This window comes from Hetaerina americana, unplaced genomic scaffold (assembly GCF_022747635.1).
Source record: "Hetaerina americana unplaced genomic scaffold, ioHetAmer1.1.p SCAF_5, whole genome shotgun sequence".
In the NCBI taxonomy this organism is placed as follows: domain Eukaryota; kingdom Metazoa; phylum Arthropoda; class Insecta; order Odonata; family Calopterygidae; genus Hetaerina; species Hetaerina americana.
This window is the reverse complement of record NW_027287095.1, coordinates 64,389,682-64,461,770: the sequence shown is the minus strand read 5'-3', so window position 1 is coordinate 64,461,770 and position 72,089 is coordinate 64,389,682. Positions and strand designations below refer to the sequence as shown.

The 72,089-nt window shown below is 42.5% G+C and overlaps 1 long non-coding RNA gene across 1 annotated transcript; it reads right to left on the bottom strand.

Annotated features, from left to right (window-relative positions):
• Positions 1-39,791: 39,791 nt before the first annotated feature.
• LOC139693832 (uncharacterized) lies at positions 39,792-55,921 on the bottom strand. Its single transcript, XR_011702073.1, has 5 exons — positions 55,549-55,921; positions 51,479-51,719; positions 50,956-51,201; positions 50,480-50,555; positions 39,792-41,681 (listed from the first exon to the last, which is right to left on the bottom strand). It is a non-coding gene; the product is annotated as an uncharacterized lncRNA (long non-coding RNA).
• Positions 55,922-72,089: the final 16,168 nt, after the last annotated feature.

The following is a 72,089-nucleotide window of genomic DNA, read 5'->3' as shown; positions in this document are numbered from 1 at the left end:
GCACAATCTGTGACAAAACTCTGCGAATTAAGAAAGGAGAAACCTTTTTCAAGGTTTCACCTTCCTTTATGCATGACATAATTAAATAGCGCTTACATGCGCCTATGCACTTTTCTCCCCCGCCGGTGTCCGGACGGGATCTTTTTAGTGGTGGAAAGGGTTTTTCCTCCATAATAATAAATAATTCGTCCCTCGGCCTCCCCACCCGCCACGGAGCCACACATTTGGGACGCCACTCCGCCAAACCGGAGCGGTCGCCAGGGCTAACTCGAGGGATATAGCGCTTCTGGAGTGGTTGTCTGTTTCGGGGTGGATCTTCGGTGCAAGGGCCCACCAAAACCCTTACATCTCCGACCTCCCTACGCAGACCCCCACAACCTTGGCACTCGCCACCGGAGCGAAAACGCGACGGAAGCCGATTGACCGGGAGTGGCTAGCTCCCGGCCTCCCGTTTACACGAAATCCGGGGCCGAAGAGGGGTATCACTCCCTGGTCCATACAGGGCATCCGACACCCTGCTGGGAACCAGAAAGCTCACCCTCCAGGATCCCCTTTTCTCCCTTACGGGTCTCCAGGCACGGCAAACACCTGGGCGGATCGCAGGCCAGATGGTATGGCCGCTCACAGACAGTGGATCCACAGCACTGTCCGGACGCATCCCTTGCTGGCTTGGGGTTTGTTTTCGGGGTTTTCTCCCCGCCCTTTTAGTCGCCTCTTACGACAAGCAGGGATACTGCGGGAGTATTCTCTATCCCCCTACCCGCGGGGGGGGATGGCAAATAACGTCACGCTCAGTACTGAGCCCTGGGGTACCCCGTTCTCCTGTGTAAAAGATCGGGATAAGTGCTTCCCAGTCCTTACTTTAAAAAGGCGGTTAGTTAAAAAATTTCTGATAAATAGGGCCATGTTGCCTCTAAATCCCCACTTGTGGAGCGTGTTGAGGATTCTCCATCGCCACACACTATCATAGGCCTTCTCCAGGTCGAAAAAGACTGCTATGACGTGTTGACGGTGGAGAAAGGCTTCCTGGATGAAGTTCTCAGTGCGAACCAGATGGTCTGTCGTGGACCTGCCACGCCGAAAGCCGCACTGAGCGTCGGAGAGCAGGTGACGACTCTCCAAGCACCACATGAGACGTCGGTTTACCATCCGTTCCATCACCTTGCACAGGCAGCTGGTGAGAGATATGGGACGGTAGTTGTTCGGGTCATTTTTGTCCTTGCCCTGTTTTGGGATTGTTATCACGATGGACTCTCGCCAGGCATTTGGAAAACTGCCCTCGTTCCAAAGTTGGTTGAGGGTATTTAGGACCTCCCCAATCGCAGTTTCCGGAATGTTCCGGAGAAATGCGTTGTGGATTTCGTCCGCCCCTGGCGAGGTGTAATGGGAGTCTTCGATGGCGGATTTAAGCTCCCAGGACGTGAAAGGCTCATTGTAATATTCGCTTGTAGGACCTGCACCGAAATTGAGAGGGACACTCTCGCATCGCCTCTTCAGGTTCGCAAAGTCCGCGGCATAGCCCTCGTCACTGCTATTGGCCGCGAACTGACTGGCAAATATGTTGCTTATTTCGGCAGGTGAATTAACCACCCGGCCAGCAACAAGCAATGGCGAGATGACAAATGAGCCCTTGGACCCGGAGATTTTCTTCACTTTGTCCCATACCTGACCAAGCGGCGTGCGATGGTTGATGGTAGAGACGTATTCTATCCAGGAAGCCCTCTTGGCCTCCTTCACGGCCCTTCGAGCTCGCGCTCTCAGGCGGCGGTACGATGCCAGATTAGTTGCCGTGGGATATTTTCTAAAAATATTCAATGCTTTTTTCCTCGCCCGAATCGCCCGGTCGCATTCCCCGTTCCACCAAGGGACAGGAGCTCGATTAATATTCCCGGACGTACGAGGGAAACTTTTGGTAGCTGCCACCAACAGCGTTGAACTTAGTTTATCGACGTTGTGCAAGGCGTCGAAACTTGCGTCGTGTTTATATGTAAACGTACGCTTGAAAAGTGGCCAGTCCGCACGGTTAATACGCCACTTTTCCGGAGGTTTTGAAATGGTGGGCGAAGAGTCTTCTTTAACGAGTAGAAGAGGAAAATGGTCACTCCCACAGAGATCGTTGTGGGTGGACATTTTCAGCTTTGGGGCTAGACTTCTCGAGCATAGACAAAGATCTATTGCTGAGAATTCCCCATTGAAGCTGTTAAACCGGGTTTTTTCGCCGCTATTTAATAAAAACAGGTTAAAATCCTCAATAAAGTTGGATAAAATTCGACCTCTCCTATTGCTTTGGGTTTCTGGCCCTCCCCAGAGAGGATCATGGGCATTAAAATCTCCCATCAAAATGAACGGCTGAGGAAGCTGGTGGACAAGGGCTTCAAGGTTCAGGCGGGTCACCGGTGCACCCTCTGGCAGATACACGTTGCATAACGTCATCCTCTCAGGGGTGTGCACCGTGACAGCGACGGCCTGGAATGGAGAGTTCAGTTGGACTCGCGAGGTGTAAAGGGCCTCACGGGCCGCAACTGCTACTCCCCCTTGGGCTCGTTGGCCACTTAGGTCATCCATTCTAAAAACAGTGAACCCCTTCAGAATACCCTTATCTTCAGCCTTAAAATGGGTCTCTTGGAGACAAATACAAGAGGGTTTAAAATCTTGGATTAAAATGGCCAGCTCCTCCTTGTGCCGATAAAAGCCATTGCAGTTCCACTGCAGAATGGAACACATTTAAAGTGTTAAATTAGAATAAATAAATAAATATATAAATAAAAGAGATGACTAAAAAGGGAGATGACCAACTCTATTGAGGTTATCGCTTGAAGCGATGTTTCCTCTTCCACTCGTTTGCGAAGACCTCAGTATCAGAGATACTCTGGTCCTCTTCAATTACCTCCGGCTTCTTTGGCTTGACTGGAGGCGGCGGGGAAGGTGTATTCTCACGCCCTTTTGGCGTGTTCCCCTTGGTGGTTTTTAGTGGGCTCTTCTTTGAAGGGCCCACAGGAGTAGGTGGCTCCTTGTCCACCTTACTCTTTCCATCCTTCACCCTTTTTGGTTTAGGCACTTGCGTGGTTTCTATTGGGGATTCCTTCGGGATCTCTGTCTGCGTGGCGATGGTACACTTTACACATTGCGTGGTTGCAACGGAAGCAAAGGACCGGGAGAAAGTTGGAGCGATTAGCGCCCTGTATTTTCTCCTCGCTTCCGCATATGGGATTTTTTCCAGTGTTTTTATCTCCATGACTTTCCTCTCTTCTTTCATCTTCGGGCAATCACGAGAGTACACTGGGTGTGTACCCTCGCAATTCACACAAAGAGGTTCCGAAGAGCACTCTTTATCCTCGTGCGCGTCTTTGCCACAGCGCGGGCAGGTGGCCTTGCCCTCGCAGCGCGACGCGACATGGCCGAACCGTTGGCATTTGAAACAACGCACGGGATTTGGGATGAATGGCCTCACTGGTACCGATTCATAGCCCACAAACACCTTGTCGGGTAGTCTATCACGCGCAAACGTCAAGATCACGGAGGTGCTGTTTACGTTTTCTCCGTTGCGCCTCGTGGTGAGTCGACGACAATCAGTCACTCCCTGAGAGAACATTTCTCTCTTGATTTCTTCGATGTCCACGTATAGAAGGTCGTAGTGACTGATAACTCCCCGACAGGTGTTAAGAGTGCGGTGCACCTCCACCTTAATCGGAATGTCATGGAGCGTTCCCATAGCAAGTAGTTTTTCGCTCTGTGTGTCGTTCAGGGTCTCTATAAGTAGTGTACCATCCCTGAGCTTCTTCACGCTCTTTGGGTCCCCAGGCACAATCTGTGATAACACTCTGCGAATTAAGAAGGGAGAAACCTTTTTCAAGGTCTCACCTTCCTTTATGCACGACATAATTAAATAGCGCTTACATGCGCCGATACACTTTTCTCCCCCGCCGGTGTCCGGACGGGATCTTTTTAGTGGTGGAAAGGGTTTTTCCTCCATAATAATTAATTATTCGTCCCTCGGCCTCCCCACCCGCCACGGAGCCACACATTTGGGACGCCACTCCGCCAAACCGGAGCGGTCGCCAGGGCTAACTCGAGGGATATAGCGCTTCAGGAGTGGTTGTCTGTTTCGGGGTGGATCTTCGGTGCAAGGGCCCACCAAAACCCTTACATCTCCGACCTCCCTACGCAGAACCCCACAACCTTGGCACTCGCCACCGGAGCGAAAACGCGACGGAAGCCGATTGACCGGGAGTGGCTAGCTCCCGGCCTCCCGTTTACACGAAATCCGGGGCCGAAGAGGGGTATCACTCCCCGGTCCATACAGGGCATCCGACACCCTGCTGGGAACCAGAAAGCTCACCCTCCAGGATCCCCTTTTCTCCCTTACGGGTCTCCAGGCACGGCAAACACCTGGGTGGATCGCAGGCCAGATGGTATGGCCGCTCACAGACAGTGGATCCACAGCACTGTCCGGACGCATCCCTTGCTGGCTTGGGGTTTGTTTTCGGGGTTTTCTCCCCGCCCTTTTAGTCGCCTCTAACGACAAGCAGGGATACTGCGGGAGTATTCTCTAACCCCCTACCCGCAGGGGGGCTGGATGAAATTGTCAGTGCGCACCAGATGATCTGTCGTGGACCTCTCACGCCGGAAGCCGCACTGAGCGTCGGAGAGGAGGTGTCGTCTCTCCAAGCACCAAACGAGACGTCGGTTAACCATTCTTTCCATCACCTTGCGAAGGCAACTGGTGAGAGAGATGGGCCGATAGCTGTTCGGGTCGCTCTTATTCTTACCCTGTTTCGGAACGGGTATCACCAGGGACTCCCGCCAGGAATTCGGGAAACTACCCTCAATCCACAATTGGTTCAGGGTATTGAGGACCTCCCCCAACGCTGACTTCGGAATATTCCGAAGAAAGGCGTTGTGGATCTGATCCATTCCCGGTGAGGTGTTATGGGAGTCCGTGATAGCGGACTCGAGTTCCCATGGCGAGAATGGCTCGTTGTATGCTGCAGGATTTCCAGCTTCGCGAAAATTGAGAGGGACTCTCTCGCATTGCCTCTTGAAGTTTGCGAAGTTGGCGTCATATAATTCATCACTGCTGCTGGCCTCGAATTGCTTGGCGAAGGTGTCGCTTATTTCTGGGGGTGAAGTCACCACCCGTCCAGCAACAAGCAGTGGCGAGATGACGAAGGAGCCCTTGGACCCAGAGATTTTTTTGACTTTATCCCATACCTGCGAAAGTGGGGTTCTCTGGTTAATAGTAGAGACGTACTCTATCCAGGAAGCCCTCTTGGCCTGCTTCACCGCCTTCCGGGCTCGCGCTCGTAGGTGGCGGTAGGCTGCCAGGTTTGTTGCCGTGGGGTATTTCTTAAAAATATTCAACGCTTTTTTCCTCGTCCGGATCGCCCTGTCGCATTCCTCGTTCCACCAAGGGACGGGTGCTCGATGAAGGGTGCCAGACGTGCGAGGAACACTTTCGGTAGCTACGGCTACGAGCGTTGAAGTCAGTGTCTCGACATTTTGCAACGCGTCTAGACTTGCGTCATGTTTAAAATGAAAATTGTTCCTAAAAAGCGACCAGTCGGCACGGCTAATACGCCAGTTTTCCGGAGGTCTGAAGGTGTTTGGCGAACGGTCTACTTTCTCGAGTAGAAGAGGAAAGTGGTCACTCCCACAGAGATCGTTGTGGACGATCATCTTCAGCTTCGGGGCTAGGCTTCTCGAGCATATGGCAAGATCTATTGCTGAAAATTCCCCTGTGAAGCTGTTGAAGCGAGTTTTTTCCCCGCTATTTAATAAAAACAAATTAAAATCCTCAATAAAATTCGGCCTCTCCTATTGCTTGGGGTGGATGGGCCTCCCCATAGTGGATCATGGGCATTAAAATCGCCCATCAAAATAAATGGACGAGGTAGCTGACGGACAAGGGCTTCCAAGTTAAAACGAGTTACCGGTGCACCCTCCGGCAGATAGACGTTGCATAACGTCATCGTCTCTGGGGTGTGCACTGTGACAGCCACTGCCTGGAATGGGGTGTTCAGTTGGACTCGGGAGGTGTAAAGGGCCTCGCGAATCGCAACTGCCACTCCTCCTTGGGCGCGTTGACCACTCGTGTCGTCAAGTCTAAAAACAGTGCACCCCTTTAAAACACCCTTGTCTGTCGCCTTAAAATGCGTCTCTTGCAGACAGATGCAAGAGGGATCAAAAGCGTCCATTAAAACGGCCAGCTCCTCCTTGTGCCGATAAAAACCGTTGCAGTTCCACTGCAGTAAAAAGGCCATTAAAATTAATTATAATTAAAATAAATAAATAGATAAATAATTGTGTTTTAAAATTTGGGAGATGACCGGTTTTTAAGAAATCATCGCTTAAAGCGATGTTTCCTCCTCCACTCAGTTGCCAGGACCTCCGTATCCGAGATACTCTGGTCCTCCAGAACCTCCGGCCTCCCTGGTTTTGCGGGAGGTGTAGGGGAAGGGGTCTTCTCACGCCGTATCGTCGTGTTCCCCTTGGTGGTTTTTCTTTGTGGGCTCTTCTTCGAAGGGCCCACCGGAGTAGGTGGCTCATTGTCCACCTTACTCTTTGTCTCTTTGGTGCTTTTTAATTTTTTGCTTTGCGTGACCAAAGCGGTGACTTGAGGGGCGTCAGTTTGCGTGGCGATGGTGCACTTTGGCAATGGGGTAGACGCGACGGAAGCAAAGGACCGGGAGAAAGTTGGGGCGACGAGTGCCCTGTACTTTCTCCTCGCTTCCAAATATGAAGTCTTTTCCAGCGTCTTTATCTCCATGATCTTTCTTTCCTCCTTCATCTTCGGACAATCACGGGAGTACACTGGATGTGTACCCTCGCAATTGACGCAAAGCGCTTCCGAGGAGCACTCTCTATCCTCGTGCGCGTCCTTGCCACAGCGCGGGCAGGTTGCCTTGCCCTCACAGCGCGACGCGACGTGGCCGAAACGTTGGCACTGAAAACAACGCACGGGATTAGGAATGAACGGCCTCACTGGGACCGATTCGTATCCAATGAATACCTTGTCGGGCAGCCTATCACGAGCGAACGTCAAAATCACGGACGTGGTGTTAATATTCTCGCCGTTGCGCCTTGTCGTTAGTCGACGACAATCCGTCACTCCCTGAGAGAACATTTCTCTCTTGATTTCGTCGACATCAACATAGAGGAGGTTGTAATGGCTGATGACTCCCCGACAACGCCTTGTCGTTAGTCGACGACAATCCGTCACTCCCTGAGAGAACATTTCTCTCTTGATTTCGTCGACATCAACATAGAGGAGGTTGTAATGGCTGATGACTCCCCGACAAGTGTTGAGAGTGCGGTGCACCTCCACTTTTATCGGAATGTCATGGAGCATTCCCATTGCCAATAATTTCTCGCTTTGCTTTTCGTTATTTGTCTCTATAAGCAGAGTACCGTCCCTTAGTTTCTTGACGCTCTTCGGGTCCCCAGGTACTATCTGCGACAACACTCTCCGTATAAGGAAAGGAGAGACCTTTTTCAAGGTCTCACCTTCCTTAGCACATGACATAATGAGGTACCGCTTGCAAGCACCTATGCATTGATCTCCCCCGCCCGAGTCCGGACGGGATCTTTTTGTTGGTGGAAAGGGTTTTTCCTCCATAATAATTAATAATTCGTCCCTCACATACATTCGTCCCTCACATACAGAGCCACACATTCGGGACGCCACTCCGCCAAACCGGAGCGGTCGCCAGGGCTAACTCGAGGGATATAGCGCTTCAGGAGTGGTTGTCTGTTTCGGGGTGGATCTTCGATACAAGGGCCCACCAAAACCCTTACATCTCCGACCTCCCTACGCAGACCCCCACAACCTTGGCACTCGCCACCGGAGCGAAAACGCGACGGAAGCCGATTGACCGGGAGTGGCTAGCTCCCGGCCTCCCGTTTACACGAAATCCGGGGCCGAAGAGGGGTATCACTCCCCGGTCCATACAGGGCATCCGACACCCTGCTGGGAACCAGAAAGCTCACCCTCCAGGATCCCCTTCTCTCCCTTACGGGTCTCCAGGCACGGCAAACACCTGGGCGGATCGCAGGCCAGATGGTATGGCCGCTCACAGACAGTGGATCCACAGCACTGTCCGGACGCATCCCTTGCTGGCTTGGGGTTTGTTTTCGGGGTTTTCTCCCCGCCCTTTTAGTCGCCTCTTACGACAAGCAGGGATACTGCGGGAGTATTCTCTATCCCCCTACCCGCGGGGGGGGGTGTACTCTCGTGATTGCCCAATGATAAAAGAAGAAAGGAAGGTCATTGAGATCAAAACATTAGAAAAAATCCCATACGCGGAAGCAAGGAGAAAATACAGGGCGCTAATCGCCCTAACTTTCTCCCGGTCCTTTGCTTCCGTTGTGACCACGCCATCTTTTAAGTTCAAAGAAGAGCCCACAAAAACCACCAAGGGGAACATGCCGAAAGGGCGTGAGAATACACCTTCCCCACCACCTCCAGCCAAGCCAAGCCAAAGAAGCTGAAGGTCATTGAAGAGGACCACAGTATCTCGGATAATGAGGTCTTCACAAGCGAGTGGAAGAGGAAACATCGCTTCAAGCAATAACCTCAGTAGTTGGTCACCTCCCTTTTTAATTAACTTATTTATTTATATATTTATTCATTTTAATTTTACACTTTTAATGTGTTTCCCATTGCAGTGGAACTGCAACGGTTTTTATCAGCACAATGAGGAGCTGGCCATTTTAATCCAAGATTTTAAACCCTCTTGCATTTGTCTGTCAAGGCCGAAGACGAGGGTATTCTAAAGGGGTTCACTGTTTTTAGAACGGATGACACAAGTGGCCAACGAGCTCAAGATAGAGTAGCGGTTACAACTCGTGAGGCCCTTTACACCTTGAGTCCAACTGAACTCTCCATTCCAAGCCGTCGCACTCACGGTTCACATCCCTGAGAGGATGACTTTATGTAATGTGTATCTCCCTGAGGGTGCACCGGTGACTCGCCTGATTATGTCATGTATAAAGGAAAGTGAGACCTTGAAAAAGGTTTCTCCTTTCTTAATTCACAGAGTGTTGTCACAGATACTGCCTGGGGACCCAAAGAGCGTGAAGAAGCTCAGGGATGGTACACTTCTTATAGAGACCCTGAACGATACACAGAGCGAAAAACTGCTAGCTATGGGAATGCTCCATGACATTCCGATTAAGGTGGAGGTGCACTGCACTCTTAACACCTGTCGGGGAGTCATCAGTCACTATGACCTCCTATACGTGGACATCGAAGAAATCAAGAGAGAAATGTTCTCTCAGGGAGTGACTGATTGTCGTCGACTCACCACAAGGCGCAACGGAGAAAACGTAAACAGCACCTCCGTGATCTTGACGTTTGCGCGTGATAGACTAGGCCACGCTGTGGCAAAGATACGCACGATACCATAGCCACAGGAAATGACCATGAATTTGAAGGCAAAGACATCCATTCGAATCTGTTTCCCGCATCGCAGATGTAGACAACCTGCAGAAACTTCAGAAAAGGGTCGCACCCCTGGCGGAATACAGAGAGATAGATGTACAGGTCCATGAGGTAACCGAACACGTAGAAGTGCCCTACTTCTCTATGGCTCACCCCTACCCATATCATAATGTATCAGTCAAATCCTTGTTTGTGGAAGGAGCCAACCTTGCAAAGCCACACAGCAGTGCCATACATTTCTAAACTGACTCAGGTCACAGCTGAGATCTTGCAATGGGTTAATCTATAGAAACAAAGAGATGTGCTGGCGATGGCCAGGCCTTCCTGTGCTTTTCTCCCGATTGCGATTCCAAAGGCATCAGGGGGCACACGTATCATTCAGGACATGTCTGATTGGACAAAATTCTATAATAAGCCAAAGTTCACGCCAAGGCACTTGAAACTATCCCAGCCGGCTCTGGAAAGTTGCTTCCCGCCAAACCGAAGATGGGAGCATCTGGAGAACAGCAGCTTCTCTTCGCCAGAACATTCACATCGACCCACTGATCAACTCACCTGGTGGACCTCTTATCACGGAAGAGGAAAATGCTGAATTTGCAGACAATATGCTGGAGGCCACCTTCATGTCGATACTGGGTCCACTGGTACCAGATGATCCTCGTGACCTTCCTGAAGAGGATGAAACAACCGAGGAGGGGACCATGACGGTAACGAAGGTTACTGAAAACTACCTAAGAGCAGCCCTTGGACGACTACATTCCAAGAAAGCACCAGGAGAGAAAGCACCAGGAGAGGACAGCATCCCAAACGAGGCCCTTCGACAGATGCCTTTCTCGCTCGTAACTCACCTTATTACGCTCTTTACGGCCTGCCTCTCCATGGGACATTTTCCAGCCAACTTGAAATTGGCAAAATTCATTCTATTGCCGAAGCCGCCGAAGTCCGCTCGGAATATAGAGAAGTACCACCCGATTGCCCTGCTAGCGACCCTGGGAAAGCTGCTTGAGAGGGTACTGCTGCCACACCTTCTGAGGCACATCGTGGCCTACTCAATCTTGCCGGCATTACAGTATGGTTTTTGAGAGGAACACTCCACCACACACCAGCTCGTCTGGAACAGGTGACAGCCGGATTCAATCAGCGATGCTGCTCAGAGGTGGCATTCTTTGACATCAGGAAAGCCTTTGACTGGGTATGACATGCTGGCATCAGGCAAAAACTTGCAAAACAGCGCTTTCCAAATTGGCAGCGTCGCTTGATAACATCATACCTGACAGGAAGGACTTACCGTGCCACCTAGGGACGCACGCTGTCACAGCCAAAACAGGTCCACGCAGGCGTGCCACACGGATTGGTGATCGGAGCGATACTTTTTAATTTATACATGGCGGACCTCTCGATGGACCAAGGATGACAGACCATGAATGCCCTGTATGTGGATGATGCAGCAATAGTGACCACTTCGGGGAGAGCACACAGTGGCCACATACCTGCAGCGAGACAGTAGACAAACTGCTGGAGTGGTACGCCCTGTGGTGAATTAGCTTCAAAAATGGAGACGATTCTTTTTTCACCTGGAGGACTGCGAGAACCAGGAAAAATCCTCGTGGGCACCGAAGAGGTGCCATGGAAGGAAGAGGTGACCTATCTAGGTGTCATTCTGGATAAAAGACTGACAAGTCACGCCTTTGCTGCCATCAGGAAGGCAAGAGGAAGACGACAAACTCGCCGCTGCTGCGTCCACCGTCCCTCTATTAAGACAAAGACGTATCTATACGTTGCGGCAATTCGCCCGTTCTTGATGTACGCTTCACAGGCATGGAGTGGCCAAATGACTCAGATGTCCTTCTAACACTTAGTGCCCCTCTTTCAGTCACCTTGAACAGTATACTTGGACTTGGCTGGAACTATGCCGCAGAAATTCTCCACGCCTTAACTGAAACTGCACCCATCGAAGATGACAGCCTTGACCTTGAAGGCAAAAAAGAAGAGCACTTGCGGTCGATCGGCAGCTTAAAACCTGTCTCCTGGGAAAGGCACAAATGCCCTAGAGCAGCAACGGGACGGGACGACGACCAACCACTATTGAAAAGGAAAAGGATTTGATTGGACCCTCCTTCATCGGTGGGCTAAGAAGCCACAAACATAGCAGCTGAATGATTAAATCATCGGGCAGCTGCAAGGCAAGCGTCAAGAGGGAACGTTTTGGCAAAAAGAAGACGAGGAGTTGAGCCGAGGCGATAGAGCCTCATGAGTAGGAAAATTTGCATGGTCCGGGAGTCTTGTGAAGAGGACCAGGACGATCCATTGCAAGGTTGGCGGCTTTCCCCAGAGGGAGGACTCCCGGAGGAAGGGCTATCTCTCACCCCCACTGGACATCTCAACCAGCCAGAGGTTGTGGGTAAATCGGTACAAAGAGTGCCGGTTCCATTGCCGGTGGGATGCAGCCATGCGGAAATTTGAGTAGTAGTAGTAGTTTTGAGAGTTTTAGGGTGCGTCGACAGCTAAGGTCATTTTGCACCACTCATTAAATATAAAACTAAAATTCCTTTTTACTTAGGAATAAATAAATAAATAAATACGATTAAATATAAATAAATAAATAAATAATTGTTAAAATCAAAGGCCATTAAAATTATGAGATCAAAAACTATATCTGCCTCATTAAACCAGTTGCCAGGCAGGAAACGGTACAATAAAGCCACTAAATTTCCATATCGATGTTGCAGGACTCTAAGAGCACAAGTTTCCCAAGCCCTCGCGCCGAAATAAGTTCTTTTAAGTTCGTACCATGTGAAATAGGTTTAAGTGTTTCTCAGCTTAGGAGTATTAAGTGTACCTTGTGTTTTGTGTCTCCGAAAAGTGATTCATTAATGTCCATGCTATTTTTACCCTTAAACCGACCATTAGACTTATGGTTGGCCCTCAATACTATCAATTTAGGACTGAAAGAAAAACTCTGTGCAAGGAACTGTGGACTTGTCACGGGTACATGCCTTTGTCTTACCCTAAGACTACTCACAGTAATGTAGAACTGAAAGCATGATCGTGTGTCTCCAGGCTTACCCTATACTAACTCTTAACTCTCACTCCTGTAACATTGCCGTTTTTCTCCGGAAAATAGAGCTCATAGACCCAACGATAAATGAAAGTGTTGTTGATGACCGATACCTGAACCTCGCTAGTAATGACGCCAACCTTGAGCACCTCTTAAAGTTGACCGCAAAATTAGATACTCATGACGTACCCACCGTATCCCTGTCCAATATAGAAAGAAACGTTAAGTCCCTGTCCCCCCTGGGTTTGGACATAAAGTTCATTACGTAGGAATCTCATCTTTTGTGGTGCTCTTCGGCTCACTGTGTTCGGTCGTTGTCTGTCCATTGCAAGCGCAAAGCAGACCGTGTATTGCGACGCATTCCTCAAGACAAAATCACCGAGTGTAAAAGTGAATCATGTACCACCCCCCCTGTGAATATACATGGAAACGTGACGAACCAGTTAACCACAATCCATGTGTTGCTGTTTCCTACCCTAGGCAGTATCAGAAATGTGCCATGATAAAGTGTATGCCGTGATAAAGTATGCAAGTGAACTATTTATAGCAAGATATATCCTTGTAATATGAAAATTGTGACTATGGATTTAATGAAATATTTCTACTGCGATGGGAACTGTGAAGAGGAATTATTTTGATGTAATGAACTTTTAAGGTTGGAATAGACCACAAATGTGATTTTTCCATATGGTGTGTCGATTGTGATCAATGGCTACAGTACTTTTATTTTATTATTATTACCATTTTTTTCTCGCAAGTACTACCTTATGTAATCATTTTTGTATATATGTATGTTTTTTTTATTGTATCGGGGAGAAAGCAAGGTTGACTTCTAAGGGGCTCACAGTTTGATTTCAAAGCCGGGGTGATGTCGCAGGGACATGATGCTAGTTCTGATGTTTCGGAAAAGCCAAGTAGATGGCAGTCTCAATACACAATGTCGTGGGGACATGATGCTTGGACATCTAGAAGGACTCATGCGAGCTAGTGACCTTTTCGCCGAATCCGCGATAGCAAATTCGGTGAACAGTGGCTGGACACAATCATCCACCACCAAGGTTAACCTGCTCTCTCCCCTACCGCTAATGATAAGGAGTTTGGCGCTCGGCCTTTGTACACAGGAATTCATATATAAACCCCGAGCACCCCAAGCAAAGCAGGGCAGTGACTGGAGACACTAAAGGTTGTGGAACTCTCTTGCGGAGGCCGAACCTGCTGTTGTCTCTACGCTTCCTCTTTCCTTCCGGGCCGGGCTCCTTGTGTAGTAAGTCCAATAAATTTATAGCAATGAATGCCCCTCTTTGATTCCACAAACCCAACCCTACTATGTCCACGCGACAGACTCGTTTGGGATTGTAAAGAACTTGTTTATAAAATGTAAAATTTTCTGTGTTAAACTCCAATGTGAATAAATTAAGTTCCTCAGGCAAACACACCCGTAATAACAGGATTATATAATATGCTTGCATAGGGGTTGCATTTTCTGGCAGGTAAAGCAACGGATGCACGAATAAAAGATATCTCAAAGAAGATTGCTCAACCGGCTGGCGATAAAGTATCGGTCACTGTTGTACTTCAAACAGAAAAACTTCTGTGTTACAAATTAGTTTTGTCTCTCTCTCCCAGCATCCTTCCCAGCTATCCCATGAAGCCAGACGACTCAGCAATAAGGTGATGCTAGCCGAGTTTGAGGTGCTAACACCTATCCTTGCTCCCAATCTTTTAAAAAAAGGCCATCCAGAGAGCGGAGTGAATGATTACACCAGGCTTGGCCTTTATGAGCGTCTGGGGGTGATGTTTTATCCCTTTACAACGTGGCTCACGTGAAATAGTGTGGCACTCTGGAAGGCTTGCCCTGCTTGTCATTTTACCCATGCAACCATAGGGTCAGATTTGTACGATTTTTGAGGCTCACCCCTTTCTGGCCCCATCAGTAAATGGTGATTATAGTATATTACTGACCCCAGATTCGCCTTAACTGGCAGTAAGTGACTTCAAAAGGCTATTTGGCCTCCCTGCCGGATTCGCTGAACAATGATCAAAGGGGGAAGCTTACATCTGTTCCCCAATTATCTTATCCTAAGTTCAAAAAACCAGCTGATGCAATATTGCAAGTTTTTTATGTACCAGTGAAAATATAGCACAGAGTTTTAGTGTGCATATCATTAAGGCCCCCTATACAATTCCTATTACAAGTGAGAAGCTTGGACTTAGGTATTACAGCATGAGCAAGGAGATTAATTTAAACAAATTGCCATTAAACGTTTTTGAGAAATACACTACGTGGTCAAGGAAGTTTTACCTTTCCTCCCGGATGCTCAGCTGATGATGGCTCCCAGTACCTGCCAGGAATAGTCAGTTGACACCAGAACAAAAATATTAACATTGTGAATGTGTCCAATGCTCCACTATTCCCGAATTTGTAATGTGATGTAAATAATTGTTTTTAAGGGTTTCACTGATTGTGAAAAACGTTTCCTTCTCCTCTTGCTGTTGCAACTGTTTTGTTCGTGTTCCATGAATTTTTGCATTGTGAATTTTTTACTAGTGTATACCATTTTCCTAGAATGGTTAGACCCTTTATTATATTTGCTGCTGGGGTAATGAGCAAGTATGCAACATGTCATTCTTTCCCTGACCCCTCCGAATCTCCCATGTGACCAAAGATGTTTCAAGTGTATTCCTCCCCTGGCTCCTAAGTTTGGTATAAAAGCCCTGGTCGTGGGGCAAAAAGCAGTCAGTTGCTCATCTGGTGATGACCAGTAGGACACGAGCCTTGGGCTCTGTTGCACTTGTCACGACAGTGTCTTGTTGCCGACTCAACTTCGGACGAAGGCTCAGCCTAGGTTATGAGTTTTGTGACCGGGTCCAACCTGCCTTACTCCCTTCCTTCCTGACGGATGAGGGCCTTGCCCTTGTTAGTGTCCGTGACAGCATTCGCTGCTCCTGTTCTCCTCATTGGACCTTATCTTTGGACAAGGGCTCTGCCTGGGTTACAATTTTTGTGACCGCATCAATCAATTATTTGCCGAAGAACCAGAGATTTACTTTGATATCCGTTATCCTGAGGACACATCAGCTTTTTCAGATGATCTTAATGCTATGCAATGGTGGTGCGACACAGAAATTAGAATTAAAATTAAAAAAGCGCATAGACAAAAAGTTTTGGAAAAAGGGCAACTTCCACCTGAATGCCTACTGCATTGGGAACACCGAAATGGAATGTGTAGACTCAAAAACCCAGGCCTTGCTTCACTCACTCCCTCTCCTGGGTGAAACGCATGAGGAATATGAGGACAAGCTAACAAAAAATTAGGATTTATCAGAAGAGTACTTGATAAATGTGATGGAAAGGTCAAAGAAATATTATCTGTCAGTAGTTAGAATACAGGGTTTCCAGCACAGCGTGCGCGCGGCGGCCATCTTGGAAAAGTGCCGGTGCTGCCGCCTATAATGGGTTTGAAAACAAAAGCGCAACGATAAGCTGTGCTGGAATCCCTATGCCGTTTCTGGGGAGGTGGGGGCATGTGGGGGTTGTGGAGGAAGTCGTTTGCGGCAGGGGAGGGTTGGGGAGGGGAGAGTGATGTTTTATTTATTTCTAGCGGATTTATAATTGCGACCACAAAAGGTTGGTTTATGTATTTATACAATTTATATTGTTGCGAAACCTCCTCCTTTGCCCTTGCGGATTTATTATTGCGACTTAAAAAGGTCAGCGTACTTATATTATTCTCGCATCCATGGCAGTGCTTTTTCAATGGTGGTGGTCTGCCGATGTGTCCGCACTTTATTGTAATGTTTGTATCACAAATCAAACTCGGTACCATTACTGTCATGACCTCCTCTGCGCAGCCTCGACAACAAGACTTGCACCTGCATGGGTCGGTACATTTCTAGAAAAGCGAATACACTGGAGAATAATTCTTGGGACATGGTATTCCGAATAGTCCTAGGTTATCTTTACCTGCTGACTTGGGTTGTTGAACTCTCTGTGCTCATAGACATTATCGCCGCGAAATAAGTATAAGATCCCATTAGTATATCTAAACACAATCAATGTATGATGGTATTTGTAGAAACCTCATGAATGACATTCATCCATTTCAATGATAAAAATCTTTACTGTGAAATATTAACGTCATCCCAGTATGTGTTCACGGCTGCTTGATGTCGGTATTTCGCGGCAATCCTACGGATGACGCAGCCAAAGGGTAGTGAACTTTTTCCTCCTGGTGGTGTTTTATTGTCGCAACAAAACGGCAAATCGGAGTGCGAATCATGAAGCGTTGTCGGATATTCAATTTCCACTTCCAAAAGACATCCCTTAGGGAAATCATCAGGGATAGAACTGATGTACGCAACCTCCCCCTCCGATAACCATTTGAAACCACCCTTTGGAAGCAGCTCAGATAATGAATAACCGTAAAGGGAATTTGCATCCACATACATTAGATATTTTGTTTCCTCATACGTATCGAAACGTTTTGTATATTCGTTATTGGCTTCCGCACATCGTTTTGTGTACTGGCTTATTCCTCCTCGAATGCCTCTTACGAACACCAACATGTCATATCAGGGAGAAGTTCAAGTTCAACTCTCGTTTGCTTGAGCATTGCATCGAAAGTAAGGCCCGGCATTGTGAAATATCATGTAGGGTCTAACCCATAGTTGATCATCATCGAAACTTGGAAGTTTTCGAAAATATCGGCTAGTAAAAGAACATAAGTTCATAGGTTAAGATCCGAATTGTCGCAGAGGGTGGTACATTCGAATTCATCCCACACCTGTCGGGCAACTGCATAATCGTGTGCTAATTGTATCTTCCGCCAGCGTCCTATAAAATTTTTCGATTGGCGGCAAGCAAGTTTTCTTCAGTTTTTCCCATGAATCCGCATATTCATATGGAAAAACCCCTTTCCGCGTCACAAGTTCCAATTTATCTCCGAATATGCATGCGGTTTGTCCGAATTTTTTGGTAAACAGAATGCTGACCAACTTCGAAAGTAAAGTGCTCATGAATCGATGTGTCGATAAATCGGTATGAGAATCGACTATCTATAAATTTAGAAAATAAAATGTACTTTTCTTCATCGTTCGGTTTGCATGTAATTCTTAAATCGTCATAGCCAAGATGTGGTGCGATTAGATGGGCGTCGTAATTCCAAAGATTATGAATGAATATCGGCAAGAATCTCCGTTTTTGAAAGTTTGCATTACATTTATGAGCGGGACCTATAAATTTGCACGAAAGATGGTCGTGATCTCTCACACGGTCCTCGCCCAACTCAAGACCACAAATGTGGCAAATAGAGGCACTGTTAAAAGCTGCGATCTCGTCTTCGTTCATTTCTTGCATTGGAATTATGTTCCGGTACTTGTCTCGGACAAAAAGCGTCATTTTCGTAAGTTTTTCAAGATAGATCGAGATTGCATTTTTTCTTCGGTAAAGAACAGGCTCAAAACATTCACCAGTATTCGAAACCATTAGCATGCAAAAGGACAGTTTCATGATGATTCTGCATTCGAGAATACGAATGCTCACTCGCCGGTTGACATGTCAAAACGTGTGGTAGCAAACACTCAATGTCCGCATAAACAGCATAAGTAACTCGAGCTGTGTGGAAAGTTTTTAAATGAATATACCCTCAGTTAGAAGCACTAGAATATATGGTGATTTACGACTACAATTTTCATCGTGATTCTCGAGGGATTCTGCAGAATAGCAGCATTTGAAACACCTTTTGCATACATAATGGGGTACTTTAATATTTACTTATCTGATTTTACCAATCGATTTAAGTTTTTATTCCAGCAATAATGACACTTATCCTTTTTAGATAAAACCAATAAATCACGATGGTCCTCAAGCACATTGGTCTACAAACACAACGGATACACTATTCTTTTCATTTAAACCGAAAACATTGATGGAAATATTCTAACTTTTTCGAATTTTGAAATTAATTTGATGTGTACAGGATAGCTAATGCAATCCCAATCGTAACCGTTTCGGAATGCTTCGTTATCGTATTTTGAAACGCGTTGTTGATTGCGATTGTCTTTGACCAAATTGCATATTTGAAGCAGAATGAGTCGTTATTTTTTACGTTAATTATCGCTCCCGTGTTTTGAATTCGTTCCGGAAGTTCGATAAATCTCATCAAGGGTATATTCATTTATTCTCAGTTCGAGTCCTTTCACCATCGATAAAATCGATCCAGAACCTTTTGTTTGGTGTTCCGACTTTTCTTGCCACAATTTCCCATACAATAGATCTCAATGTTCTAATATTTTCGGTTTTAAAACATCGTTCATCCGTTTCGTTGTCTTTTACTAACTGACATTTAAAAATCAAATTAATTTTTATTGCTGTTTTGCAATTGTTCGGTCATTTTTGTTCGGATAGTAATTTTTATCGAACCCAGAAATTCTATAATATCGTATAATTCTTCGAATCCACTCACCCAATGTTTTTAATCGATCTCGTGCTGCTGACTGAAGTTCGATTATTGGTCGAATTTCGCCACCCAGTTGTACTGCGTCTTCGGTGCACATCGATTGTTTGGTGGCTTTGCGAATTTTGATGTGTAGCACACGTCACAAAATTGATCCATTGCTTCACAAACATTCACTACTCTTACGTAAAAGGCTAGCAAGCAACTGAAGGGCGTGTACTAAGTTCGCATATAAAAATGCTTCGGCTTCGCACTACTGACGTCACCACGAGTCGGGAGCCGTTGGAAAATATTTTTGGAAAAGTGCCAGTGCACCATGCGGAAACTATATTTTTGTTCGGCTTCACACTACTGGTGGCAGTACAAGACCGGAGTCGATGGAAAATATTTTTTTCTGCGACCGAGCGCGCCGAGCGGAAACCACTAGAGGGAGATAAGATACGGCGAGCGAGAACTCGCTTGGGATGTAACGTTTAAGAAGGCTAAAATTTTAGCATTGCCGTTCAATTCTTTTCCAGAAAAGAAATATTATAATGTATATAGGTCTATGTATTATTTCATAATGTACTGGGTTTTTAAGGGTTGACCATTTCGAGGCCACATTATGTAACCCTTTGCGGTCCAACGTCGAGTCGGACTCGACAGTCTCAGCGTAAGTATCTGGTCCAACGTCGAGTCAGGCTCGACAGAGCTGCGTGCGGCATTTATACGCCTTATCAGTATGGTTCTACCATCTGGTGTAATTTGGTTGTACTTCTTAGACCTACTTAAACCTTTCCACGTGTCTTTCTTGGATGTAATACCTTTTAAGGATATGAATACAATGAAACACGTGATGTTCGATTTTGCGTAGTTTACGATCGTAGCTGACGCAATTGAGCGTTCGTTGACATTATTTTTCATTGTTTTTCAACTAACTTTGGAGGTTTCTGCAACCTATAGGTTAGTTCTTTTGAAAAATTACCTAATTATTAGAATGTATTATTATTTCGTTCCGAATATTGCGCACATTATGCATAGTAAAGTCAGTTTTCGTTGTTTTTTATACCAGTGATTCATTTCTATGGATTTCATTTACAAGCTCTCTTCTTATTTTTAGTGGTTCAAAAATGGATGAAGATGAGATAAGAAAAGAAATTTATGCTGATAGTAGTGACAAAGATGACTATATGTGTGACGTTGATGACGAGTAGTAGTAGTAGTTTTGGGTTTTAGGGTGCGTCGACAGCTAAGGTCATTTTGCACCACTCATTAAATATAAAACTAAAATTCCTTTTTACTTAGGAATAATAAATAAATAAATACGGTTAAATATAAATAAATAAATAATTGTTAAAATCAAAAGCATTAAAATTATGAGCTCCAAAGCTAAAGCTGCCCCATTAAACCGGTTGACCTTAAAAAACTTAGGACTCGGTTAATAGACCCAGAGTCATCCCCTAAAATATTTTTTAAGTCTCCCCTTATCTTCAACATGTCTCTGGCCCTTTGGTATCTTGTACATTCCGTCAGGATATGTTTTATCGTAAGGGGTTGGAAACACTCATTGCAGCGGGGCTGTTCTTTTACCTCCGCAAAGAGGTACGAATGAGTGAGGGCAGAGTGTCCTATTCTCAGGCGCGTAATCATGACCTCTTCCCTCCGAATGTTCCGGATGGAAGAGGACCATGGTGAAACGACCGGTTTTATTGCCCTGAGTTTATTATTTTGCAGAGACTGCCAAGTCTCCTTCCACTGATGCAGGACCGAGTTCCGCAAGGCGGCCTTCACGTCCTCCATTGGGACCAAGGTGGAGTCGGTCTCGGGTTGTCGAAGGGCATCCTTCGCTGCCTGGTCAGCTTTTTCGTTGCCTCTTATGCCGACGTGACCAGGAGTCCATATAAAGGAGACCCTGTTCCCCTTTCTCTGAAGGGACAACAGGGTATAATGGATCTCCTGGACTATCGGGTGCACAGGTGCAAAGACCGATAAAGATTTTAGGGCGCTCAACGAGTCGGTGCAGATGAGGAAAGAGCCATTGCTTTCTTTTATTTCTCCTAGGGCCGTCCTTATGGCTGACAGCTCGGCTGTAAAAATGCTGCAAGAAGTGTGCAGTTTTTTCCTCACGACTCCATGGTAGTGGGACACGACTGCATAGGCACACGCAGATTCTGACTTTGACCCGTCGGTGTAGACTGGGACAAAGTCAGAAAGTGAGCTGAGGACGGCACTGAAGAGCTGCTGGTATTCGGAATCGGTCGTTTTGGCTTTGCGGCGTGCACTGGCAATGAGTTTAATATCCGGCATTGGTGTTAACCAAGGCGGATACTTAGCATAGGAGACGGGGCATATTTGAGGAAATGTAAAATTTACCTCATTAATAAAATCATTAAAACGAACGGCAAAGGGTCTAGTTGCCCTTCTCCGCCTGTTAAATAAGTCTAAAAACCGTTGGTTAAAAACTATGTTAAAACAAGGGTGGATTGTCTCTGATAAAATTTTACAGGCATAGTTGCCCATTAAAATCATCCTGCGGGTTTCCAACGGAGGCTCCCCTGCGTCTGCAAGTAGGCTTGGGACGTGTCGTGTCGACCGGCAAAATATGGCTAGGTCGTCCACATAGAGCGATGCCATCACCGGGGCATTGATGCATTCCACCACGTCGTTGATGGCGATGGCAAATAACGTCACGCTCAGTACTGAACCCTGGGGTACCCCGTTCTCCTGTGTAAAAGATCGGGATAAGTGCTTCCCAGTCCTTACTTTAAAAAGGCGGTTAGTTAAAAAATTTCTGATAAATAGGGCCATGTTGCCTCTAAATCCCCACTTGTGGAGCGTGTTGAGGATTCTCCATCGCCACACACTATCATAGGCCTTCTCCAGGTCGAAGAAGACTGCTATGACGTGTTGACGGTGGAGAAAGGCTTCCTGGATGAAGTTCTCAGTGCGCACCAGATGGTCTGTCGTGGACCTGCCACGCCGAAAGCCGCACTGAGCGTCGGAGAGCAGGTGTCGACTCTCCAAGCACCACATGAGACGTCGGTTTACCATCCGTTCCATCACCTTGCACAGGCAGCTGGTGCGAGATATGGGACGGTAGTTGTTCGGGTCATTTTGGTCCTTGCCCTGTTTTGGGATTGGTATCACGATGGACTCTCGCCAGGCATTTGGAAAACTGCCCTCGTTCCAAAGTTGGTTGAGGGTATTTAGGACCTCCCCAATCGCAGTTTCCGGAATGTTCCGGAGAAATGCGTTGTGGATTTCGTCCGCCCCTGGCGAGGTGTAATGGGAGTCTTCGATGGCGGATTTAAGCTCCCAGGACGTGAAAGGCTCATTGTAATATTCCCGTGTAGGACCTGCACCAAATTTGAGAGGGACTCTCTCGCATCGCCTCTTCCTGTACACAAAGTCCGCGGTATAGCCCTCGTCACTGCTATTGGCCGCGAACTGACTGGCAAATATGTTGCTTATTTCGGCAGGTGAATTAACCACCCGGCCAGCAACAAGCAATGGCGAGATGACAAATGAGCCCTTTGACCCGGAGATTTTCTTCACTTTGTCCCATACCTGACCAAGTGGCGTGCGATGGTTGATGGTAGAGACGTATTCTATCCAGGAAGCCCTCTTGGCCTCCTTCACGGCCCTTCGAGCTCGCGCTCTCAGGCGGCGGTACGATGCCAGATTAGTTGCCGTGGGATATTTTCTAAAAATATGCAGTGCTTTTTTCCTCGCCCGAATCGCCCGGTCGCATTCCCCGTTCCACCAAGGGACAGGAGCTCGATTAATGTTCCCGGACGTACGAGGGATACTTTTCGTAGCTGCCGCCAACAGCGTTGAACTTAGTTTATCGACGTTGTGCAACGCGTCGAAACTTGCGTCGTGTTTATATGTAAACGTACGCTTGAAAAGTGGCCAGTCCGCACGGTTAATACGCCACTTTTCCGGAGGTTTTGAAATGGTGGGCGAAGAGTCTTCTTTAACGAGTAGAAGAGGAAAATGGTCACTCCCACAGAGATCGTTGTGGGTGGACATTTTCAGCTTTGGGGCTAGACTTCTCGAGCATAGACAAAGATCTATTGCTGAGAATTCCCCATTAAAGCTGTTAAAGCGGGTTTTTTCGCCGCTATTTAATAAAAACAGGTTAAAATCCTCAATAAAGTTGGATAAAATTCGACCTCTCCTATTGCTTTGGGTTTCTGGCCCTCCCCAGAGAGGATCATGGGCATTAAAATCTCCCATCAAAATGAACGGCTGAGGAAGCTGGTGGACAAGGGCTTCAAGGTTCAGGCGGGTCACCGGTGCACCCTCTGGCAGATACACGTTGCATAACGTCATCCTCTCAGGGGTGTGCACCGTGACAGCGACGGCCTGGAATGGAGAGTTCAGTTGGACTCGCGAGGTGTAAAGGGCCTCACGGGCCGCAACTGCTACTCCCCCTTGGGCTCGTTGGCCACTTAGGTCATCCGTTCTAAAAACAGTGAACCCCTTCAAAATACCCTTATCTTCAGCCTTAAAATGGGTCTCTTGGAGACAAATACAAGAGGGTTTAAAATCTTGGATTAAAATGGCCAGCTCCTCCTTGTGCCGATAAAAGCCATTGCAGTTCCACTGCAGAATGGAACACATTTAAAGTGTTCAGTTAAAATAAATAAATAAATAAATAAATATATAAATAAATAAGATGACTAAAAAGGGAGATGACCAACTCTATTGAGGTTATCGCTTGAAGCGATGTTTCCTCTTCCACTGGTTTGCGAAGACCTCAGTATCGGAGATACTCTGGTCCTCTTCAATTACCTCCGGCTTCTTTGGCTTCACTGGAGGCGGCGGGGAAGGTGTATTCTCACGCCCTTTTGGCGTGTTCCCCTTGGTGGTTTTCTGTGGGCTCTTCTTTGAAGGGCCCACAGGAGTAGGTGGCTCCTTGTCCACCTTGCTCTTCCCATCCTTCACCCTTTTGGGTTTAGGCACTTGCGTGTTTTCAACTGGGGATTCTTTCGGTATCTCCGTCTGCGTGGCGATGGTACACTTTACACATTGCGTGGTTGCAACGGAAGCAAAGGACCGGGAGAAAGTTGGAGCGATTAGCGCCCTGTATTTTCTCCTCGCTTCCGCATATGGGATTTTTTCAAGGGTTTTTATCTCCATGACTTTCCTCTCTTCTTTCATCTTCGGGCAATCACGAGAGTACACTGGGTGTGTACCCTCGCAATTGACACAAAGAGGTTCCGAAGAGCACTCTTTATCCTCGTGCGCGTCTTTGCCACAGCGCGGGCAGGTGGCCTTACCCTCGCAGCGCGACGCGACATGGCCGAACCGTTGGCATTTGAAACAACGCACGGGATTTGGGATGAATGGCCTCACTGGTACCGATTCATAGCCCACAAACACCTTGTCGGGTAGTCTATCACGCGCAAACGTCAAGATCACGGAGGTGCTGTTTACGTTTTCTCCGTTGCGCCTTGTGGTGAGTCGACGACAATCAGTCACTCCCTGAGAGAACATTTCTCTCTTGATTTCTTCCATGTCCACGTATAGGAGGTCGTAGTGACTGATGACTCCCCGACAGGTGTTAAGAGTGCGGTGCACCTCCACCTTAATCGGAATGTCATGGAGCGTTCCCATAGCAAGTAGTTTTTCGCTCTGTGTGTCGTTCAGGGTCTCTATAAGTAGTGTACCATCCCTGAGCTTCTTCACGCTCTTTGGGTCCCCAGGCACAATCTGTGATAACACTCTGCGAATTAAGAAGGGAGAAACCTTTTTCAAGGTCTCACCTTCCTTTGCACAAGACATAATTAAATAGCGCTTACATGCGCCGATACACTTTTCTCCCCCGCCGGTGTCCGGACGGGATCTTTTTAGTGGTGGAAAGGGTTTTTCCTCCATAATAAGAAATGATTCGTCCCTCGGCCTCCCCACCCGCCACGGAGCCACACATTTGGGACGCCACTCCGCCAAACCGGAGCGGTCGCCAGGGCTAACTCGAGGGATATAGCGCTTCAGGAGTGGTTGTCTGTTTCGGGGTGGATCTTCGGTGCAAGGGCCCACCAAAACCCTTACATCTCCGACCTCCCTACGCAGACCCCCACAACCTTGGCACTCGCCACCGGAGCGAAAACGCGACGGAAGCCGATTGACCGGGAGTGGCTAGCTCCCGGCCTCCCGTTTACACGAAATCCGGGGCCGAAGAGGGGTTTCACTCCCCGGTCCATACAGGGCATCCGACACCCTGCTGGGAACCAGAAAGCTCACCCTCCAGGATCCCCTTCTCTCCCTTACGGGTCTCCAGGCACGGCAAACACCTGGGCGGATCGCAGGCCAGATGGTATGGCCGCTCACAGACAGTGGATCCACAGCACTGTCCGGACGCATCCCTTGCTGGCTTGGGGTTTGTTTTCGGGGTTTTCTCCCCGCCCTTTTAGTCGCCTCTTACGACAAGCAGGGATACTGCGGGAGTATTCTCTATCCCCCTACCCGCGGGGGGGGTTGATGACGAGTTTGCAGATTTGTCTAGTGGAGAAGATTGCAACTTCGGGAATGATTTGGATCAAATTGTGACAAGACAGGTTCGTAAGAGACACAGCTGATCCTGGACCATCCACTGCTATTACTGACTCAGAATCAGATGAAGAAATAGTGTTTACTAGGCCAAGGGGACGTGCTAGAGTCATTGAAAGTGAATGTGAGGTTTCTGATAGCACGGTAAGTGATGAGAATGTAGTAAGTCTGAACTGCAGTAGAACTGAAAGAAGTAAACATTCGAATGTTATTGGGTACCAGAATGTTACTCACCAGGACAATGAACCTCCAAGAATATTTTATAACACAGGACAGAAAACCAAAGGTCCGCAGATTCCTGCTAGCTGTAGTTCGCCACACGATTATTTTCGATTATTTTTCACTCCAAATCTAGTGAGAAAAATAATAATGGAGACCAATATTTATGCAAGGAGGAAGATAGAAAGTAAAAGACTATCTAAATACTGTGTGGCATAGCTGGCATGATGTGTCAGAAGAAGAAATGTGGGCTTTTTTGGGGGTTATTGTAAACATGGGGTTGATTGGCCATCAAGATATGAAGGACTATTGGTCCCAAGATTTCATATCCAGAGTTCCTTTTTTCAGTGAAATTTTCACCAGAAAACGATTTTTTCAAATTTTTTGGATGATTCACTTAGAGACGACAAGCCTAAATGACCACAGTTTGAAAACGAGAACCCAAAAGGTTAGTAACTTTCTTAGTTACATAGATGATCGTTGCAGGGAGCACTTTATCCCTGGCCAAAACATTGCTGTTGATGAGTCTGTCATTGGCTTCAAGGGTAAGATTTCGTTCATTACATATAACCCGAAGAAACCTACTAAATGGGGTATCAGAATATATGTTTTAGCGGACTCTGCCTCCAGCTATATTTGTACTTATATTCCATACCATGGAAAAATTACAACAGACAGCCTCATAAAACCAGACCTGCCCTTCACCTCCAGAATTGTCTTGCATCTCTACAATAATCTAAAAGAGTTATGGCCTGATATCTGAGGTCATCATTTATTCACTGACCGATTCTATACGAGTCCTACCCTAGCAAAGGAGTTAGCTGCCTTAGGATGCCACCTAACTGGGACTCTTCTTACTAATAGGAAAGATGTCCCTAAAATCTTCAAGAAGGCCAAGCTGAAGAAAGGAGAGAAAATTGCTTTTAGAAGTGAAGATGATATTCTCTTCCTCTCCTGGAGAGATAAATGCGTTGTTTCTTTGCTCAGTACTTGGAGCACATCATCTTCGGAGGCTGTTTCAAGGAAAGCAAAGGGAACTTGTCAGATTCAAGAGGTTGAGAAGCCAAGTGTCGCTGTGCACTATACAAAAAATATGGGCACAGTGGACACTGCAGATCAATATACCTCTTCCTACTGCTTCCTTTGAAAGACTAAAGTGGTGGCGAAAGCTGTTTTTCTGGGGCATGGAGGTATCAATAATAGAGGGTATATCCTTTACCAGGAAAACTGCAAGTTTCAAAATAAAAAACCTATAAGTCACCTAAGATTCAGGAGGCAGTTGTTGATGGAGCTAGTTGGCAACTTCCGCCAGGGAACTTCTGCAACCAAGAGAGGAAGAACTTCCGATTCAGACAAGGAGCAGAGACTAAATGGGAAGCTACATATAATTGTTCCGCATCCAGAGGGAAAGCACAAAGACTGTCTTGTGTGTTCGAAAAGAAATGTGCCGGGTGGAAGAAGGAATCTATATATGTGAAACTTGTGACCGTAATCCGGGACTACATGTGGGGAATTGCTTCAAAAGATACCACACGAAGATTTTAAAGAATAAATTAAATTATTCGATGTGCTTCACTATAATAAAGAGGAAACCCACAGTAAAAAAATGCAAATATGAACAATAAAATATACAACATTAGCATCTGACGTTTTATTTCTTTTTTTCCAAAAATAATTTGGACCAGACTGTTGGAATTCCGAAATAAATATTGGACCGCAAAGGGTTAATATATATCGTTTGTTTATTGGTTTACTTGTCAATCAATTATACATGTGCTTTTCTTATTTATCGTATCATTTTGTTTATAAGCTATAAATAGTTTGTATATCAAATCATGCTTTAAAACGTCACCCAAGCAATTACGCCAGCCTCATCTAAGCGTAATGTGTCACTATGGATAAAAGATCATGCGCTGGCTCAGAAGCACGAACAGTCCATGCAAATGACCATTTTCTCCCCACCATATTCACTCCATCCCATTCCAAGCCTTCCGCTTCATATACGGTACTATTGATATAGTTAGAAACAATGGTCGGAGAGTTCGAAAACTTTGAAACTATATAATCGTGCGGTAAGGCGGGTAAATGCGGAGCAACAGTCATTTCCAAATGCGTATAAAATGTTATTGGCACGTTTGCGTTTAAGTCATCATCATCTTCACTAGACTCAAATTATCCCTCAATGTCAAAAATTGATTGTGCTGCGAATGGTTTTATCAGACACATTCTCTTTACAGAAATGACTGCGTCGTTTTCCATAACACACCACGCGCAATGTGCTCCTACCTGCCTGAAGTAGCGATAAAATATATAGCGTGTGAGAAGACGGTGTGTCGCTGTGGTCGCTACCTCTGAAAACTCGCGTGAGATGCGCGCGTTTAAGATGAAATTTTTTTATTTATTTATTTCCCAGAAAAGAACTATTATAACGTGAAGGTCTACATATCTAATTTCATAATTCACTGGATTTGTAAAGGGGTGGCCATTTCGAGGTCGCATTGTCGCCTATATATCGTTTATAGGTTGTGCTTATTAAGTTTATTCACTATTCATTATGGAGAAGGTGGCACAGATTCGTAACATTGTATATTATTTTTTCTTTGCTGTAACTTTCGACATTTATTTCCAGGTAAGGCCTCGAAATTATTACTGAAATTCGGATTGTAATTTAATTTACAATCGCTTATTAGCTCGCTAGGTTTTTCATTAATTTGAATTAAGTTTATGTATAACTGCTTCACGAGTGTGTTTAATGCAACAATACGCATCGACATCTTCAACAATTTCATTCATTCGATTCTTCAACCAAATTTCGTTTAGCTCTTCGAATTTTTGCTTTACCCGGCTATTTCTGTGTGAAACAAATTTTATGTTTATCTTATCCATTTATGAAGCGCAAGTCAGCACAAACTTCTCCTTCCACCTCTAGCATTAAAATGATGCGACCGCGCCCCACCACTAGACGCAGTAGGCCGGACGCTAGCTTGCCCGCGTCAAGCAAGAATACGCTAAGCCATTTTTAGCTCTTAATGGTAAATTATAAGGGTGGGGCCTAAATAGACCAATGTCTTTCATTTCGGTTGGTTTTTTTTGCTATTTATCGATTTGTTTTTTTCTTAGTCTGCTTTTTTTGATTAATTTTTTAATCATCGTATTTTATTCGTTTTACGTCTGCGCATCGCTTACATTCGATTTTAATTTTAAATGGTAAGCCTATTTTTTCAAAGTTTTATTAATCGGTTAATATTTTTCTTTTGCTTTCCGTAACCTCGCCTCCAGGCTGTCCTTCCTATCCCCCTCTTTTTCTGCCCATTCTCTTAGCCGTGCGTCCCGCATTCCGCTAACATCTACAATCGGGAGTTAAGCGTCAACACGAATCCATTTTAACATCATTTTGCTCCGCCATTTTCGTTGATTCAATTTATAACCAAATGTTTCCCTATCGTAGAGGTCGAACTCAATTTGGCTGCCCATTTTGTTCGCGAATGCTATGAAATGAATTGCTTGCGCCCGTCCGCTTGGAAAAAAATAAAATCGTAATGTCATCGTCGTCATCGTTTCCGTCGAGAGAAGCCTTCCCGCTAGGTAAAAAATAAAATCGTAATGTTTAAAAAAATTAAATTTCTTCTGTAACGAACCTTAAAACGAGACAATGGCAAGATTTTTCTGCTTAACGGAAATGGTGCATCCGCTCTTTGACCGAGCTTTTCCTGAGGGTGCCGCCCTGAACGTCATTCGAACTACAGCATCGTAAGAGGTAAGATGTCGTGCTTGAGCTGCTCAAAATTATTACTTATGTGGCGGCAGACAGGAGGGCGCGACGGATGCCTCACTTGTCGGCGTAGTTTCGTAACCACCCACAGAGGCCTCAATGGGGGTGGAGTGAACGCCCGAGCGGGCAGCCTAAGCAATCTCTTCTACGTACGCGCTAGAGTACGGTTCGATTGCCGGAGTGCCTGCGGCACCACATTGTACCTCCAACACGTACTAACGGATTACAAGAAACTACTGTTGTCGCTAAACAGCGTACGCTTTATTACCACCTGCCGCTAAAATGGTGACCCCGAACGCGAATTTCTTTTCACGTTATCTTTTTCTCCTCAAAGTTAGCGCGCACGCGGTCATGGCGTCTCCATGCCACGAGTACACTCCGCCATTAAGCGTCGACCGCATTGTCATTAGGTTGCCGACGTTTTGGGCCGAGCGACCGGAATTATGGTTTTCGCGGGCGGAAATTCAATTGAGGCTGTCCGGCATAACATGTGACGACACTCAGTTTGGTTACGTGGTCAATCAACTTGAGGACCGATACGCGATCGAGGATGTGATTACGAATCCTCCCTCCAAGGGTAAATATATCGCCATTAAGACCGAGTTAATTAGCCGCCTCACCACATCCAGGGAGCAGCGTATCCGCCAACTCCTTGAGCACGAGGAAATTGGTGACCGGAAGCCGTCGGCATTCCTCCGCCATCTTAAGACGCTGGCCGGCGAGAGCGTCTCGGAAGATTTCCTCAAAACTGGCAAAATCGGGGTCCATCGGATATGAAAGCCATCTTAACGTGTCAAGACTCCGCCAAATTGGAGGAACTGGCACGTATGGCAGACAAACTGAGTGAGATCACGCCACGTGCACAAGTGGCTAGTGCGTCGATCACCAGCAGATTTGAGGAGAGGAGCTTTCTCGCCAGGTTGCCACGTTGACTACAGGGGGGCCACGCTACAACCGGCCAAGGTCCCGCAACCGCTCGCGTTCCAACAAACACGCTGACGCCTACGGTATGTGTTGGTATCATTGGCGTTTCGGCGACAAGGCCAAAAAGTGTATTCCTCCGTGCACCGCCAAAAAGTGTATTCCTCCGTGCACCGCCTCTACCCCTCCATCTCCTCCAACGTTTCCACTTCATCTACGGGAAACATACAGGGAGGTCGGTGGACGCGGCCGCCGACCACTGCCCTTCTTCCAGCCGCCTTTACGTCACGGACGACGCCACCAAGACGCAGTTTTTGGTGGACACCGGCGCGGAGCTTTGTGTTTTCCCCCGTGCTCTGTTGAAGGGCCCCTGCGTGCGTACGGACTATGACCTGTACGCTGCAAACGACTCCGTCATCCCCACCTACGGATGGGTGGTGCTGCGTTTAAATTTTCGCTTACAGCGAGATTTTTCCTGGCAGTTTGTGGTCGCTGACGTGGGCAAACCTATAATAGGCACCGATTTTCTTAAGAATTTCGGCCTGTTGGTGGATATGCGCAACTACCGCCTCATCGATGTTCTCACGTCCCTTTCTGTCGGAGGGCACTTAGCTAAGGGAGAGGTTGAGCATGTGAAGTCCATTGCCGGCACCACGCCGTTCCACGCCCTGCTCTCCCGTTTTCCCAGTATCACCCGACCAGCGGGGACCCCTAAGCAGCTAAAACACTCCACGGTGCATTACATCCACACCACACCTGGCCCACCGGTTTCATGCAGACCACGGAGGATGACACCAGACAAGCTCGCCGCCGCACGGAAGGAGTTCGAGCTCATGATGCAGATGGGTACTGTGCGGCATTCTGACAGTTGCTGGTCCTCCGCGTTGCATCTGGTTCCCAAAAAGGTGACGAGTAGCGGCCGTGCGGGGATTATCGCGCGCTAAACGCGCGGACAATTCCCGACCGCTATCCAGTCCCCCATATCGAAGACTTCGCCGCCGGGCTCCACGGGAAAAGTTTTCTCCAAAATTGACTTGGTAAGGGCTTACAATCAAATTCCGGTTGCGCCGGAGGATTTTCCAAAAACTGCTATTACGACCCCCCTCGGGCTTTTCGAGTTTCCCTACATGTCCTTCGGTTTGCGCAATGCTGCGCAAACTTTCCAGCGATTTATGGACAATGTGTTACGCGAGCTAGACTTCTGTTGTTTACCTCGACAACATTTTGGTTGCCTCAGCCGACGAGGAAGAGCATAACAGGCACCTCAATGAACTTTTTACGAGGGTCAGCGATAGCGGCGTTCTCATAAACTCTGCCAAGTGTATTTTCGGTGTCGCAAAAGTTACCTTTTAAGGCTATAGTGTTTCCGCCGAGGGTACTGGCTATTTGTAATTTCCCCTTGCCCGGAACCGTAAAAAAGTTACGCCAATTCTTGGGGATGATTAATTTTTATAGGTTAATTCCCAATGCAGCCTCACTGCAAGCACCACTCCAAAATGTCCTGCGGGGGAAGGTAAAGGGCAGTGACGTCCTGGTGTGGTCGGAAAGCCTAAGAGTGTTTCCCTTCTTGTAAGCAAGCGATTTCGCAGGCTACCCTACTCGCCCACCCGAACCCCGAGCTACCCCTTGCGTTATTTTCAGACGCGTCCAACAGCAGTTTGGCGGCAGCCCTCCAACAGTTAACACACAAGGGTTGGCAGCCCCTTGCCTTTTTCACGAAAAACTTAGGCCCGCGGAAGTAAAATACAGTGCTTACGACAGAGAACTACTGGCTGTCTATAGAGCAGTGCTCCATTTCAGGCACATGATCGAAGGGAGGCATTTCATTATATTCACTGATCAGAAACCCCTTACCTTCGCGTTTCGACAGAAGGCGGACAAGTGCTCCCCACGGCAGTTCCGCTATCTCGACATGATAGGGCAGTATTCTACAGATATCCGCCACATTTCCGGGAAGGACAAAGTTGTCGCGGACGCCCTATCCCGAGTCGAGGCAGTGTCGCCCGCAATCGACTACAAGGCCTTAGGCATAGCCCAAGAGAAGGACGACGAACTGCAAACTTTCCTGACGGAAAACTAGTCCCTCTCTATGAAGAAGATCATGCTACCTGGTGGGCAGGTGGAAATTTTTTGCGACGTCTCCACCCAAAGAGCCCGCCCTTTCCTTCCACATAATTTCCGAAGGGAAGCCTTTAATTCAGTGCACAACCTTTCTCACCCCGGCGTTAAGGCATCGGCAAAACTCGTCGCCGAGCGATTCGTGTGGCCCTCCATCAATAGACTGTCGAACGTGGGCTCGCAAGTGCATCCCGTGCCAAGCGGCGAAGGTGACTCGCCATGTGTCAACGCCGGTCGGCACGTTCACCCCACCAAACGCCAGGTTTGAGCATGTACACATCGATTTAGTGGGACCGTCACCGCCATCCCCCGGGTACCGATATTGCTTAACATGCGTGGACCGTTTTTCCCGTTGGCCTGAAGCTTATCCTTTGCAGGACATAACCGCGGAATCCACCGACCGCCAGGGCACTCCTGGGATGGATAGCGCGGTTCGGCACGCCCCTCAGGATAACGACGGATCAGGGCAGACAGTTCGAGTCGCATCTTTTCAAGGAGCTGACGAAGATCCTCGGAGTGACTCACCTACGACCCGCCGCGTACAATGCCGCGGCAAATGGCCTGGTCGAACGTTTTCATCGCCAGCTGAAAGCTTCGATCATGTGCCATGCGACGGAGTGGTGGACAGACAGCCTTCCTGCTGTCCTGCTGGGCATCCGTTCCGCATGGAAAGAGGACATCCAAGGTGACCCTGCAGAGGTGCTTTACGGTCAGACTACGCCTGCCCGGAGATTTCCTCGCCCCAGCATCCCAGGCACCACCACACGACCCCTTGAGTTTCACCTCACAGCTCCGGGACCACATAAGACAAATCACGCCCCAGCCAGGTTCCCGCCATGGGGACCATCCCGGTTTTGTCTTCAAAGACCTGCGGACGACATCTCGTGTTCGTGCGGAATGACGCGGTCCGGGGCTCACTTCAGCCTCCTTATGAGGGTCCATTTGCGGTAGTCAGCCGGCTGCCGAAGGATTTCGTGGTCAACATAAGGGGGAGGAACTTAAGGGCCCAATAGAGTACAAAGAGGCGGTCAAAAGAAAGATTTGGCTTCCTAAAAGATACACATCGATATTTCAAAATGATAAAGATATTAAAACATATAATAAGAACGAAAAGAAGTGGATCCTGACCTGGGACGGAACTAGAGTGTTGTCTCTCCTGGTATTTACTATCTTTTACTTCAGTCTTGTATTGTTCATTTCATTTATCGAGTCAATATTTGCCTCACATTTTTTAATGATATACAGGTATCTTGGCGATTTAAAGAACATTTTTAGTCTATCATAAATAATATCCTTTTCCATTTTACAATCACTGATTTCAAATTATATATCCTTTTCAATTCATTGATTGTTAAAGATGTTTTTCCCCTTTTTATTTCATTTGCGGCTTGGAATCACAGAGTGCCCCTACCACCACCTGAAGTGTAATTAAAAGGTGAATAATAAAAAAATTGAAAATGCGTTTTATTTCTTAATCCTGCTCTCCCGTTCCAGTTCAAATAAGCAGCCCTTGTGTTACAAGCATCGAAAAGGTTAGTGTTCAGTTTTGTTAATTATTGTTTTGATAAAAATGGAATTTTATTAATTAATATCATTATTGTTTTCACCTATAGTGTTTGTTTAAATTGATCATCTTTTTTGGAATGTTCATTTTTCCTAATTCATTTTCCTTCACCTATTGTAAAATTATTTTTCCGGAATATAATAATACTGTAATGATAAAATTTAGCCTCCTTAAAAGTGTGTGCATCTAAGAAGAGTTTCAGGCAACTGCGGTTAACAAGTTTCCTGTCTCCCTTTGCGGTTTCGTTTTTCCTTTCCCGTGCTCACATTAGAACTTTGACAAAGCATTGAGCTCACAATTATTTCAACCATGGATGCGAGCAGTCGACGACATAAGAGCCGCAGAGACTGTTTTGTCTTTTCTTAAGGAACGGTCGCTTGGCGGCGAAGGCCATATGTTGGGGAGGGTTCAGTTGAAGAGATTGCAGAGGGAAAACAAATGGAAGGGAGAGTTTATGTTCGTCTGTCGCAATTCCTATCATTACTCGATGACGTAAAATCAAGTATCCAGGGGACTTAGATTATTTAACAGACGAAGAATGGTTTGCTTTATTACTGCAAATCCACTTTGACCCTATCCCAACGCTCCTTCGATGGCGTCGACAATTAATGGTCGTAGATGTCCTTAAAATACGATTTGTTGTGCTGCCTCGCCCAATACCATCTATTGTGCTTCTCCGCCATTGAAAAAGCACTAACTTATTGTAGCACGTCTTTGGGTAATTACAGAAATTGCAGCCTACGAACATTACCTCTATGGTTGAAATAAGTAAGAATAAATAAACCGACCTTTTCAGATCGCAATTATAAATCCGCCAGAATAAAATAAAACATCACTCCCCCCTCCCCCGCCGCAAATGACTTCCTCCACAACTCGTTCATGCCCCCACCTCCCCAGAAACGGCATAGGGATTCCAGCACTGCTTTTCGTTGCGCTTTTGTTTTCAAACTCAATATAGGCGGCAGCACCAGCGCTTTTCAGAGATGGCCGCCGCGTGCACGCCTTGCTGGAAACCTTGTATTCTACCTACTTCTGTCGTTGGATTAATTGCAGAATTGGACCGCGTGCAACGTAGAGGAGCAAGATTTGTAAACCGTAATGATAAACTTACCAAGCGCATCCAAAATATTAGAGGCTAGGCTTGAAATCACTCACGGAGCTAAGGTGAAATTACAGATTAAAGCTCTTGCATAAATTTTAAGGTCTCTTGAGTAGTAATCAGGAAAATATACTCTTGCCCCATCGTACCACGGCATGAGATATCATGATAGTAAAATTAGAGATATGAAGTGTAGAACAGATAGGTTTAAGACGTCATTTTTTACACGAACGATGTAGGATAATGACAACATTGTTCGACCGCTGTAGGGTCATGTTCGGGTAAAATTATTCTGGTGTGTATTCACCCCCTGCCTCCCACCCTTGCGGTGGCTGGCAGGATATATATAAATAAATGAGAGCCGATTAACCTGGATGGCCTAGGTACATGCCCCATCCACTATACCTCGCTCTCGTCCACCTGTCAGAGAAGCACATGGGCGCCGACTATTTTTTCACGCAAGGGGTTACATCGACAGATTGAACATCCCCTTCCGTATAATTTCACTGCGATTTTACTTATATTTTCCCTGGTATGATTTTAGCTCTACGTCATTTTTTAGCATGCCCAACCAATTGTACATTATCCCGTGTAGTTTTTAAATTATTTTTAACAAGGCCGTTACCTGTCGGCTTCATACCTCTGGTTAGATTCGAGTCCATATATATCACATCCTAGTCTGTTAAGTTTCTCCTCCCAAACAACACTCACACTTACGTTATATTCTTCTTAAAATGCTATTGTAATTCAGGGACCGATTAAGGTGGGATTCACCCACAGGGACTGTGTTTATGTGCCAGCAAGAGCTTCCAATGAGCCATTCGCATTCGCGATGCAGATCACTTTGACCTGAAGACGCCTCCAGGATTGGGGGCAGAACAGGTGTTTAACAACACACCTACGCGACGTTAATTCCCGGAATCAGCATGCCAATAGAATTATTTTCTGGCAATGAGTTCCGGCTGTCTCTCCAGGGCAAATGCGCCTTAGTAGAAGCAGTCAATGAGACGCCTACCCCCTTCCTATGCATGGAGAATCCTGCCACTAATGTAAGTTATCTTGCATTGACAGCACATTTTGTAGATGAATGCATTATTGACTCATTCTTAATTGACTTCTTCCCGTAAGGTGGCGCATGTACTTCAATCATCTGTTGAGGTTAAGCTGGCTTTAACAGAATGGACTGTTAAACGAAGTTGTTTATGTTGCGAGTGAAAATGCTGCCAAAATTACAACAATTAGGATGTGGGTGTAAAGGTAATCATTGCTCTGCTCACTCTCTGAATTTAATGGTGCAAGCTGGTATATCAAAGACCAAGTCACTGCATACCAAAATTAAGTACTGCTGAATATTTAAAAGAAATCTCAATACAGCACCAAATTTGTGGATATGGTTCTCTCACAACTAGAAGTAAAACAGAATTCCACACACATATAGTTTGAACAAGAATCAGTTTGGTCAGGGAGCCATTTTTTTCAATATAAACAGTGCACAGACACAATATTCAGTTATTAGATAAAAGGAGTAATGCTTTGGAAAAGGTGATAGAAATTTCAGAAAATTTTCTACTGCTACATCAGAAATCAATGGGGAGTAGTCTACCTGTTTCCTTAATCCTTTCTCATTTAAGATTCATGATTAAGCATGCACGCATTGATATGTTTGATATAGGAGTTGCCTGAAATCAGATCCATGGCTGAGAAAATGCTGGAGTGCTACATCAGATTTGGGGAGATTTAATTCCACATTAAGAAGCATGTTTGCTAGATCCAAGATTTACAAGATATTCTTTCTCTTTAGATTTGAGGCAGACTACCATGCCTTATACAATAAGGCGAGGCATGTGTCCATTACAGAGCACCAGAATCTGATGTATCTGTTATTGAGCTAGTGGAACCTGAAGAACCAAGGCCCCCATTAGCTTCTACAATGCAAGTAGTTTCATTCCACCATTGACAGTCAACAGAAGGGGCATCGAACATCAGTTTCTCTGCTACCACAAAGTACTCTTGGACTGATACCTCCAGGAGTACTTGGAGAGGACCTCTGACCTACTTGTCTGATAGAAGAGCAGGAACCTGGCCTACCCTACGCTTTGTAAGCTGATGAAAAGGTTTTGCGTGAATGTCACTTCAGTGCCTTGTGGGCGAATATTTCAAATGGAGGTCAGTTTTGTACTAAAAAAAGGAAGTTTTCTTCAATGTTAAGAGTTAAAACTGTAAGTCTAATCACAAACCTAATCCCCACAATGTTCGGCCAGCATTAATCAATAATTTGATTTCCAACCAGACCCACAGAAATACAACGGATGGCAGCTGCAATCATTTGACTAACTTCTCGTCCCTTTTTCAAGAATGATATTAAAATCCAGTGCCAATAAACCTGTTGACAACAAAAGAAACGAGCTAATATTAAGTAGCAAAAAATGGAGCTAGCAACCAGAAAATGTTTCTGTGCCACGTAGGTGTTCCATGTGGCTCATAAATTTCTTACAGTTCATCTGTGTGAACAATAAGCAACCTTCACAATGGACCCTTATACATTACAGTATGCCTGTTTATATTTTCTTTTAAAAGTTGACAAACTGAAACGCAACTTGTCCAGAAAATCTTTTTTCAGCTATTGGCAAAAAAAAATTGTCAAATCAAGGAATCTCTTTCATGACTGCATGAGTTTATTTCAGTTTTCAGGGGTCACCAACATCAACTTTTTTTTGTATCTTTTCCTTCTCATTATCATGTCTTCTTCTGGCAGTTTATTTAAAGATATGAATGAATTGAAATAATTCATTGTACATGGCATATTAGTATTAGCCTGAAAATAAGTAATTTTTTGTTTCTTATTCTCAAAATCACCTTAAGTTATTCACTTGCACATATTTATAAGACTGGCCAAGAGTGACATGGTCAATATATTTGCAATGGTTCTTTACAAAGGGTGCACAGCATCTCACATTGATCAAGATCTGAGCATTGTACATGGACTACTTAAGGGTTTTTACATGCCAAATAGGAATCCATTACTACAAAATAAGAGGAATAATTTTCCATTGGCTTATTTATAATGGCTTTCTCTTGATAATGTTGGGTGGAATGGGGATTCTTCCTTCAACTCTTGTAGTTTCACAGGCAATCTCACACCAATTGTAAGGGATGAAAGGGTTAAAGGGAGGAAACTGAGGAACCCGGTGACACTCCTACCGATCCGCAATGCGGGCACAGCAGGTCTGTGTCTGGGTTCCTCCCTACCTACCACCTAGTTCCCTAATAAGTGGACCCTTCCGGGTTCCCCTGGGAGTGCAATGATGGACTAGCCCTCTTCCCAGGTTTATCGAAAGGGACAACCTTGGGGACCAGCACGAACACCACTCGTGAGTGAGAAGATGGGTCTGAGTTAGCCACCCCCCACGAGCACTCCGGCTGGAGACCCTACTCTTCGGTGTGAGATTTAGACAGTGCCCAATTCAAGAATAAAAAAGAACCCTTAGACTTAAAGCATCTACTCTAAGAGGAGCTGCTCTTTATTCATTCAGTAAATCCTTTATGTGCCTGCGAAAGAGCCCTCAGCCTAGCTTTGCCGCTTTCCAAAACGTCCTCTTCTTTTCCTTCGACCTTTTGTTAAGTATCAGAGGCCTACTCTTAAGCATTTAACTCTACATACAGCTGACAACTAATAAAATTGGTCCAGTGTAATGCCATGAGAGTTTTACTCCAATGTCCATTTTTTTGTGAAGTTTTTACTCAGGGTGAATATTAGTTTTTCACCATTTAAAAAATCTTGCAGAGCAAGAAACTACCAAATTTACCTTTGGCATCACTTTTATAATGTTCTGTTCTGATATCAAGTCCCTTTCAGTAATTGGCAACTGTCCACCAATAACCTCCCATTAATGCACTGTAACTCATTTCTTCACAAAAGTTACATTATCTGGAGAAATAAAACAATGCATAAAAAGAAATGATTGAATCTTTTAAGTGCCTAATTCTGCCCTAGCTGAACTAGGATTTGGCCATTAGTCACAACAGCCTCATAACAGTCATCTCTCACAGCAATCAGAAATGTTGAGTGAGTATTTTCCATCCTGCTCCCTTTAAGTCGCCTTTTACGACAAGCAGGGATACTGTGGGAGTATTCTTTATCCCCCTACCCACAGGGGTCATAAGGCCTAGACTAGCAAGATGGAAATTGTAATTGCGTCATGAACTTCAGGTTATTTTTTTGCTCCAGAAATGCCATGTCATTAATCTCACATAAATATATTACTGTTACATAATGGACCCCAGCAAATTCTTTCTGGGATACCCTCCTATAGAGCAGTTAATACCAAACCAGATTGGAATTTCCAAGATTAATTTTATATTCTCCAAATGGACGGGTAAACTATGACATTATGTTCAGATGAGAGTAAAACCAATGATTTAACCAAAAGGCAACGGCCACATTCATGTCTTCATTTCTTCTAGGAAAATCCAGCAGGAAGACAAAAAAATTCAAAACAACCTGCTTCAATATTCTTTGACTGCAGTAATTGCTCTTAGAACAGAATTATATTCCCTTATATAGGCACCAACAATTTGCTTTGTTTACAAAGAAGAGAATCAGAAGATTTATTACAAGTTTACCATTACAATGTTTATGTTTCTAAATGTAAATGTTCCAACATCATTCATGATATCACATATCACTAATGCTATATCTTATCTCTCTAGCTTACCAACATCAACTAAAGTCTTATCTGGAAGGAACACTAGAGCAAATCTTTATTACAAGTTGAACTTACAACACATACATATAAATTGAAGAATTTTATTTTTAAAATTTTCTACAATATACTTTAAAATTAAACACAAAACATGGCTCTTATACAAATTTGCTTACATTGACAGTCACACTAAGGAACATAATGGGGTACAACATGGCACCCACTGACACAGATGTTGTGTGTACCCTGTAAAAAATGTATTGTTTCCCATGAAAAAGTCCTTTCTTGTGAAAACTGTGTGTTTTTCACTATTAATGCACTGGCCCAAGAGAAATCACCTTGAGGACGTGGCAGGTGTGTTCTGGTGATGTTTGTCATACTGGACAACTGACGCTACTTGTTTCTCCAAAATGGTGGCTGACATCCAGCTACTGAGAGCAGAGATGAGTGATTTAAAAGCATCAAAATGCCCTCCCAACTATCCCGATAAGAAAGTGACGTTTCCACAAAAGGTAACCCACTCTTTACCTAAGGCTGACTAGGGATGCAATATCAATCGGAAGGACCCCACCCAAGCTAGCCTCATAGAAAAAACTAAAACAAACCACAATGGAAAACCTCAGCTTACGAACCAAACTAAGGTACCAAATAAGCAACCTGATGATAAGTTCAGTGTCGTGCAGTACAAGAAAATGAGGAAATGTAAAATCTTCACAATAGGACTTAGTGAGCCAAAAGGTGAGAATGCAGGCGGTCTTGATAGGGCATGGCTTACATGCATGTCGACCGTTTGGCCAAAGACACCACCAAAATGGAAGTGATGTAGATTGATTCACACAAACAGTGGTACATTGATTTTTGTTAGAAAAAACCTTAAGGAACAGAATATTAGTAGTGAAAACCCTAGCAGGGAGATTGATTTTGACTTTTGTGGCTTGCTCTTATCATTTGGTGATATAAGCTCATTTATTGTGTGTATACACAGGACATGGTGACTTTTCTGTCTTTATGGACCTTTTTTGCAGGACCCTAGATGCCATTACTAAGAATTCGGATAATACCATTATCTGTGGTGACTTTAATGTTGACTTGGGTTCTTTCTCTGCCCAGAAGAATGATTTATTGAATACACTAATGACTTTCAACTTAACCTTTTCCATAAGCGAGCCCAAAAGGGTTATCAGTTCCTCATCCACGATCACAGATAACATCTCCTCAAACATTGTACCAAGTGAAAGTCTAACCTTGGATACTCATTTCTCGGACCATAAAGCCCTGTTTTCAAAGTTCCTTTTCAATGGAGACACCAGCACTAAGCATAATAGGATTCTATACAAGCGGTGCTACTCTTCCTCAGCTCAATTGCATTTCCAATGCTTACTACAGAAGCCCCTCCCCGGACTACAACCTTGACGTGGTGGAAGGGCTTGTGCGTTCCGATGACCCCTAGAGCTGTGCTGGCGGGAGTAATAACTATTGCTCCTGGTAGGGTCACCCATGCCAGATAGGTCGAAGGTTAGGAGCCAGACGAAAGGTAGTCCACGCAGCGTCTGTTCCTCAGTGAGGCGGCTGCAATGGCGTCTGACCCCAGTGGGGCGGCCAGTAAGTGATGGTGTCACGTTAAAAACACTATTGAGGAAGGCAACGGGAAACCACCTCAATTATCATTCCCTAGAAAAATATGATGGACAATAGAGATATTTTGAGTCCTGGCAACCACGGGGCTCGGCCCAATCGGCCGTGTGTCGTGCCCGGCAGCGGGGGAGGCAAGGCTTCCGCGGTCGTCATCCCACGAAACCCTTGCAAGGGAAAACCAGCAGCAGCAGGACAGAAGACGCGGGAGAAGAAGACAAAATTAGTTAGAATAGGAACGTGGAATGTTAGGACAATGATGAGGACGGGGAAACTGGAGAATGTTAAGCGAGAGATGGAAAGGGGAAATATAGATATTTTAGGTCTATGCGAGGTGAGATGGAAAGATAGCGGGGATTACTGGAGTGATAAGTATAGAATAATATACAGCGGTGGAGACGAGAGCCAACGAGGGGTTGCCATAGTATGAAATGAAGAGGTAGGAAGAAGCGTTGTCAACATAGAGCAGGTAACTGATAGAATACTACTAGTGGAGATAAAAGCAGAACCGATGAACTTAGTTATTATTCAGGTATACATGCCACCGAGCAACCATAAGGAAGAAGAGGTCGATAGCATATACGATCAGTTAGAGGACATGATCGCCTGTGTTCCTGCAGGGAAACATTTGATAGTGATGGGGGATTGGAATGCGACTGTAGGCGAAGGAAGAGAGGGTGACGAGGTGGGGGACTACGGTTTAGGCACGAGGAATGACCGCGGGGAGAAAGCAGTTGAGTTCTGCAGGAGACAGGGCTTAGTTATCACCAACACTTGGTTCAGACACCACAAAAGACGCAGGTATACATGGAAAATGCCAGGTGACTCGGGAAGATATCAGCTAGATTATATCCTGGTTAGACACAGGTTTAGGAACAGTGTGATAAATTCCCACAGCTTCCTGGGAGCGGATGCGGACTCAGACCACAATTTAGTTGTTATGAAATGTAGCGTACGTTTCAAAAAGATAAGGCAGGGGCGGCGAGTTAGAAAATGGAATGTAGAAGCGTTAAATGGGTTGACAAGAAAGGAATACAAACAGGCGGTAGAGAAAATCATGGAGGACGGTAAAGAGCTAAGTACTATCGAAGAAAAATGGGAATGTATCAAAAAAGGGTTGTCTACAGCCGCAAAAGACACTATTGGAACCGTTAACGCTAAAAGAACTAGGAAACCATGGATCTAGGATGAGATGATTGCAATGATGGATGAGCAGCGAAAATGGAAGAATGTTAATACAGAATTAGGCAAAATGAAGTACAAAGAATTGAACAATAAATTGAGGCGGGCAACAAATAAAGCAAAAGAAGCATGGTGGAAGACGCAGTGCGAGGATATGGAAAGTCTGCAGAGGAAGGGTGAAATCGGTGCGCTGTACAGCAAAGTTAAATCGTTATCGGGAAGTAAGAAAGGAAGAGCTATGCTAACAGTTAGAGATAAGGCGGGTAAAATAATAGTTGACGCAGGAAAGATCCAAGAGAGATGGAAGGAGTATATAGAAGAACTGTATGGTAAAGAACTCAGACCAACAAAGTTAGACATTGAAAAGGAAAATGACGTAGAGGAAGACAGCTTAGGTCCTGGCATACTAGACAATGAGATAGAAAGGGCATTAAGGGAGATGAAACTAAATAAGGCCGTTGGGGTAGATAACATTCCCGTGGAACTTTTAAAATGCTTAGGAAAATGTGGGAGAAAGAGGCTATATGGGCTGATCCGTAGTATTTATGAGGAGGGAATCTGGCCGGAAGACTTTGTGAGATCAGTTTTAGTTCCTATTCCGAAAAAGGTAAAGGCCACGTCATGTGAGGACTATAGGACAATTAGTTTGATATCCCACGCAGCTAAAGTTGTTCTCAGGATCATAAACAAAAGGATAGAGAGTAGGGCAAATGATTACTTAGGGGATGATCAGTTTGGGTTTAGGAAGGGGAGAGGTACGCGTGAGGCCATTGCAGTAATGAGATTATTAATCGAGAGGAATATAGAACACAACCAGGAGGTATTTGCCTGTTTCGTAGATTTCGAAAAAGCGTTTGATAGAGTGAATTGGGAAAAACTAATGAGTATATTGCAGAAAATAGGAATAGATTGGAGGGAAAGGAGGCTAATCCGCAACCTGTACATGTCTCAGACTGCTCAGGTGCGGGTGGGAAACGGGAAGTCAGGATGGGCAGTGTTAGGAAGGGGTGTAAGACAGGGTTGCCCATTATCACCGTTGCTGTTCAACCTGTACGCAGAGGAAATGATCAAAGAGGCATGGGAAGAACTCGAGGTAGGAATGAAAGTGGGCGGGGAATTGGTAAAATCAGTTAGGTTTGCTGATGACCAAGCTTTAGTTTGTCAGTCAGCCAAGGGGCTGCAAGCATTGCTTAGTGAATTGGAAATTCAGTGCGACAGGTATGGGATGAGAATCAATATTAATAAAACAAAGGTTATGCGATTTTCTAGGAAGAAAAAGGCCAAGCTTAACATTAAAATAGGTGGGCAAAAAATAGAGCAGGTAGAACAGTTTACGTATCTCGGTAGTGTTTTGGACCAACATGGTCAAAGTAGTAGGGACGTAAGGAGAAGAATTGCGCTAGGCAAAGAGGCTTTCACAAGGAGGAGGGAGTTGATGACAGGGACTTTGAGTAAGGATGTTAAGAAAAGACTCGTAAAAACTTTGATATGGAGCGTAGCTATGTACGGTGCGGAAACGTGGTCATTGAAGCAGGAGGATAGACGTAGATTGGAGGCTTTTGAAATGTGGGTGTGGAGAAGAATGGAGAAGGTGAAATGGACAGAGAAGAAAACAAATGAGGAAGTACTTGGTATGGTGGGCGAAGAGAGGGGTTTGCTGGGAGCAATCCTATGGAGGCAGGAAAAGTGGATGAAGGGGGTGTTGACTGGCAGTGGGATATTGAAGACTGTGATAGAGGGTAGAATGTTGGGCAAAAGAGGAAAGGGAAGGAACAGGATAGGGATGTTGGACGGGATGAGGGGAGGAAGAAAGTACTCAGAGATGAAGAGGGACCTGATATAGAGTAGGATGATGGATTTTTGTATTTTGTTAGGTGTAATAAAATATTTGTTTGTTAGTTGGGTCCATCCAAAAACCTACCTTAACCGGTAGATTACCTTAAAAAAAAACTACAGAAGCAATCTTGGGAGTGCATGTTTACAAATGACATCTTTGATACTAAATTCGATCACTCCCATGACATATTCCTGCATTGTTCCAATGTATGATTCCCTTTGATGCCGGTAAACACTCCAGTTCTCCATAAAACAAAATGTAAATGGGTAACTGAAGAAATTACGGCTTCTTTTGTTATTCTAAAACAGTTTTCCATAATCTGAAATCAAATGATTCTATGCCACTGAGGGCAAACTGGAGGTTCATTAAGAAGGAACACAATAATTTGGTGACTAAGACCAAAAGAAACCACAACATACATATCTTAAAATCCTCTAACAATCACAGTAAGTTTGCCTGGAATATCATTAAAAATATAACTCAGACCTCAGAATTTCAGATGCCGAGTATAGACGCTATTTCTCATAATAATGTTCTTGTTACCAGCCAATACAATATTGCCAATCTACTTGATGAAAATTTTTTCAATTCATAACAAGACTGCTTATTAATACAAGTCACCAACTAAGTCCTAATACACAGTTACAGGGTATGTCCCATCATGCTCCTACAATCTTTCTTCATCCTACTGATGACAAAGAAATTAGCAGTATTATTAAAAAAATAAGTAAAAACCACTCAGCTGGATATGATGATTTACCATGCTCTCTATTAAAAGGAATGGTAAATCCTTCAGTAATCCATGTCTTTACATGTGTAGGCAATGAATCTCTATCTTCAGGCATATTCACCAATAGGCTAAAGGTGGCAAAAGCCATCCCAATATTTAAAGGAGGAGATCCACAAAATATTAATAACTATAGACCGATTTCTATCCTATCTGTGTTCTCCAAGATACTTGAACAAGTAATATATAATACATTGCTGTGCTTCATAAGTAAATTTAATATTATCTCCATTCTCAATTTGCTTTTATGAAAAAAAATTAACTGAAACTGCTATGGAGTAGAAATATATTGATTCATGATATCCTACTTGAACTTGATTAAAAGAATTAAATAGTTTTTCTTCAAAAAGGCTTTTGTCTCAGCTGATCATATAGTAGTACTTGGGAAACTTGAGAAAAATGGCATCTCTGGGAAAGCCAACCAATGGGTAAAATCTTTTTTAACAGGAATATCAAAAGCAGTGAAATTGTACTCAGTTGCATCAAAATCATTCACAAACTCAACTCCCTTGATGATCGAGAGAGGTGTTCCTCATGGATCTACACTGGGTCCCCTACTTTTCCTCCTATATATCAACACCCTCCTTAATTATTTTTGTCTATGGGTCAATGTATATGTGCACAGATGATACAACTACTTCCTATGGTATGATACCTGGAGGCTTAACTTAAACCCTGGAAAATGCAATATCACAACTCTTGCTCTGAAAAAACCCCAGATTATTATTATTATTATTATTAAAAATACACATGTGCTGATAGACATTGTCAGGTGGCACACAAGTCCCAAATAATTGCAAAAGATAATACATAAAACTAGACTTCAAAACACAAATCTCTTTAACAAAACAAGTGAATCCCCATCCCATTTACAACCATTTATCAGCAAGAAAAAAATGATAAATTAAAAAAAAAAATTAAGCTATTACATATAATACCATACAACACACATCAATCAAATTATTACATATATGCCTTACATCTATTCTTAAAAGTATACACTCTGTTAGGAAAGGGCTCGAATATTTTTGCAGGTAAAGTGTTCCACTCAACAATTGTTCTATTTAGAAAAGAAAATTTTTTTTTATTTGTTCTCTGGATGTTCAACTACTCAATAAACTCAACTCCCTTAAATAGAGTAACAACCATGGAAGACCTTGGCACTTTAACAGACCATGAACTAAAATACTTTGACCACATACAGACTGTAAAAAATAAAGCAATGTCCCTATTGGGCCTTCTTTACCACTTCACAGAAATTAAAGATACAATTGCACTCCATTCGTACTGCTCAACAATTGTCCTTCCCATTGTATCATATTGCTCCCCAATTTGGTCCACCTCATCTCCAACTCATCTTAAATCCCTCGATTGCATCCCTCACTTCTTTGCCAAAATAGTCAAACACCGAGTCCCACATTTCCGCAATATGTCCTCAAATGCTGTTCTGTCTTCTTTATCCATTTCTAGTCGCCAAAGCCACAGACTTAAAGCTGATTTAAAACTCCTCCACAACACCCTAAAATCGACTATTGATTGCCCTGAACTGCTCTCTTTCTTCAACTTCAGGATACCAACTCGATCCACCCTCACCCACTCCATCTACCCATTCCTAGAATATCTCTCGCCAAACGCTCACATTTATTTCGCCTTTCCTCCCTTCTAAATTCACTCCCTCACACTGTCGATCCTTTTAATTTATCATGCAACAATTTCACCACCCAAGCTTTATCCCACGTTTCAATAAATTAAATTTTTCCCTGGTCCATGCTTGGTTCTAGTAGTTATTGTTATGCTGTTACTGTCTTCTGTCCTCTTCCATATTTGTTATATTTTTCACTGTAAATTGGCGCTACTGCTGTAAGGGAATAATGTTTTAAAATTAATAAATAAACTCACCTAATCTACTCCAAAAACCTAAACCATGTCATAGTCCAGAGAAACATTGAAACTGTGAGTAAATGGTGTGAGGGGAACTTGATTTTTATTAACAATAAGAAAAAAACATTTATTCAATTTCATCCCCACCACAAAGAACCTCAGGCTCCCCTCTTTTGAGGATAAATGGGTCAGGTATTAAGGGCTATACTGTAACAAAGTTTCCGGGGATACATATTCAAGAGCCCCTAATCCTGGATGGCTCATGTTGATCAACTATTGCCAAAATTTGCCGCAGGATGCTACCTCCTGAGAAAAAGCTACCCTGGTTGACACTTCTACTGCTCTCTCAATCTATTATGCATTTATTCACAGTAGACTGAAATATAGAATTGCTGCGTCCGGGCAATCATATCATTCCATGCACCCCTTAAGACTACAGAAATGGGTAGTAAGAATCCTAGAAGAAATTCCAAGGGCAAGACCTTATTTTGAAAGATTTTACATTTTAACTCTTCCCTGTCAGATATATTTTATACTATAATCTTTGTGCAGCAAAACAAAGCCATATTCACTCTGAAAACCAATGCTGATATATATGGGTATTGCACAAGAGACCTAAGAATGACTGCCCTAATGACCTAAGAATAACTGCCCACAACTCATCCATGTTTGCCAAGAACCCTGGGTATGCATGTATGAAATTCTTGAAAACATTACCTATAAAATTAAGGGAAAAAGATAATTTTTTTCTATTTAAGTCTAAACTATATCAATTCCTTGGCGAGCATCAATGCTATACAATTGATGAATTCATGTCCCTTTCTCTAGGCAAATGATTTTAATCATAAATAACTCAACCAAGATACTCCTGTTACAGCTCCAGGTTCTTGTTTTGGTTTTTACGTGGTACATTTACATTTTGAGAAGATGCTGACTCTGTAATATCCACCCTGTGCTGCCTGCAAAGAATATGAGCAGATAATGTGACATGAGGTGAGGTCGCTATCGTACTGGCTTCCCACCCAGAGGGTCCAGGTTCAAATCCCAGCGGTGTTGAATATTTTTCAGAGGTATCTCAATCCTTACTCGAAGTGCTTTGTGGAGGGCACATTGAGTGAGTACGCCATCCGTCGGATGGGACGTTAAGCTGTGGACCCCTTGGTGCCTATCGATAAGAGTAGGCTAATGCTGATGCCAATTTCTCTCCACCCTTCATCCTTTCCTGTCCATCCCTTATGGTGCAAATTACCTCAGTTGTCTGTCCCCTCCCCTAAATACTAATACTAACATGTCTTATAGTAACCAATAAAGATCATTATTACTATAAAGTAATTATCACCATTTTCCACAGACTATTCACCATATTTTCCAGCATAATATTTTTTAAATAGGTATCTGCAGAAATATAAAAAAGAAGTTTACTTAATTCTACTAGATTATGTAATTCAGATCCAATGGAGTAGCTTAACAAAAACCCTGCCCTGTTGCACACTATAAGAAACTAATAATTCCATTCTCGTTGAATAGTGGGATGGGTTTTCAAAGGGCCTATATTTACACAACCTACTAATGTGCAGATCAGTGAATTAAACACTCATGCAATCTAAAGAAAAAAAGGAATTTCCATGAGGATTAGTAGACTTTGAAAACTTTTCTTTATATGATTTGGGGCAAGAGGAAAAATTTCCCCCATGATGGAATTAAGAAGTGGAGAAAATGACTTTCATGGTTACGTCGACAGCTGGATTTCAAGACTGCAGGAAAGCTGCCCATATGGTTCCTTCTTCAATTTCAATGGTTCAACTTCAATTTCCCTTCTAACAAATCTAATACTGTTTTTTAGAAATTTAGGCAGAGAATGACAAATAGTAAGATTGATACAGAAGATGCATGTTAAATGATCTTGAATCTGGGTTGAAATAATGGTGCCATGAGCAAACAAAAAAATTCTCTATGGTCAGGTAGATATACAATTAACCATATTTTAGACCTCTTTACCGTATGCTTCCCTTCACGATATTCAAAATGCACTTTTCCCCAACTCCAGCTCAACTGACCAAATTTGCCTCTTGCTTTGCACAAGTTATGGTCTATAGAAATTCATACCATCCCATTCAAGTCCAATAACTAACATATCAATGCAGACCGCACAACTACTACCTAAAGTGAATCATTTCGTGCCCTTGATGAAAAATTACGTGAATCTTTCAGAAATAATTATTCAGTATTCATTTAACAAAATATGAAGTGGTATAATTAGAGTACATTCATTTGTGAGGAAATAACGAATATTATTAGCTTAGAAGTGCTCCTGATTGACTGATAAGAAATAAGGAAGACAGTCACCATCAGCGTTCACCACATGAACCAAATGATCATAAACTAATTAACATTAAAATATTCATGAATATGTAAAATTACAGGTCCGAGGTCTCGCATATTATTTGCACTCCAACATACATTGGTCACTTAGATCATGTATATAAAATTTAGGAAATAGATGCCAGAACTAGCAGACTCAGACTCCTCCTTTCCATGGACAATATGGGATAGTGACTGCAGGGTTATAGATAGCAAAAATTCCACTTGCCACCCTCAGCGTCAATGGAATAATTAGCTCTACTCAATTGCATGCTCTTTCACTAACCTCGTAAGCTTTGTCGTCAAAACCCATTCTTTCCGAATGACCTCATTAGTGTTATGTTCATCTGTTTTTAAGTCTCCCCTTCAATCCCTCGTCCCTCTCCGTGGGGGGACCTGCAACGTTGGGTGGCATTCCCTATCTTTCACAGTCTCCTTGGAGAGGAGAGCGTTTTGTGTTGCATGTTCATGTGCTGGTGGAGTTTTGCCTTCTTGCTTGTTATGTTCTGGCTTGCGCGTTGTTTGATGGCTTTCGTGCTGCATCCTGGGGTGCAGTTGTCTGTTGGTTTATGGTATGCGTGTTTGCATGAATGTTGGATGAAAGGATTTTTGCATGAGGGTGAATGCTGCTGTGGGTGTAGTTTTTCATGTTGTTGATTTTGCATGTGGTATTGTTGCTATTTACGGGTGGTGACCTAACACCCCCCGCCACATGCCCTTGAGGTGGCTTGTGGGGTATTATGTAGATGTAGAAAGGCTTAATACTTTTATGAAGTTTTCTCGGGACTTCCACCAGGTCAGGGGTTACATGTTGGGCCAACATAGACCCTTGACACGGGGGAAGACCAGAGAAAACTTCATAAAGCTGCTACGATGGGAAAACACCAGATCATATTTTGGTTTAATATTTCACTCACTGATGGCATTCATGAAACATCCATCCAGTAGACTGGTCCTCAGCAGACCTGCCATTCCTAACCTATAGATGAATACCTGCAAAATAAATGAGAAACGATTTACTCAAGACTATAACTCAATCATATTTGCTTATTGTGCAGTACCAAACTACCACATGCATAGATGCAGAAAATACATATAAAAATAAATGAATTTATGCATGCCACCACATGAATAAATTGCAGTATTCCAAATTGATAAGGCTGTGTAAAAAAACCTCTTCATAAATGCAATTTTACTGATATTGCAATACTTTAATGAATTAAAAACTTAACAATATTTATGCAATTAGCAACAGTTTGTACTACAAATGCAATTTATTTCATTGGAATATATTCTCCAAAACATGAGATAAAAACCCTGGATTGCATTGGTGTAAAATATGAAAAAGGATAAATATTATCACTCATCTGAAACTAATACACAAATATTTTACCTTTTCTTCATCTTCTACCATAAATTTTAATGGCACAGTTGACGTCATGATTGTACTCCATGTATTATCCCTTCTGAATATGAGCGAAGACCAGAGTTGGCCAGCAAAGATCAGTGGACCACAATTTTAATTGACTCCTAGTTCATGGAGTAATTCTTCGTTGATGTTAATCCACTAGCATATTACTTTTATTAAAAATGTAAAACTTAACTTGTTAGAAGTTTCTTTATCAGAGAAAAGTGGATTCTGGAGAGAAAAAGTTCAGGTTTGCATCAATGCAAGTCAAAACAATTGAAAAGTTTTGAATAATTTAATTAGAAAGTTGACACATCATTATACATAAACTTCAAGATTATTTTTTCCTTTTAGTAATATAAACAATATTTGCATAAGTTTTCATGGGTTTTAATTATTTCTTTAAATTAAAGGATTAACTAAGAAGTTAATTCTCGTCTGACTGAAGGTAAAATTATTGTGAACATGCTGGACATGAACTGAATGCAGTTAAAGATATATCACTTACATATTAACAGAGTAATCTTGCACAGTTAACTTCCCCTTGAGAGATTATTGTACTGGAGTTGGGCCCTGATCCCCTGGTATTGGTTCTCATGAAAACAGATATTTAACCACCCACCACATGCAGACAGGGGGTCAAAAACACCATGGCAAAAGTTTGCCTGTCAACCACTATCCAACATCCAGGCCCAATTGGAAGTGATGTTGTCTCCAGTTGCCTGGTCTTTTCCATAAATTTCCAAAATCTGAAAATATTAACCGAAATAATGGTCAGAAGCAGAGTAATTTTTAAGCAACAGGAACATAAAATCTGGACTTTTCAATGTAGAATCAGAGGATATGCTTTTTTATCTGGAAAGAATGTTACTGCAGAAAGAAAAATGTGGAATCTCATTAGCAAAGAGGAGAAATCCACATAAGAAATAATTTGTTAACAGCAAAATTATAAAGGTCATCATTAAGACACTGAAAAATTTACTTCGAAGTAATGAAAAAAAAACCCTACAAAAAATGGCAACACTTGTCATTGTAATGAACAATATTGGACCATTGGAAACTAATCGAATAACAAAAGATGGATAGCTGCCTCCAGCAGTAATTCACTTAACTGCCAGATTTCTTGTGACATATTTTTGTTAATAAGGGCAGAAAATTTGGCTTAGGAGCACACTATTCCATTTCCCTTATAGAGATCAGCTAAAGGAGAGGTGAGGAGGCAACACTATACCTCAACGGTGGCAGTCACCATTACTTAGAGCCATGCAGAAAAGATTGATTTATTATTATTAAGTAATCTAAGGTAGGTTTTGGATAGACACAAACTACCAAATAAATATTTTTGACTCCTATCAATACACAATCCAGCACCCCATCCTACATCAAGTCCCTCTTCATCTCTGTGTGCTTCCTTCCTCCCTTTATCCCGCCCAACATCCCTGTTCCTGCCCTTTCCTTCTTCGCCTAACATTCTCCCTTCTATTACAGTGTTCAACATCCCACAGCTGATCAATAAACCCTTCGTCCATTTTTCATGTCTCCTTAGGATTTCTTCCAACAAACCCCTCTCCTTGCCCACCATACCTAGTACTACCTCATTTGCTTTCCTTTCCGTGCAATTCACTGTCTCCATTGTTCTCTACACCCATATTTCAAAAGCCTCAAATCTACTTCTATCATCCTGCTTCAGTGACCATGTTTCCACACTGTTCATAACTACAGTCTACATCAAAGTTTTGACGAGTCTTTTCTTAACATTCTTACTCCCTACGTCCTTAATCCTTACTTAGTCCCTACATTTCTTAATATCCTTATGTCCCAACTAGTTTGACTGTGTTGGTCCAAAACACTCCCAAGATCCGTAAACAGTTCTACCTGCTCTAGTTTTTGCCCTCCTATTTCAATGTTAAGCTTAACTTTTTTCTTTCTACATAATAGCAGAAACTTTGTTTTACTAATATTTATTCTCATCCCATATCTATCACACTGAATTTCCAATTCACTCAGCAATGGTTGCAACCCATTGGCTAACTGACCAACTAAACCTAGGTCATCTGGTGAACTGATTTTATGAATTCCCCTCAAGACTTTCATTCCTACCTACAGTTCTTCACATGCCTCTTCAATCATTCCCTCCACATACTTATATGTTGAACAGTACTGATGATAATGGGCAACCCTGCCTTATACCTCTTCTTAACACTGCCCACCCTGACTTTTCATTCCCCACTTGTACCTATCAGCCCGAGACATGTGCAGGTTGTGGATTAACCTCCTATCCCTCCAATCTATTATTATTTTCTGCAGTTTACTCAGGAGTTTTTCCTAATTCACTCGAACAAACGCCTTTTCAAAATCTGTGAAATAGGCAAATACGTCCTGATTGTATTCTATATTATTCTCCATTTGAGATCTCATTACTGCAATGGCATCACGCGTACCTCTCCCCTTCCTAAACCCCAACTGATCATCTCCTAAGTAATCATTTGCCCTACTCTCTTTCCTTTTGTTAATTATCTTGACAACAACTTAAGCTGCGTGAGATATCAAACATTGTTCTATAGTCCTCACATGATGTAGCCTGACCTTTTTCAGAATAGGAACTAACGTTGATCTCACAAAGTCTTTTGGCCAGATTCCTTCCCAATAGGATTCTATGAATTAGTCCATAGAGCCTCTTCCTCCCACATTTTCCTAAACCTTTTAGTTATTCTGCAGGAATGTGGCCCACTCCCGTGGCCTTATTTGATATCATCTCCCTTAATGCCCTTTTGATCTCATCATCGAGTATGCATGGGCCTAAGCTATCTTCCTCTACTCGATGTCCCTTTTCTATGTCTAACCTTGTTGGGCTAAGTTCTTTACCATACAGTTTTTCTAAATATTCCTTCCATCTCTCTTGGATCTTTTATGTGCCAACTATTCTCTTACCCGCCTTATCTCTAAATGCACTAATATCTGCAGGAGGAACCTATTACGAAAACTGCAAAAACCCTTTTAAGCACATTCTCAGTAATATACAACTTTGTGCCCTTAGTTGTCATGCATTTTGTCAGAATAGTTTGGAGACAATAGAAAAATTCTGTATCCATTATTCACTCCACATACAGTACTTACTCTTCTATTACAATGACATACAGGAACTGCTATATTTAAGAACTAAATCTTTGCATTACTTATGTAAATACACACATCCCAAATGCACATCAGATATTAGTAAAGTCTGGATTTAAAAAAAAATACCAGTTAATATTTGCTGATATTTTGGAATCCAAATAAAAAATACAATCTTGGTCTCTAGACTTCCTGGGTTCAATGTTAAAACTACTTGTTTTCTTTGAATACTAATGAGATGGTGACTATTTAGAAAATTCTATAGATTGTGTACATGCAATAACTTATGAATGCAAAATTTAGGGCGTTATAGAACAATGCTACATGATTTCAATGTAATAGGTCTGTCCCATCATGGGAACAGGAATGAACAAGGAGAAAGTTCAGGGCTTATCAAATTTAATACAAAATCAAACTGTTTTTCTTCCATTTGAACCATTAAATGGATAGGGGATTCAAACAGTTGCAGCAAACACGGACAGCTATGCATGCATAAAAATTTAATAATGCAGAATGAAATTGTAAAATATATCACCAACATCCACAATCTCTAGGGCAGTGGATTCTCCCATTGACGATCAATTAAAAACAGCATATTTGCTTTTCCAAGACAATTATACAGAACTTGAGTGTACCTTCACATGTAGTAAATTTATAATTTTTAAATCATGTAACGATTTGCACACTTCTAATAAGTTGAAAAATATAATAAAACTTTGACTTTTAAGGAGTTTGATTGCAGGCGTCACTTTAAGATACTCTGTTTGCCAAAGTTCTACATATATTGAGTAAATTACATAAATATTTATTATCAACACACTCTCTTAAAGTTACGTGAAACTCAAAGAAAATTATGCTTGAAAACATGGTGCATCGGCAAAAATGTCATTTTAAGTATATGCGTATGTGATCTGAGCTACTAAAATGGTCAGAATCAGGAAGATATTAGCAGAACTTAGAGGTTTGAAAGTATGCAGTGCATGGTTAGTTACGAATTGTAGTTACCCTAGACTTGATTCAGGAAACATTTCTACCAATATCCAGTCGGCTGAAATTTTGCCATTAGCCACCAAATCCTCCTCATTTGAGGACTTATCGCTAACCTTGACCTTGAAACCAACAGCAAAGAGCAATTCCATCATACCTTGAATGTAGCATTACATTTGTTTGTATAATACAGTTACAATGGGCAACCAGCAACAAAAAGACCCTTGTGATATGTTGTGAAATATTAAAAAGTTGGTGAAGAGGAGACAAATCAAGAAATGGCATTTCTTCAATACTAAAAACAGTCGGAAAGACACCATTGAGTATTACATATCGAAGTAATTTCAGATTGGAAAAATATCACCTATTTTAAAGCGTAGCAAGTAAAATGAAATCCTGAGACCACAGATGCAACATACAACTAAAGAAATTGCAGTGAAACGGGTAATTTTTATGCAAACATTCTTATGGTCGTACCTTAATGCTGCCATGCAGACCAAAATGGTGCTCGTAGAAAGAATGTCTGGAAACCAGGAACAATACTTGAAAAACCATCGTTGTTGAAGACTGAAATCTCTTACAATCACTCAAACCAATGGAAGACGGTCTAGTTCTTATAAAAACTGATAAGTAATGCTTACATAATAATCGGGCTATTTCCCCAATCTAACCAATGAAATTCATATTAAAAAATGAATAATAAAACAACTGGTGGAAATTAACAACGTAACCAAGTTATCGCCCAGTGTACAAATGGAACATAACATCCCTCGATCCTTATCCATGACACGCCAACCACCCTTGAATTAAAAGCCTACGCTTTAGAATTTAAAGTCGACATTTATGCTTTGACTACTAGCGCTACTAACGATCCAATGGTATCTCCTCGTGAAACACATTTGAGGTTCATCAGAATGTTGCTAGATGCCAGCACATCACAGGTGATGGCTGACTTTTTCAAAAATTAAGTTCTTTGTATTAATTTAAAATGTGTTAATAGTTTATCTATTTATATTCTCTGTTTATGTATAGTTATTTTAAAGTAAAACGCAAAACAAACTCTGATCAAACAAAATATCTCTAAAAGCCAAATCTTCAGCTTGCTGCAGGGCTTTTTCTGGCTTATACTAATAAATAAATACATTTTTATCTCCATGTAGTACACTATTGCGAAAAACAACGGGCCTATTAATAAAAAAAAAATGAAAGCTAGTGAAAACTGAACATCTATTATAATATTAATGCAGTAATAGGCAAAATTACCCTCCAATTCGAGCCATTTTATCAGGAAATATTTCACGAAAAATATATAATGGACAGATTCTGTATCTCTTGTAGGGGCTGCAATTTATAACCTCTTTGGAAGATACTCAAAAGAGAGGTTCGAGAAGCTCGAGGAATAAGGGAAATTAATTTTTGCTTCTTTTATTACCTTGTTAATCCCCCAATCACGCTTTTGAAGGTCGCTACCGTTACACACGTCTTCGTCCCGTATTACCGGCCAATGAAAACAACAGGTTGTCCTAAGTTCATTCGGAAAAGTGTCCATGAAAGTGAACCCGTGAGAATAAAATCCATGTTTATCCAATTCTTCGAAATCAGAATCAGCTGAAAAATACTGCTGTTGCAGTTAACAATCACGAGGCAATTAAAATCCACCAGAGAAGTAATTCAATGGAATAAGAAGCTTTTATTTGCCATTCAATTTAATTAAAATTAAAAAAATTAAACAAATAAACTTGTTTGAAGTACGTTAAAATGTAAATATGGTATGAACGAATCATCTCCCCGCACTCCATCCTGTAGGACACGGAGAAGGACAAGCCAGTAACAACTGTCATTTCAGATGCAATTAATTTCAATTAACTGTGCCGCAATTTACTGCATCTGAATGTAAAGCAATGCAAAACTTGGGGATAAGGAAAGCGAAGCTTTCGTAATGGTGTAGTATACATAGACGGGGAAAAACCACCGTATCTCTAAGTACCTCATCTCACCAAAGTCACCAAGGAATTAGTAGCTGTTACGCAAAACTTGTCATTTTCCGCTCTTTTGATAAATTTCTAGGCTTACGAACTCACGCGGTTAAGGCTGGAAAAATGGAGACCCAGAGAAATTGGAATCAGATCAATCGCCAGATGAACGTGGACTCAGAAGGTTCGTGGGAGAATCTCGAAGATGGCACAGAACATTGTCTGAATTCTCTCAGCTCAGGCGGAGAGGCCCACCACAATCACTAGGCAGTGCTGCGTCGCATCGAGGGACGCAAGCATTAGGTGATTTACTATTGTGCTCACGCATGCGCCAATATTTGAATAGGCTAAAAAGACCTGTGTGAAGGAAAATCCTTATTTCCTCATAAACTTGGTCATTATGCAATATGATGGGCAGAGATTTGGCGGATTTTGAGGCGTGAGTGTTTGGAGAAGGATGTAATAGATAAAATGGACGGAAAGGAAAACAAACGAAGGTATGGTGGGGGAGGAGAGGGAGTTGGAAGAAATCCATAGAGGAAGGAAAGATTAATACATCCCGTTTTGATTAGTAATTAGAGAGAAAGTTTGGTTAGTAAGAATGGGTAGGGATGGGATAGGCATGTCGGACAGAGTGAAGAGAGGTAGAATGTATGCGGAATCGAAGAACATTTTGTCGTAGTTTAGGGTGTCAGATGTTGTCAAGGGTGAGGCTAGCAAATATAATGGTGTTAAATTTTTATCCCTCTAGAACTTACCTCAAAGGATCGATCAAAGCCAAAAACCACATTTATCAATCCGAAGGTTGGTTTGACAGATGAGAGTAGAGCTTCACCTAGTACTAATCCCAATGGTCTATGAATTTCAAACACCAGGGTAGGGGGGGCCAGTTCCTTTACGTTCCTCTTCCTATGGTGTCGCAGAAAGATCTAGTGCCCGAAAAATCACATAGCTTGAGTGAAGCTGAGGATGCCCAGAGGTGTCCCCTGGAATCGTGCCTAGTCCCTCCATCAGTGGTCCCATGCTCTAATCACTGGACTGCCACTTCCCTGTTTTAATGGTAAACAACCAAGTAATGATAATTTCCTAATATTTGACCGTTAGAATTATGCCTTTCAGGATATACCATCAATTAGAATATCCAACTAGACTTAGAATCATTACATTAGCCACAGGTCCGTCGAATCATCCTTTTAAGTCGTGCATCGGTTGCTAATTTTGAGCCCAAAAAGTTAAGCATCTAAATTGGTGATATGTAAGATGCTGACGTTAATTTAAAAAACATGGACGATGTAATATTCATTATTTTGAGCAGTAACGATGCTTCAATTGGCCGCCAAGAATTGTCTGTTAAATATCTCCCTGCCCGTCAATTAAGGTGGAGCATTTTCTAATCTTTTTCAGGTACCTAAACTTTAAGTTCCAATTAAACAGTCGATTAAAAAATAATGCACTTTGATTGAAGATGGGCTCATGACACACGGAAGCACGGACAAAAGAAATTGTCATTAAGATGGATTTTCCTTTATTAACAATTTTTTTAAGACTAACAATTGAGTGAATAATTAAGGTAAGTAAGCGCCAAATACTTTAAATTACAGCTACGCAGATAAATTTTCAAAAACTATGGCTCATTCAACTGTCAATGCTAATCAGAATTTCGGTTATACACTAGAGTTACTCGTATTACGGGGCAACCCGGGGTTCATCCAACGCTTAACACACCGTTGCACATAGAGTTGTATTTTACAGGATATTAAAGTTAGCCCTTTAACTCGCCTGCTGCTCGTTTTATCGTTAAGTAATTGGTAAGAATGATCTGTGGTGTCAAAAATGTCTGGGATGTAAGTATTTTAGGGTCGCTGGAGATAGGGTAGGAACGGGAGGATTGGACCCCGGCACTCACCTATATGAACAGGGGCACGGCATGAGGCAACTCCTTCAATCGTCACGTGCGTAGAGTGGAAGACGTCATCTGGCGACCCCTATTTTTTGCCTTAATTCAGCCTCAGCCGTGTGATATCTCCACCACCATTAGCACGTTGGAAAGGTTTTCTGGTGTAGGGATGTGCAAAACCTTTCTTTAAAACCCAGAACACCTCTCATAGCTCAATGAGCCCGTTAGACACCAGGGAAATAAACGCAGGGCCAACGGGTCGCAGTAAGAAAAGCTATAAACACATATAATAAAATTCTAATAAATGATTGTTCACATCTGGATCGAGTACCAAGAGTGAATGTGAATATCTTAAAAGGCCAAATATTGAACTACCGTACGTGTGACGAATATAAAAGAATTTTCCCAAAGAAATAAATCCAAGTTATCACCCAAATAGATTGCACAAGTTTGGTTTATTTTTAGGTGCACAAAATAATAGAGATGCCAGTTATTTTTCATTAACGGGAACCCCTGAGGACACAGAAGTGGTGGGGTTTGGTTGGATCACGCGTGATCACCTGTTAGTGTTTGAACGCGTATTCGCTAGTATGAAATCAGTGTGAAAATAAATCGCTTCTTTGAATTATGTTTCATTATAGGGTGCTAAAATTAGAAAAACTGGATTTTGGGCCCCAAAATCAATATAATCCTCGAATATACACGAGACAATCCATATCAAACAGAAAACCTAATCAGATTCGCATTTGAAAGGAAGAAAAAAAATTGGTTTTAAGCCAAATAAAGGAAAACAGCGGATTCAGATTGGAAAAATGATCAAGAGGGAGTTCGGGAAAGGGGAAAATTAACTTGTGTACTGATAGTTTACCCACTGTAAATTCAAAAAGGTTGATCAATAACCTTTGGCGTTTGGCCGAGCTAACCTCGTGCTAGCCGAAATTGAATTAGCGTAGAGAAGATTGCAAAATAGCGTCTTGATAACAAGGCTGAAGAGCTGGATAGAAAAAGAAATAAGGTGAATTCACTGAGATTCTTTATTGATTAGGTACATTGTCACATACAGAGTTTGGAATACTTGACACAACAATTGATCTCAAAGCTTTGATGGAATACACGTAAATCACATTTGGATAATTCATCCTCGTAAATGCTTTCTTCATGAATAATATATTAGAAAAAACCTTCCGCTCGGGAGTCTCAGTAGTCATAGTCACTCGGCGCCCAAAATGCACGGAGACTTCAACCTCTAATTTGTTAGAGGCGAAGATCAGTATTTTAAACACCACTTAGATCCCCATATAATTACTTTTGCTGACAAATGTATAGTCTAATAGTTTAAACAAAGAGAGATTAAAAGAGATAGAGAGGGAGGAGTAGCCGCAGAGAATTATTTGTTGTTTTACTACTTGGCGTCATGTGATTTGTGGACCTTTTATTGATATATTAGTGCTAGTTTGCCTTTCCTTCGACACACAAGCCTTTGAATTCCTCGTTACATTTTGAAATCGGCATTTATCGTACTGGAGGCGATAGGCGTCCGCTTGGTCCCCAAGAGATGACTCAACCACACGATTTAAGAGCAAATCTGCGAGTTAATCTCTCTCGCTATATTTTTCGAACCGTCTCCGTTATAGCGTTTCCCCGGCTTGGTTTGGCTGTGACCATAAGGTAACATTATTTTTTGAATCGATTATACGCATTACTGAGCAAATTCCCTGGCAAACATTGCATGTATATGGTCGCGATCCTCTGGGAGGACATCCCAAACAGTCTCGCCAAGGTTTGAGACGTGGGATTTTGGAAACACACAGCAGTCAGTCGAGAGAGTGCAAGAGCAATGACACACATTTGGAAACATACTGATTCTGGGTTTACACAACCATTTCTCTGTAATGAAAAGTCGCAAGAAACTTACAGGTTTCATTTGTTTCACGAAAACATATCTACATTCAGTAAATATGTACAGCGGGATTTACGTTCAACACCAATGAAAATATGGAAATTGCTTGGGGCTCTATGAAGATATCTACGGAGAGGAACGTGAAGTAAAATGGCACAGAAAAAGGAATGAGAAACTTTTCATTGTCCTGGCAAAGATGACAAGTTTTGAATAAATAGCTAAGAAATATTTTCCACATTTCAGAAAATTGAAGAAACTCTATCAATTTCCGAGGATGTACATTTCGTAGCAGATGACTAAAATTAAGCACTGAGATGAAATAATAATGTGGTACTAAAAACAAATAACACATATTTGAATAGGACCCGTGAATGAAATTAAAATTAATTCCAGTTACTTCAACACTTTAACCCATATTTTCAATTTTAGCTTCGGTCACCTACCTATCTAAGATTAACACCGAAAAAACTTTTATGAAGCATAATTTTTCTTATATGAGCTCAAAATTACTTGAAAAAGTTAAATAATTACGTGCATGGATACCTCTTTGAGGTACAGCAGGAAGAAATCTACCGCGTGGTTCAAACAATAAGGCGAAATTAGACACTTCGCCCAGCAGCCTGTAGCCGTAGCCTGTTGTCCCCACTTTTGTTTAGCGATACTCACCTCACCACCAAAGCGCTAAAACCTCCTCGGCCGTCTTGTTTTAGCACCCATGCACCCATCGAGTGCCTACTCTCTTGTCGAGGCCTTTTAACGTATTCCTTCCACTCGCGAGGGCGAATTTGGCTGAAGGCGAGCCGCGATTCGTTGAAATCTGTCGCGTGTTAAACCGAATGACTTATCGGGGCATCGGGAAGAGAGAGAGAGGAGTGAGAAGGGGGGCTTACAAAAAGTAAACGATTTTTGCCTACAAAGTGTCCCAAAACAATTGCTCGCACCCACTTTATTGTACGGAACGCCATTTCAATCTAAATATGCCCTATGCGCACGCATACGATACTCGGTAGTTATCGACCTGTGAAAATCAAAAGACTTTTTCAGCACAATATATCCCAGAAACCATTCCATAGCATCTTCCACCTTTAACGAGGTTTCTAAAGAGGGTTCCATCAACTTTCTGAGTGAACTGGTTCAAGATAAATTGTGCTTTAATTAGGTGTGCTATTCCAGGAGTCCGTTCTCGTGCGATATGATACCAAAGACCTTTCGGTTGCCATGCTCAGTAATATTGTGATTCCCACACGTGTTTATTTTGGATTATTTTGTTCTGGGAGCCAATGCAGACAGCTAAACACAATTATCTTCCAATGTGGTGATAATGAAGCAATGAAAACACCCTTAGTAACTTTTGTCGACCGTGTGGTTAAGAGGGTTCTGGCCCATTTCTATCGTTCATCATTATAATACGATTTCCCTTTGTAATTCGTTCAATTTGATATTCCACTCAAATATCAATTTTGATAATTATTTGGAAAAATCAGTATCGGTAGAACATATATTATTTTTCGTGTTCAATCCTGGAGCAAATTGACATGTCGATTTTTCTGAAATATAAATGAAATCGCTGTCCTTGTTGGAAAATCCCCCAGCATATGAAGATTAATATTTGTTATGTATGGTTAATATTCGCTGGCGAAGTTCTTGGGTTTATCCATGCTTTGGTGAAAAAATCTGTATCTAATTCATCCAATTATTGTAATAAGTTGTATTTAACATAAATATGGCCCAAAAAAACTAAAATGCTGCTAAGACAAATAATTAAATAAATAATTACCAAATACATTTTCCCTCTGATATAGAACACTATTTTCAAGAAAGTTGCGTTGAATTACCGATCCCTATGTTTGTTGGGGCCGTATCTAAATTTTCCCAGGCCGAGCGCATTATATTCACTTCTTTTTCTGGGCAGAGATTTCTCATTTCCTCCGGAGAATACGACTTAGCTATAACATCGGACTTGGATGTAGCCACACAAAAACCGGTTTTAGGGATGAAATGAAGCCACATTATAATAGACGTAACATAGCCAGAGAATTTGGAGTTGATCAGATCAATTTCATGGAATTTCCAAGAAACTGCGGGAGATGCCGCAGTACACTCTGCAATTGTTGCATTGAATTTCATGGAAGGTCGATACTTATTTTTCTATCGCCCTGGACTTGACATTTTATTCCTGACGAGGAGTTGAAAGAAACTGAGGAAAGAGGCAGTTAATAGGCGTAGGGATGAGAGAAATATATCATTCAAAGTGCGGTCGCTTGAAATTGAAATATTTAATGGTTTTAGGAGTTAACTTTGTGTCAAGCGAACTCCTTAGCCGCAATGTTTTAGCAGAGGGTAAAAACCCATTGAAATCTACCCACAGTCGTACCTGAAGATATCACAATCGGTGGAACTACTCTGACGTAAAAACGCTAATTTATACAAGTTACAAAGATTTTCATTTAGATAATAATTAAAATCTTTTGAGGCCTACATCTAAGCATAAATCTGCACATAAATTCACATGTGAAGCAAACTACATATTTATAAACGAATTGTATTCTCGTCCTCGTTCTCGTCAAAGAACTTCACAGAACTAATGGATTCTTTGCCCCCTCAATTTGGAAACCATGAGCGTTCAACTTCTACCTTGCTTGCTGCATGAAGCTGCAGGGTAAATTTTTATGCTAGGTTTTTATCTAGAAAGAGAAATCTTACTAAGAATAACTAATATCTAGAGAAAATCTAGTTCATGAGGAACTGGAAATGAAAAGACACAAGTACGTAAAATAATTACCGAGACAAATGAAAGAGGGTCAATGACGTGTCTACCATAGCTAGCTTGTCTTGCAAAAAATGTTATAGGAGGGTCCACACAAGTTCAACCCAATCCCTTTTCAGCCCATCAATATAGCTACGGCATAAGTACGCCGGAAAATTATTAAGAACTAAAGGCGCACGTTACTGTGAAGAGTAAACTTTATTTTTTTATAAAAGGAAGGCTAGTTGACCTTTTTATAACTTGTTGACATTCTGGGGAAAACCTGCAAATATGTTTGTTAGCCACAAGTTAGGCCTCACTTTCAGGTAAAATATGCTGCTACTCTATGGGAACCTCACTAAGTCGGTTTGATTGACGAGTTAGATTGTTTGTAGCGAAAAGGAGCTAGATTAGTGAAACGTTGTCATAGTAAAACTAGTAAATATCTAAATGATTAGTGGAGGTTAGTTAGGAATCATTTGCGGAGCAAAGATTGAATTGTGAATTAAATCCCTATATCAGTTGGTAGCAGATGCATTTTACGATTAAGTTAAAAATGTACTCATAGCTCCATGGTACAAGGAGAGGAGAGATCATGAAAATAATATATGATAGCTTAACTCTAGAACGAAGAGATTTTATCTGTCACTTTTTTCCGCAAACATTTTTCCTAATATTGAGGTGTCGTGTCTCAAAACTTTCCAATTTATACTAAACTCAGTATATTTCCGTTAACCACTGGGAGTTATAATAATAACACGTTTATGGAATTCGTATTGCCTTCGTTGAATAAGTTATTTAAATTATTTAAATATACCTCATTTGTGACAAAAACACTACTAACTAACTAGCGATGCTTCGGAGGTGATATCCTTCCCCTTAAGCATCTTCGTATGTTTACTCGCATCGTATATGGCGTGAGATGACCCCGTGGTGAGTCGAGAGGGAATGGCTTCGGTGTTCATTCTTGGCGAATGGTGATGAACCAAAGGGGATAAGGTAACACAATGATTTACGTCCGAGGCGATAACGTTCCCCTGTGGTTAGGATAATCCTCCTTGCTTCCTCGCCTCCTGAACAAGAGCTATGCGCGAACGGCTAACTACTGTATTAGCTATGCTGTACGGCTAACCTGTATTTGATGAGCGCAGTCACAACTGCCTGTCTCATCTTAATCGATCACGGGCGCCGATGGAGAAAAATGCAGCATTTAAAACTGTTTCGATTTAATCTGAATACGTGGCGTTTTGATCCTTCGGAGAAAAACTCGAACTAATTCATGAGGAATTATAAAAATAAGATGTCATTTTATCTTATGATTATGAGATGCGTATATGACAGTCTAAATTGCGGTTCCTGTTTGTCTCATCGCACTCATTGTAATTTTTGAGCTATATGACATAGATAAGACTCATGTAATTGGATTGCGTCATGAAAATACTAAAGTGATTGCAGGAAAAACGTGGCACGATGCGAATAGTCCGAGAATTTCGAGGATAAATCCGATTTTAAAGCCTAGAATCTTTTTGTATAAATAAAATATGTATATTCTGTGAGTAAATGCCTGTTTAGAAAAATAGAACTGCAACGAGCGCTTTAGTATCAAACTTTAAAATTTAATTTTGCACTTTAGAAAATTAAGTGTTTGTGAACGTGTAAGCTTTTACATGGAAAATATATTCACGCAAGTATATACAATAATGATGAAAACTTCGCCATTAGGGCCAATTAAGTTATATCAGAAAGATATTGGAGTGGAGGTAGAAATATATTACAACACTCAAGGATGTTTCGGGGTCAGAGAGTGATCAGCAGAAGAAGAATGAATTTAAAGACAGTTACCTATAATAAATCAGCCTTGAAACAATTGAAATATTAAATATTTGCTAGGCCTGGGGTGGTGAAGCTAGAACAATATTAGCAGAAAACAAAGAGGAAGAAAATTGAGAAAGATGATTCCTCTAGCCACATTTTATTTTGCTTAGTTCGGAGGACTCATACTTAGTCTTGGGTTTTCCTCTTTCTGTATTTTAGCGTGCATGGATTTTTTTCCATTTATTTCCCGAAAAAAATGTAGGCTGAAAACATTACCAGTAAACATATTTTACACTAAGTTCAATATTCGAACATCTCTATTCAGTTAAAAATAAATTTTCATTGGAAATATTTCTCATGGAAGTAATTCGGAAATGCAATGGAAGTATTGTCACAGATAATCAAATAATGAAACTCTGATCGAGATCAATTATTACCAGAAATGTTGGACATGCGTACCTCTCCAGCTGCAATACAACTCTACCACTCTTCCAGGTTGCAGTTAAAATGAGCGCCGGATTTCCACAAGCTTGAAATGCCTATCACTACTTATTTTTGCCAAGTCAGAATACCATCCATGAGATCAAGAAGTTCTGATATATATTACACAGTTGGGTGGGGAGTTCGAGGACTTATGAACAAAATGACCATAACTCCTTGAAAGTTATTGTTCGCACGCGTAAGATGAAACATGGGTATATATTACTTCGTTACATTATTTATATATGTTCCATGGTATGTGGACGGGTTGCTTACGATACCAACATGAAAATTAACTCAATTACAGCTTAAATGTTCTGAAGAAAGCACGAAGTCACTCCTAAGGGTAACGCGAAAGGAAATAGTGAAAACTCGAAGGTTTTCGTTTGGATAAAGCACAAAAGTGTAAGTTTGACTTAATTCAGTTTACACCTCATGAGGAAAATTGAGTATTGGGAATATTGTACATCAATAGAAATGTTTTTGTCGGGAAATATATACAAATTTCAACTTCGGAAACAACATAACATGGGATGAAAGGAGCTCGGTGGATATTTAACCGATAATATCTCAAGTTAAGTAATTGTTTGCCACCGAAAGATGAGGATACAGCGGATGTATGACGTGAAAGTCTCCATTTTGGCTGATGGCACTTTATGGACCAGGCATGTGAAAATGCAAATGAGATCATAAAAGACGCTTTCAAAAGATCAGAGGGTGGACGCTGAAGGTCAGCAGGGTGCAGAAAAGTCGAAAACAATATGGAACGCGACGAGGAGATGCAGATGAAGATGGACTGAACACACCTTGAGTTATAACGTATATATTAGAAATATAATAGGGCAACATAATAGTTTAAGAGGGCACTGCGATGAAAACCAATGAATAAACATGATAATTCGATTAAAGCGAACGTTAGACGAAAGATCTACCCATTAGGGAGTAATTTGTTAGATTAGATGTGTGAAGTGATACAGTCAACCAACCTTCGGATTGGAATACTGATGAAGAAAATGAGAATTATTATGCCTGGTAATTAGAAAAATTCCAGAATATCAAAGGCAGAAAGTTGTTAGATACTTTTGGATAACGATAAGGTGAATGAGCAATGAGATTGGATATTTATCTTGAGCTAAAAGAACAATTTTTGACATCTCACTCTCTCTCTCCTACCCATGACGCATTTAGTTGTTTTGGTGGACCGATACTGAGGTTAGCTATGTATCTAAGAGGTAAACTGTTAGACGCGCTTCATCTGGGTTATGGGAAACGATAGAGTAAGTAACGTCGAATCATTTTCCAACATAGTAACCGCATCTCTTAGAAATATCCGAGTGTGAAATAGATTTTTATGTCGAAAGTCAAATCTTGTAAATTTTTGCAGCTAGTTATCCTCTCTGTTTCTTTTCGGCTGGATGTGACACATTCGATAGAAATACGACGGGATATTGCAAATCATTGTCGGTTCAACTGAATCGAACCGAATATTCTCGAGAGACGCCCATATTACCTTGCTGAACCTACCATATCCACAAATTCTCCCCAAATGATCTATTTTACTTCGATTGTGGCCCGATTTCCTCATTGATTTAGCGGTATGAATGAACTGCAGTCTCACACGCCCTAATAGTTGGAGCATGAAAGATGAATGCGCATTGACATTATGAGAATTTAAAAGCGTTGTCTTTATGGTAAAATGAAAACTTTCTTTTTATACTCACATTGAATTTTCTGTGAACTATTTAAAAAAACTTGTAAAATAAATATACCAATCACTGCAAAAGCAGTTCTAACGACTAAAGCAATTAATATATGAAGATCCTAAGGACACGAACTGAAAATTGATCCACTGCAACACATTTCGAAATTTTCAGATACTAAACAATCCTTGAAAGAGGTAAAGGAATAAAGAATTAAAGGAATAAAATAGTCTAAAACTTCTTCTGCGTGAATCGAACGAGAGAATCTTCCTTTAGGTAATTAGAGCGAAATAAAATAATCTCAGTTACTGTATTGGTCCGCTCAATAGCCAGGTAGGGGAAGAGTTCTGTTGTTCGGTTCCCGATTCAAGTAAACTTTACAATTATAATCTCACTTCGATTTCTGAGCCATTATTATGACAACTAGAAGAGAGTGCGCCTCTTCAAAAAAAATAGCCAAACTCTAAATATGGCCGGCGACCATGTTATCAAACGCTAACACTTGTAGAGTGTCCGTCAAATTCATCAAGCCACCGTCACGAGCCACTCATTCTTGAGTATGACCTTTTGGTATTCTCATTTTCCAACACTTGGAAATTATTAGTTATTAAAGTATGTACACAAAAGTTATTAAGACATTTTTCAAAAGGGATTGCCTCGTCTCCACGCGCTCTCTACACGTGACGACGAGAGCTTGAGAGAATCTTTTCCTGATGTACGGACCCTAACTCGCACAAAAGAAAGTTTCACTCGCGTCAGGCCCCACCCAGACTGTCGGTCTGTGAGTATAGGAGACCTCCTCGAATTCCACGAGAACTCTTCTACACAGAGCCCTACCTTCCCTCCCGCAAATACTTATCCGGTCTCCGTCAGAAGAGAATTCGTGAACTCTACTGGCGAGAAATTGCACGGGTCAACTCGCGAGACATCAAAAGAATGCACACTTACGAGAACTCGAATAAGAGATCGCCGAAACTGCCGAAAAAATAAGTAGGGAGGGGAGGGGCTTGATGATCTTATGAATTCCATTTCCTTGCTCGCGGGGGGAACAGGAGATGAAACCGAAAGTTATGAATGTTAACACTCCTTTCCTCCTGCTGTCACCGAGTCGACGAGAAGCCCAACCAGCCTTGCCGACTCTTGAGAGCAGACCTCTCCACCGCGTCGGACCCCGTCCTGTTCGCCCACCCCGTAGAGCAAGTGAGAGAGAGCACCACATTACTCGCAGAATCGAGATCCTCATCTTTTTTTGTCTAATTTGTTTGGTCTTGCGCTGAGCATTTGGTCCTGCCTCATCTCCGTTCGGTTTCCTCCTGCCGCTTCCAGTCCCTCTTATGCCGAGCAGAGGTCCTCTGGTGGGCTCAGCCTCGTGGAGGTGGTGGACTGCGAGGCGAGCCTCATCCTTCTGCCACGGGACGACGCCCCTCCCGACGGGAGGTCGTCGTCCGCGTATCCCCGGAACGCGGCGGCCTCCTCGCACGAGCGTCTCTCCGCCGACCTTTTGGTCAAGTAGCAAAGGCGGTGGACGTCGTGGTGACTGCCGCAGCTCGAACCGCCGCCGTCGCTGCCACCGGCTATACTTCCTCCTCCGCCTCCTCGTCCACCCACCTTCGCGGGAAAGCAGAAGGAGGTCAAGGGGAAAAATGGTGACAGATTGAAAAATTGGATTGCCTTAAAAAATAAACGCTACAAGTCACAGTCAACATTCAACGGAGTTGATACAACTTAAAAAATAATTTCTTTAAAAGCATTGGCGAAAAAATGCTTTGCAGAAAATCTGTGAAAAAACCAGCGGTACCAGAATTTTTTGTACCATTTTGATACGTGCGTCGATCCATTAATTTTATTCCCCATAATAGGAGCCATAGAAAATATTGAGCCTTCTATTTACAGTTGATGCGCTTAACTCGAGTAAAAATTCAGATTTGAAAAGTTTTCTCATGCAACAAATAAAAAGGGAATTTTAAAAGGTAACAGTGGGGCAATCGCTTTATCGAGCAAATTTAAATGGCGTAGAGCATTTTTATTGAGAAAACAAAAAGCGCTTCCAAGTTTGAACATTCGAAATTTGACTAATTAGATGCCCTAAACCATGCAGTAAAATTATAAATTGGGCGGCTTTGTGGATATATTGCCTATAACAACCTCGACAAAGATTAGTTTGAATTCAGAAAGGGAAGAACCCATGATGACATCGCAGTGATGAGAACAATGCACACACACTCCTCTTATAAAAAGTCAGGATGTTTTTGTGTGCTTTGTGGATTTTGAGAAGGTTAGTTGGGCAGTGTTAATTGGGCAAAGTCAATAAAGATACGTATAGTGGAATATAGAAGTAAACTGAAGAAATAGGCGACTTATTCGAAACTTGATATAGATCGTACAGGAAATATTTAAAGTTCATGACATGTTTAAGTCCGTGTCAGCAGGGAGAAAGTTGGGAAAGCGGGATATATGAAGGAAGAGAGTGGACCTTTTAGAAAGAATGAAGGAAGGAAGAAGTTACGAGGAAAGAAAGAAATAGAAAGCCCCTAAGATTAAGAGTTTCTTGGGACCTTCAAAAACCCACTTTAAAATAGAATACCCCGATTCATTGAATCATTGGTACCCAATAAAAATGTCATTCTGAGAACTCCTGTTTACGCACTAATGTGCATGGTTCCGCGTGTAATATGAACAGGAAAAATTTCAGAAAGAAAAATTGTTCTTTAAAAGTATTATAATCATGCAAAGATTACATATTTCTGTCGTTTGGACTTTTGCAAACTCGACTTTTCATTATAGCATGGAAATTTTGCCGGGCTTCGTGGCATTCTTGCTCGATTTTCCTGAGGCAAGGGAATATTGTCAGTTCTTCGGATCCTCGATCCTAGGCGTCCACCATTTCGAATACAGTTTACGCCTACAATTCAGTAAGTTGCCATATTTTTCAGAAATTCCATCTAGCGAAGCTCAGAGTTATAAAGTTAAATCAATCTTCATTGCGTTACCTTTTATTTTTATTCTCCAACTCTTAATTTCTTAGTTCAATATTTTCTTTCTCCGGTGAGGGGACAGGGAAGGGCGTTGAAATGTTAGAATAATTCAACAGAAGAAGAGGCATTTAGAAAGGGTTTTAATCAGAATTTAAATGATCGAGACGGAGAGAGTTAAACTATTTGATAAATCGACGTTGCAACAAAGTACTCATTTAATGAATATTATCGCTAATGAGCGGGATATCTAAAGACATTTTGAAGAAATCGAAGTCGTGTTGGAATATCACAGAAATTGAAAACATACACTCAGTTTTGCTCGGGAGCCAAAACAACATCTAATATAGTTTTACAATACTCGACTGATATAGTTCAAATAAAACGGTGAGAAAATTAAAATAAAAGAGACAAAATATAATATCAAGAAGGCTCTGTCAACAAAAAGAAACTATCGCTATACATTATTTTGTAATGCAAGCTTTAATAATAAAAAAATAAGCTTAACACCAACACATGTTGGTGTTAAGCTTAATTGAATTGAATCAAAACACTATCTATCGGGCAAGGATGTCTCTACGTTAAAGCGACCAGAGGATAGGCATATAAGAATATATTCACTAATATAACGGATCATCAATAATTAAATATTCAGAAGTTAATAGTTTTAAACCTTAATTACCGTAAAGTTAAGGTGTATTTCTCTATTGCATCGCTGTTTTTGAAGCTGAAAGAACGCCAAAGAAAGAATAAATGGCTTTAAAATAAAAATACCATCATCATACAATATTGAACATTATTTCGACGGATAATAAATTATTCTCATCAATTGTCTTTGAAGTTATGTAATATTTATTTGCGTATGTATGCTTTAAGGCTAATAAAGCGTGACAATGATATCGGTGCAAGTATTTCATTCATTCCTGAGTTTCGTTGAAGTTCGCGATATTCGATCAGTTTACGATTACACAGTCGATAATCTCTCTGGTTAACAACTATTAATAATTTCTGAAAGGAACAGTTAGTATGACCTCGATAATGTAAGAGTTGAATCCAAATTAACATTCAAAGGAGATACTCCAATGTATTCAATGGTGAAATTAATCCTAAAACATATAATTGATGTTTTCTCAAAAAAATTATTTCCCCTGAACAATATGATGGGCAATAGGTACAATTGGCTCATCATATTTCGGCGGTCTGGCTCGGAAAAATTATATCATAACGTATTATGCTATATTGGCATTTTCAATAATGACAAATTAATTATAATAAAAAAATGTTTGTAACATTTTGCATACAGTTTAATGGGAGGAAAGTTTCTAAAATGGTTAACAACAAGTCTATAGGCTATAGTTGATCCCACTCATTTTGGAAATGTGACAACTAATGCGGCAAATAATAGTACTTACACTGATTTCAGTTACAGTAATAGACTATTTTAGGACAAAAAACGGACCGAAATACTTTTTTACGCAACGATAAAATGAATGGTGCCAAAAATACTCGTTTTGAAAAACACTTTCACTTTGTTC